At 46.1% G+C, this 72,089-nt stretch overlaps 1 protein-coding gene across 1 annotated transcript; it reads left to right on the top strand.

Annotated features, from left to right (window-relative positions):
- Window positions 1-27,683: 27,683 nt before the first annotated feature.
- LOC144179507 (uncharacterized) lies at window positions 27,684-52,660 on the top strand. The gene is made up of 4 exons (XM_077707889.1): window positions 27,684-28,166; window positions 37,475-37,670; window positions 47,941-48,328; window positions 49,684-52,660. The coding sequence occupies exons 1-4, from the start codon at window positions 28,152-28,154 to the stop codon at window positions 49,832-49,834; spliced, it is 750 nt and encodes a 249-aa protein (XP_077564015.1). The 5' UTR covers window positions 27,684-28,151; the 3' UTR covers window positions 49,835-52,660.
- The last annotated feature ends 19,429 nt before the right edge of the window (window positions 52,661-72,089 follow it).

Genomic DNA, 72,089 nt, shown 5'->3' on the forward strand with positions numbered 1-72,089 from the left:
CTGCGGATGTTGGGCAACCGCGGTGACGGACGGTGGCAGCAGTGAGGCCCACTTCGGCCGTTATCCCCGGTTGAAGCGCGCCGACCGAAACTGGCCAAAGCAGGAGGGCGCGGGAAGGCAGCGGAGGCGGACCCTTACATAAATGGTTAATGAGATTGAATTGAAAGTCAATTGAATTTACTCAGTAAATGGTGTTTACAGTCAACTGACTTTGAATAGAAATTGTGTATTGAGTTCTTGTTGAAAATTGTCCGCCGTGTTTCAATTGAAACTCAATGCTCTGTTTCAATTGAAAGTCCATTGACTATAGTCAACATGGCTGGTCATTTCCATTTGACTTTCTGTTGACTCTCAATACACTTTTCCTGTTGAGTTCCTATCGTGACGTATCAATTGAAAGTATATTGAGAAAAGTGTGTTGAGTTCCAGTTGAGTCGGTGTTGACTCCCTATTGATTCTCTTGTTGAGAAATGTCAAATGAAAACCTATTCAGCCTATTCAAGACAGCTCGTTTGATTTCATTTCAGGTTTTTATCAAGTCATTTCAACAATTGCCTCGTAAAGTTCAGTTTACTGCACTAAATATATACTGAGTCTACTTCAATATTGCAAAAATATTTTCAGAACTGTCATCAAGGTGTGCATTGAGCAAGTGAAGGTTTTTTCATGGCAAAGCTTGCTTTATTGCTCAAGAAAGCATCACGGGAGAACTGGAGCCTTGGAGGTTCCACTTGGCTACCTGACTGTGTAGCCTGCAAAATACAACAAGAAGCAGACTTGTTTGTTTGCACCAGTATAGTACGAAATGATTATTGCATCCCTTCTTCATTAAGAAGGCTGGTTGAAGTAGCTTGCTAGTTTATATGTTAGATGGTTTGTATTTTTGGAAAGCAAGCCAAGGAAACAGCAGTTCAACAAATGTATAAGCTTTTTTCAGATTTTTATGTCTCAAGGCAAGCTAGCCACATCAATTAATTCTACAATAGGTAGGGAGTGGAATGCCTTTACTTGAATGCCTTCCGCAAGAAAGCGCCTGAAATCTAAAGGAACGACTATGTTTCAAGGCCGGCAGGGAGCCGCAAACTCACCCGCATGGGCTCGTTATCGTGTCTTCCACATCTTTGAGGCTCAAAAGAAATCCGCATAGGCCTATCAAGACTGGGTGAGCCACTAGCTGAAAGGAGAAACCCCAAATCTGTCCAAAAGCATACCTGTCAACCTGTGGATTTTGTTTTATTTAATTTCAATGCTTTAAATGTCAAAACAAAATTAGAAAACTGTCAACGTGCATGAACTGGTTTACAAAATTGATTAAAAAAATACTAGTGTTAGATGGTACTGTAAACTAAAGTTACCCCAACCGGCAATCATTCCAAATGGCTTTATGAATGGATGGGCGCATAATACTTTGTGCTTACGGACTAGTAGAAAAAAAATACATGAACCGTGGAAGAAAAAAACTTGCCAGAAAGAACGTGACAGAAAAAAATACGTAAGTTGAATTTCGCAGTCTTTCACACTCTTGTAACGCTGAGGAATGGTGCGTGCCTTGTAGTACGTTTAACAAACAATCAATTAGCACTAAGCGGCAGCTTGAAGGGATCATAGGAGATATGGGTATACCCACATTTTTGCCTTATCGTAACAATGCCAGAGGAGTGTCCCAGTATAACAAGGTCGTCTGATGCCAGTTTACACACAAGGTGAACACGAAACAGTTTTGTTTGGTGAGGGGAAAAGCAGCAAAGTTGCTGTAAATGAGAAAAAATATAAAAGCTGTTTTTTCCCTTTGCTTGGCGAGATTTTCTATTCAGTAGCAGCACTAAAACAGTATAGTGATACCGTGCCGACCACTCATTTGGGTAATTCCTAGAGGCAGAACATCGGTCACAACAGATTGACTAAGCCCTCGCGCAATGCTGGTGTAGCATCAGTCAGTGGCACGTCTGATGCCACGTTCGGCCAAAATGTTATTCAGTGATTTTCTATTACTCACACCACATTCAGCCCAACTTATTCAAAACTGCATCGAGAAAGGCAGTCAGCAGGTTGTGATTAGAAGCTTTGGGAAATTTCAATTTATGCTAGCAAGTCGAGCAAGTGCTTAAGTCAAAACCGGTATTCATCAGTTTGAAAGTTTGACGGCTGGGCATGTTCTAGCGCCTAGCACTTGAGAAAAAAATTGGCAAATGAGAAATTCACGGAAATATACCTGAAGAGAATTGGCACTTTGTGGTAAAAGACTAATATATGACAACAGTGTGAAGTCTATTTGGAACTACTACTTCTGCAACACGCTGTTTTCTGCATTAGTTTTAAATCCAAAGCGTCTGCTTGCCTTTCGGGTGTCAAGGTAATTCATCAGACTTGTGTAAAGATGCTTTGGGTTAAAACTCTAGCTTCTGCGGATGCATAGTCTGTATTTTTCAAGAATTCGTTATATTCTTGGGCATTATTTTTTAGCTGGAATGAAGTACGTTTTAGGGCACATTTGTCACCTGAGTAACTGCTCTGCACTCAGGGAACGCTCTTTCTCCAAACAATTGTTCAAATTAGGGAGAAAATATATTGACGGCAGCCAACACTTTAGCTTGTAAGTAATTTTACCGCCATGCCTCCTAACTGGTTGAACACACTATACTGTTTGTGACTGGTAGATCTGCCTCTCAGCGTAGCGCTGTCAGGTGTGTTTGTATAGCGCAGTATTTGTGCGTGTTTTATTGATCCGTCAGGCACTTGTTCGATTCGACCGCCTTAATTTTTTTTTCATTTTTCTTAACTTCGTTCGTCAAACATTTTATTTACCTTAATCATTGTGTTCTTTATTTTTTTATGACACTTCCTACTAGGTAATACAAGGGCTGCTGCTCCGTTCTGTAGCGGCACTGCGTCTGGGATTTTATTCTTTCGTCACTTGCCTTCAAAGGTTTTGTTAAATATTTAGCTTAAGATACATACAAATATAGCCCACGCGAAAGCAATACAGCAGCGCGGAAGACAGGAAAATACCGATTGATGTCGAAATGTTGTGTGCGGGTACAATTACTCCCCCTTCAATTTGTTACACTTACGTACAGTATTTTTGAAAGGCTGAAGTTAAATCATAGCCTTAGGTCGATCTCAAGACGGCTTGCATAAAAACACTCTTTATATAGCGACACATAACCAAGTAGTGAGTATAGCCAATCAGATAGGTCTGCACAACGTTGGTCACCATGAAATGTACAGGAGCGCTTGGAAAGAATGAACTTACTTTATAACAACGTCGCTCCCAGCGGGGCTCGCAGCGTGGTGAATTTGACGGATTCCAAAGCGTTACTAACAGGGATGGTAACACCTCACTTCGCAAGCTTCTTCACCGTACGATCACAGCGCACCAACACAACACGGACACAAAAAGGATGTTCACCGGTGGTAGAAGAGCGCATAAGATGGCTTTTCCTTCAATAAATTCGATGTATCGCCAGCAGGACCGCAATGTATGACCTTCGATGCTCGTAGAAAAGATTCGCACACGACACCTAAATCGCCAACAACACGAACAAAGCTGTAAATGTGCACTGACCAGTTAGGACGACGGCACCCTGCTTGCGCCCTCACATCCGGGATTGCGAACAAGGGACTTTGGCTTGGTTTCAAGTCGGTTTGCGATGGCTATGCCACAGCTACGCATTCTTGTACAAAATTGAGCGTGAAAGCATTGACACGAGATATTAAAAATACCGACGGCGCTTGTGAGTCCTATGTTAATATTTATTATCACTTTTTCATATATATTTATTACAAAGCCAGCTAGCAGCAGTAATATTATATTGCAGGTAACCGAACTCCGGCTAGGTCGCGAGGTTGGCTATTAGCGCCAATGGCGGCAGTGGCGACGCAGCCAACTAGACATTCGGGACAGCGCGGTCACTTTAGCTATAGCGCGGGATGGTGCCAGAGGAATCAAAAGAACTGGTTATAGCCGGGTGTGGGAGGTGGATGGCACGTCTTTCATGTCCGGGTGCCCGCGCCCTTCCCCGCTTCGGCGAACGGCAGCAGAAGAGAGGAGGGAAAAATTCTGGAAAGTGCAATCCTTCAAAACAGCTTTGACGTTCCTGATCTGCTTGCGGGCGGAGGATATTTGCGAGGCGCTTGTGTTTGAGAAACGTAGTCCGCGGACGCGTTGACATCTTTAAAAGAAATACTTTTGCTAGCGAGAGAGCGGTTCGGAGTGTAATAAGCGGCACGCCAGCTCACTAATTTGTTCGGTTTCTCTGGGTTTTTTTTTCTTTTTTCTTGTAATGACGGGAAACAGCGGCAGGCTGGTTCTTTCTTTTTGTGTCCCTGTGCAGTAAAGATGAGTTCTTCAGTTTGTCTTTCTTCCTTCTTTTCTTCGTTTGTTCGTTTAGTTGTGTGAGCGGCGGCGCCTTGGACTGAAAGCCTCTTCCGCTTACGAGTTTGTTGTTCTTTTGCCTTGAAAGAACTTTTTTTACCTGGTTTAATAGAACGTAGATTCGCGTTTGCTCCTTGCGGGATTTTCTGTATTCCACACTGCAGTTCTACAGTTGTTATCGTAAACAGTTCACGGTATCCTCAACGAAAGTTTGATTACGAATTTTAAGGCACGGACGCTACACTGGCGATGAGGCGCTCAGTAGTGAAGGGCCCCGGATTCACCGCCCGAGCCCCGTATCTTAACGTGCGCCTAAATCTCGAACACATTGGCGTTTTTGCTTTTTGCCTCCAAGAGAAAAGCGGCCTCCGCGACGGGGAATAGAACTCGTGTCCTTAAGCTCAGACTACGGTGGGGTGTGCGAGGAATGACTGGAGTTCTGGCTACCCTAATGAAGTTCACGAGCGAGCGACGATGAGGCCAAGATTGCGTTCGCTTGATTTGAAGGCTTCTTTTAAAAGTTCGCTTTATACAAAAATTTAGTTGTTCTTTTTTCGACGTGTGGTGGTTTACATCAAAGTTTTGCTCTCTTCTGAGTATGTACAGGCCCATTTTCGTCACTGGAATATTCTTGTGACTTTGGGTTTGTGAGATAAGTATTTATTTTTGCAAAACAGCGCTGCTAGTATCGTGCCTCCACAGAAAAACACTGAATGATCGCACTAGGATGCGATGTCACATATGCCTTTTGTAGAAGTAGCAGATGAATCTACCTCATTCGCCACCAGTAACAGAACGTACCACAGCATTGTGTGCGTGAAAGGAGGTAGGGGGAGTGATGACTTTTTTTATCCCCAGAACTGGGACCCGAAACGTTTAGCCCGCCCCCCCTCCCCCCTCCCCAGCCTTTCCATGTTTTCCCGGCTGAGATATGCATGATTCATTATTCCGCTCCAACTTTCCCGGGAGGCTGACATCCGATATCTGCAGTGCAGCTCAAGCGCGCTAAAGCGGATGCTTAGCAGTAGTGGAGATTGGTCACCCATTATGTCAACGCGTACTAAGGTATAAAGAAGAAAATCAGCTGCTATAGCAAGGAAACGATTCCGCGGGAGTCACGTGCAGAACAGATGAGTCACTAGAGTTTTGTCAATGTTTATTTCGTCCATTTTTTTGTGCAAACCATGTTGCGGCAGTATTTGAGGAAATGCATTAAAACATTGTCCAATATAATTGTTTTCCCCACTTAGCAAATATAATTATTATTTGGGGAAAGATGCTGCTTGTAAACGCTACTGGATTACCCTAAGGAGACTGATCAGTGTTGAAAATTAAGCGCGAACCATAAATTATGGACAAGAAAGAAGGACACCTCTATAATTTTCAACAATGTGTCTTCACCAACTAGCTCGACTCTCAATATTACTTGAGTTTGGTCAGTATAAACTCTACTGAGTTTCAATTGCACGAAGTCGTTTGATATTCTGTTGAGTTTTGTCTATTGAAACCTGGTTGACTTTTTATTGGCTACACTCAATAGAAATGTCAATGTAGAATAAAAAAGCATAAAATTAACCTAGTAGACTTAGTTCCGCAGACACAGTGCGCAGCGCTGAAAAAAAATAGCCCTTCAAAGTGTATGCTTCAGCCTGATGAATTTGGTCAATTGGTTCTCCAAAGTGTTTCGATAGACTGGTGTCAATTCGTTTTGTATTGCGTTTTATCAATACAAGTCCTTTTGAGTTTCTAATGACACATCTCAGTAGCCAATTGACTTTGAATTAAGTTGCTGTTGACTCAATAAAGACTCAACAGGAACTGAATTGAAACTCAAAATCCATTTTTGTAAGGGGAATGCCGGGAAAGCGCAAGAAGAGACGCGTCACCTTCTTCACCTTGAAAGTGGCTGTCTCGGCGCGCTCACTGTCTCTGGTCTGTTCTTGTTCTTTGCTGTTTGCTTTATGGACACAGCGCTGACACCGTTTTGTGGAGTGACCCGTACGTTTTGCTGACATGCTCCACCTGCTACTCGCGCAATATATTACTTCTTTCCGGGACTCACACGTATTCCTGCGCTTCCTTGGCACCACAATATTTTTATTGGCGTACCGGCTGGTTCTCTCTGGGTTACTGTAACCTTCACCAAACATCTACAAATGCAGAACGTCGCCGCTGTCCTGTATGCAACATGTACTCTCATGTACCGTTGTCCCAATACCGTCTGGCCAAAAAACAAAACAAAAAAAAAACTCCAGCATTCGCAGTAATCGTGGCCACACTTGCTGCGAACGCGAAAGACATCATTGCGTACGCCCCTCCAAGGTGATGTCAAATGCTCGTCACTTCCAAAACAAAATGGACGGAGCTAACACTTATAGCAAAAATGGTGGAGTAAAGGTCGTTGCGGCTGCGAAGAAGAAGCAAATAGGCTGCAATCGTGGACTTAATCCTTCGTGATGGTTGAGAAGGTTGCATACACCTTCGCTACTTTCAAGTCAAGTGGGCTATCGTAAAAACCAACCCAACGTACGCTCTCAATAAATGAACGCGGGAGCTGCCGGTTCTGTGCACAGATTTTGCCTGAAATGTACCTGTAATTTTCTTTGCGCTAAATAATAGGGACATGTACGACAAGAGCCAGCGGTTCTGTAGTTTCGAATGGTTATGACTATAAAAAGCACTTGTTCAAGTAGGCTTTTAACTCTTGGCCGGTGGGACGCGGAGAGAGCTTACCAGGCGGACTAAGTTTCTCCTAACCCGCCCTTACCGATGCGTTGTGGGCTGCCCAGCAAAAGTGGAGCTGACGGAGAACGGCCTTCACACACCTTATTTCATTTCACGATCCGCACCGCACTTGTGTCTGTTCATCAATATTAACTTCACACCGGTATGGAGCGGAGGAAAGGTAGCGCAATTAGTGCCACCGCATTTCCGAACGCAATGCTGGCAGTAGACACGGCAACCACTACGCAGAAGTGTGAAAGTTTGCGGCAGCGCGTTTGAGCGATAACACGTCACAAGCCAAATTCATCCGGTAGCTCCGAAGGGTGCTTGCTGTTGCCCGTGCGATCTGCCTCTCGCCTCGCTTGTGTTAGCGGCAATGCTTCCAGGATCGGAGGATGGGAGCGCAACGCTAGGCCAAAATCTCGTACAGCGCCTTGGGCGATGGCGCGCTAACTCCACTGGCAGCCAAATAGCACCCCTAAGTGCTACCACGAGTCTGGAGTGAGTGTACGTAGGTGTATGAACTGCCAGGATTTAGTGCGGCGGAGGAGCTCGAGGGAAGGAGGATTCGGAGGTTGGTTTTCGAATGTTGGTCGCTCGATGTCATGCTCCCTCATATTGTTTGTTTCCTCCATGCCATGACCAAGGAGGCTGGCTTGGACTTATATGATCTGTCGGCCGAAGAAACGAGAAGTGCTTTTAAACGCTTGGATGGCAATGTGCCCGCCTGAACCGCCCAGCCACAACCAACCGAGCCGGCCGAGAGCAACACAACCACTCCAGCTTGGCTACCTCTCCTGGCCTTGCGAGCAAGATACTTCGAACATCCTGCAAGCGCGCCTGCTTGGCTAGGCGCGGTTCAGGCAAGCGCCTTTCCACTCCCGAGGATGGCGATCGGGGCCATGCTGTATTCTGTGCTCTCGCGCTAACCTAGCGTGAAGTAAACACGGCTCCTGTCTCAAGAAGTTCTCATTAATGGCCCGTGCTCCCCCGGGCTGAAACATAACAAGGGTAGGGCCAACTGATGCACGCTTTACGGGTTGTTTATCAGAGCGGCTCGCGGCGAGTGGTAGTCACAAGGAATAACTGTGTACCTTTCACCGGCAACAATGTTCGAACCGGGCGCGGACACTCTTTTCCTATAGCAGCATCTGCGCGCGGAAGACAAGAAGCTCAGAAGCTCTCCCCCACTTGCAGTACATATTGTTCCTTTTCCCGCTTCCTGCCGGGAATATTGCTTGGAGAAGCTCCTTCGTTCTCCGTAGAAGATTACAAATTCCGCCAATTGCGCACCATTGTAAAACATGCCTTTACCGAAAAGATATCGAAAGCATGAAGAAAGTGTCCTGTCTCGCAATCCATCAAAGCCGTAGTCTGTGTTTTTTCAAATACGGCGAGCTCCTCGAAAGTTATGCTTTGCATTTATTTCCCGTGCTGAACCACTTATGAACTGTGTGCGTTAGGAAAACATTTATAGATACTTCCCTAATGAGCTGTGTCTGTTCACAACTTTTGCGACGCCAGGAGTCGTTGCCCCGAAAAGCGCACAGGGCGTCGTTACGTGTGGTAACGCGTCTAGAATTTTGTCTTATTAAATGACTGTTAATTGCGAGAATAGAGGATTTAGATCCTCGCCGCTGTGATATGCCGATTCAGGCCAACTTATTGAGGAGCCTAAGGAGCTTAAGAGGGTTCAACGCTGGTCGACCATTATCGCGCTGCCGTAGACACTTGAGTCACGGTCCGGTGGTTAAAGAGAAGGTCCCTTTCACCCCGAGTAGTCCGAGTGGCGCTGGGTACCACCCAGCAGAGCAGGAAACAAAAATACCTTAATTAACATGAATACCACAGAAAGTGGAAGGGAAAATAGCCCCGCCAGTAGCGTAGTGGTGATCGCACCAGACCGGTATTCTGGAGGTCGTGGGTTCGAATCCCACCCCGCGAGCATTTTCTCCTCTTTCTTTAAATTTTTTTCTCTGTTTCAATGACCTACCACATTCTCTCTTTTGCTTTCCGAGGTTTTCTTGGCTGCCAATCCTTATTTCTGTCTTATTTCAACGAGTCCCTCATTACCGATTGTTGGCAAACGTTGGCAACAATCGTGGTGTCCACCTTGTTCGATGTTTTCTTGTGTTCTCTACCATCTTCTAGGTTTTATTGCTCCCTATATATATATATATATATATATATATATATATATATATATATATATATATATATATATATATATATATATATATATATATATATAAATACATATATATATATATATATATATATATATATATATATATATATATATATATATATATATATATAAAATCTAGAGAAAGATAAACTCACAAAGCGCGCAGAAATAGTAGAAGTAAAGAGTCGGATACACAGCAAGAACAATAACAAACAATGTTTACTTACGTAGCGGCAATGGGACTTGCCTTCATCAGAGTAAAGGTACATGATTATGGTGTCGCAAACATTGAACACATTTCTTATATAGGTTTGCATAAAACTGTAAGAAGGAATGGAAAATGTTTCGCAAATGGAGAGTGTGCATACAGTCAGGCTACGCCTACGTTACAACACCAACAAACAAACAACAACAAAAAAAAAGGGGGGGGGGGAGCAAGAGAGAGAAAAAGGGGTTGTGTTAACAATGCAGCGTTCAAGGTTGCACCATGACGGGTCAACGTATGCCGCGCGGGCTGCAAGTTCAGACAATGGGGAAAATGGTCAACCGCGGTTTGTAAAGAAAGGGAAGAGTATACAGCAAGGTATTCAGTGGCTGGGGAGACTGGTTCTAGGGGAAGCGGAAATGGGTGTGCCCCAAGCGGATGAAGAGAATAGATAGGGGGCACAAAAGAGCATTTCACAGAAGCTAGCAATTGAACAGGAAATAGGTAGGGTCACAAAAGGTTAAACATGAATAGATCACAAAGAGTTAAACATTCTTAAGTGGTGGTGGGAACGAGGCCTCCTTCTCCCGGACAAATGGCATTGTTGAGCCGCATTAAGCTAACAAAGCTGCTGTATTAGGAGAGTTTCTGCGAATTCTGATGGCAAACTCGAGGGTAGGAATAATGAACATAGTTATAAAAATTATGAAGCCGCTAAGTTTATTCGAGGGATAAGCACGTTAGTTTTCCGCAACTTTCATTAATTCCAAGTGTGGCTGACCCAAACTTATAAATGAGATAAGATTCCCGAACCTCGCGGTCGTGGTGCGTTTTGAAGGCGGATTCTAAAATCGTTGCTTTAAGATGATCAAATGCATGCCCGGGACTGTTCACATGTCTTGACAGGGGCAAATAAGGGCAGCTTTTTGCATGAGAGCCGTGATTATTGAACCGTATTCGGAAGGGCGTTTCAGTTTGGCCGATATATTGTTGCCTACAAACAGTGCACTCTAGAAGATATACGACATTAGCGGAGTCACAGTTAAAGTTACCTTTTATATTTACGTAGTAGTCTGAAGCCGTGCTGGTGGCGCGCTGTGTAGTGGTCATGTGTGGGCATACTTTGCATCGGGGTTTATTGCAGGGCATGCAGCCAGTAGTTGCCGGTCGGTTGATACGAGAGTTAGTAAGAAAGTCAGTAAGAAAGTTAGTAAGAAAGACCGTAACGAAATCTGTAAGAAAAAAGCCCCGAACGGGAACCCGCAAACTTAGTTTTAACCCACTCATCCTCCGCTCCAAGAGTGTCAACCGTGCTAAAAAAACATCACAATATCCTAATGCAAAGTGACCGCTTAAAAAGCATATTCCCCGAACCACCACGCGTTGTCTACCGGCGTAATAAGAATTTAGGTGACTTTCTTACTAACTCTCGTATCAACCGACCGGCAACTACTGGCTGCATGCCCTGCAATAAACCCCGATGCAAAGTATGCCCACACATGACCACTACACAGCGCGCCACCAGCACGGCTTCAGACTACTACGTAAATATAAAAGGTAACTTTAACTGTGACTCCGCTAATGTCGTATATCTTCTAGAGTGCACTGTTTGTAGGCAACAATATATCGGCCAAACTGAAACGCCCTTCCGAATACGGTTCAATAATCACCGCTCTCATGCAAAAAGTTGCCCTTATTTGCCCCTGTCAAGACATGTGAACAGTCCCGGGCATGCATTTGATCATCTTAAAGCAACGATTTTAGAATCCGCCTTCAAAACGCACCACGACCGCGAGGTTCGGGAATCTTATCTCATTTATAAGTTTGGGTCAGCCACACTTGGAATTAATGAAAGTTACGGAAAACTAACGTGCTTATCCCTCGAATAAACTTAGCGGCTTCATAATTTTTATAACTATGTTCATTATTCCTACCCTCGAGTTTGCCATCAGAATTCGCAGAAACTCTCCTAATACAGCAGCTTTGTTAGCTTAATGCGGCTCAACAATGCCATTTGTCCGGGAGAAGGAGGCCTCGTTCCCACCACCACTTAAGAATGTTTAACTCTTTGTGATCTATTCATGTTTAACCTTTTGTGACCCTACCTATTTCCTGTTTAATTGCTAGCTTCTGTGAAATGCTCTTTTGTGCCCCCTATCTATTCTCTTCATCCGCGGGGGGCACACCCGTCTTCGCTTCCCCTAGAACTAGTCTCCCCAGCCACTGAATACCTTGCTGTTATACTCTTCCCTTTCTTTACAAACCGCGGTTGACCATTTTCCCCCATTGTCTGAACTTGCAGCCCGCGCGGCATACGTTGACCCGTCATGGTGCAACCTTGAACGCTGCATTGTTAACACAACCCCTTTTTCTCTCTCTTGCTCCCCCCCCCCTTTTTTTTTTGTTGTTGTTTGTTTGTTGATGTTGTAACGTAGGCGTAGCCTGACTGTATGCACACTCTCCATTTGGGAAACATTTTCCATTCCTTCTTACAGTTTTATGCAAACCTATATAAGAAATGTGTTCAATGTTTGCGACACCATAATCATGTAACTTTACTCTGATGAAGGCAAGTCCCATTGCCGCTACGTAAGTAAACATTGTTTGTTATTGTTCTTGCTGTGTATCCGACTCTTTACTTACACTATATATATATATATATATATATATATATATATATATATATATATATATATATATATATATATATATATCGCGAGTCAGAATAGGAAATGAGGGGCTCGTTGAAAATACGACAGAAATAAAGGTTGGCAGTCAAGAAAACCTCGGAAATGAAAGGGGAGGATGTGGTAGGTCATTGAAGCAGATAAAGAATTTGGGACAAAAGAAAGTCGAGAAAAAATGCCCGCCAGGTTGTATTCCAACCCACGACCTCCAGAACACCGGTCTGGTGCGATAACCACTACACTACCGGCGGGGCGATTTTCCCCTCCACTTTCTGGGGTATTTATGTTACGTATTTTTGTTTCCTGCGCTTGGGGTGGTAGCCAGCGCCACTCGGACTACTCGGGGTTAAGGGGACCTTCTTTTTAATTCCCGGGTCGTGCCTCGAGAGTCTACGACATGTCGAGAGGCGTCGACCAGCTTTGAACCCTCTTAAGCTCCCTATGGCACCAAGACTGCCAGAACAGAGGCCCTCGCTATGCATGTAGCGAATTAGAATAGGAAATGAGGGGCTCGTTGAAAAAAAGACAGAAATAAGGTTTGGCAGTCAAGAAAACCTCGGAAAGAAAAGAGGAGGATGTGGTAGGTCATTGAAACAAATAAAGAATTTGGAAAGAATGTGGTCTCAAAAAGCAAAAGGGCTGGCAGTTCTTGTGGACTGACAACTGCCACATCTTGGCGCGTAAGACAAGCGACAGTAAGACGTATCGCATTTCATCCGAATCTGACCTGCACGTTTTCACCTAATATCGCTCATCTCATCTCTTGCCGCTTGCCCCGCGCAACTGCGCGCCCAAAACTTCAATGTCGCTGTTATCTCCAGACAACTTTAATCGTATTCTACCAAAAAATAATTTTTCATTGATTCACTTCAACGCGCGAAGCTTACGAAAAAATAATGATATCAATAAATTTATCATGTCCCTCGACCACCATTTCTCAGCAATATGCATTTCTGAAACGTGGCTTTCTGATAGCGATAATAACTTGCATGGATTTTCATCTTATCAGGCTGAATACTGTCATCGATACTCGGATAGCTACGGAGGGGCTGCCATTTTCCTTGATCCCACCGTCGTTTACACCCGCAGGCATGATCTATCTTTGAATATTAGCAACTGCGAAGGTGTTTGGTTAGAAATAGAAGATCCTTCACTTGCACATAATCGTAAAAATTTCGTTCTTGGCTCAGTCTATCGTTCCCCGTCATCTTCCGTTCCTGAATTTCTTCATGCTCTCGATACCATTCTTAACAAGCTATCATTCGAAAATAAGAACGTTTTGATATTAGGTGACATAAACATTAACCTTCTCGATGCAAGTGCTAAAGTATATACTGACTACACTGATTGCTTCTCTGGCTATGGACTCGAATCCCTGATTAACACCTACACAATATGCAGCCCTAGGGGATCTCAAACACTTCTAGATCATGCATTATCTAATCTAACCCCGACTCCAGTGTCTGGCGTATTGTGCACCGACATAACTGACCATTATCCCATTGTTGTTTCATTAGATCATTCAGCTTCACTTCCTGATAAACCCTTTTTTACTTCTGTTTTTTTCTAAACATATATTTACTGATACCATTCTCAGTACTGACTGGTCTGGTGTTAATATCGCTGTGGACCCTGCGAAGGCTCTCGATGAATTCTGTACATTGTTTTTGAAGGCTGTATCGTTGAGCACAACAACAGTTAAATGTAAAAAACAGTTCAAACACGCATGCAACCCTTGGATCACGAATGCTTTACTGACGAGCTTACGTAAAAAAGATAACCTTTACCGGAAAACAAAACGTCAACCTTTTAACACTGCTTTAGGCCAACGTTATAAAAATATACTAATACTCTCAGTCATCTACTTAAGCTTGCTAAAAGGCAATATTATGAAACCGAATTTACGAATAATAGTCCTAACCCCCACAAACAATGGAAATTAATCGGTGAATTTTTAAATACAGTGTTTTCGCGTAATAATTTTCACAAAATTAACTTTCACGGAACCGTCTTTCTTCAGCCATCCGTCGTTGCTAATGCTTTCAGCAACTTTTTCTCGTTATCAACCTCATGCATTACCACTACTGATCAGCACTCCCTAACTCGCTCCCCACACTCGTTTTATCTGTACCCCGTTACTGCCAATGTAGTGTACTTAACGATTTGTAAGCTAAAAAATACCAGTCCCTATTTGGATAACATTTCGATGAGTCATTTGAAACTTCTTGCTCATATCGTTTCGGAAACAATAAGTATCATAACTAATACTATTTTTAGGTCTGGCATTTTTCCTAAAAGCTTAAAGATGGCCAAGGTTGTTCCAGTATTTAAGAAAGGTTATAAGGAGTTAATTAACAACTATAGACCAATTTCAATCCTTTCCAGTTTGAGCAAGGTCATCGAACAGTTACTTGTAAAACGCTTAACTAACTATCTAAGAAAATTTAACGTAATAGATAATTCACAATTGGGTTTTGGTGCGGGAAGTTCCACTAGCTTGGCTTTACTAACCATAACCGATTTTATTAAAAAATCTATTGATTGTGGTAAATATGTTGGCTCAGTATTCTTAGACTTCACAAAAGCTTTCTATACCCACAAACACAAAATTTTATTCATGAAACTAGCTTTCATGCACAGTCACATCAACTATGGTTGATTGATTTGATTGATTGATTGTGGGGTTTAACGCGCCGACGCAACGCAGGCGATGAGGCGCGCCGTAGTGGAGGGCTCCGGATTAATTTTGACCACCTGGGGATCTTTATCGTGCGCCGAAATCTCGTACACACGGGCGTTTTTGCTTTTCGCCTCCATCAGAAAAGCGGCTGCCGCGGCCGGGAATCGAACCCGCGACCTTGTGCTCAGCAGCGCAACGCCTTAGCCACTGAGCCACCGCGGCGGGTACACATCAACTATGGAATCACTGCTTGGGGTAAACATATCACATCCACCTATCATCCATTCCGCACATTCAAAATCAAGCTATCCCTATCATTACTAGCAGCCCCCGCCATACAAGTGCATCACCTCTACTCCGCGAAAATTCTGTTTTATCGGTCACAGCATTGTTTGATTATAACTTAGGTATTTATTTTTTCAAACTACTCAACAACCAATTAAGTTTTGAACTTGTTGACGTAGGTAGTTTAGTGAATCATAGCACTACTAGATTTGCCTTGAATAATAACTTGTTGTTACCTAAGCTAAAAACTAATTATGGCCAGCAAACATTTCTTTTTGCCGCCATTAATCAATGGAACCGCCTACCACTTAATATTAAATCATCACGTTCTATCACAGCCTTTAAAATATCTAAAAATCTTCTTCTAACCTGATATGTTTCCTAAATTCTCTGTTGTGCTGGTTTGACTTTCGTCATTTGTTTGCACTGTAGTTTTTTGTGTACTTTTGTAAACTGTTAGTATTTAATTGTGTATAATGATTTGTATTTTGAATGCCGTTTTTATGTACATAGCTTAATATTTTAGTAAATTCCATATGAACACCATGCACTACATATTCTTGCTTATTTGTTTTCTTGTATTTTGCTTATTTGTTTTCTTGTTTTTTGCACTTGTTTTTGCTTGCACTGCTGCTTCTGAAACGTTTTTTGTGTACTTCATCATCGAGGGTCCCAGTACCGTCTCTGACTTCGGGACCCTTGTCCGTAAACTTCCTTTGTAACCGTTTACTTTTTATGAATAAACTTCAACTTCAACTTCAAAGAAAAAATGCCCGCCAGGTGGGATCCAAACCCACGACCTCCATAATACCGGTTTAGTGCGATAACCACTACGCTACCGGCGGGGCGATTTTCCCCTCCACTTTCTGGGGTATTTATGTTAAGGTAATTTGTTTCCTGTGCTTGGGGGCGGTAGCCAGCGCCACTCGAACTACTCGAGGTCAAGGGGACCTTCTTTTTAACCCCCGGGCCGTGACTCCAGTGTCTTTGACATGTCGAGAGTGGTCGACCAGCGTTGAACCCTCTGAAGCTTCCTATGGCACACAAGTGTATGATATATATATATATATATATATATATATATATATTGAGAGAGAGAGAGAGTACGCAAACATTCTGAACCTGCATCCGTGAAACTTGTCCCTTCATCTGAATCTGTTGACCACTATCCTTAAGCCACGTTCCCACTCTTTCCTGACATCTCCTCCTTTGTGAACATTCCGTATTGGGGTTGTTCTCGATTTTCTGTTTCACGCGTCAGGCTGCACTGAAATGCGTGTCCTTTATTTGTGCCGTACCAGTAAGTACGTCACACTAACATCTGTACATACCGCATCGAGCGAACCTCCGCAGAGCTGTTTCAGCTTGTAGTGCAGCCAACCAGCGTTACCGGAAAAAAAAAAAGAATTGGCGCATCTTGCACTAGTAGTGGTGCATTGCTGAAACAACAGCCCAGCTGGCGGCCCTTCCCCGTGGTCGGAGACGCGGCTGTTGCACCTCACACGCATTTCCGAACTTGCCACTGAAAGTTCCCGATGACAGGCAGGTCCGCATCATTTTCTTCGCAGGCTTTCACATCCCTTCCAAAGTGCAGCGCGGTAGCGGGCGCTAGAAATCGCGGAAACCGGCTTCGCGAACTCGCCGTCGGAGCGTCCTACTTCTCGGCGCGAAGACATGTGAACTGAAGAACAAACACTGGGCAGAGTGTTCTCGAAGGTCGAGCTGGCCGACGCTGGGCGCTCCTCACTAGACCCGCGCTCCCGTGCGCTTGGTATTATCTCTCGGTAATTTTTTCAGAGAAGCCGGACGGTGGAACGCCAAGATTAAACAGCTCAGATTTTAAAATTTACTCTGTAGTGCCTGCAGAAATACCTGCGAGGTCGCCAAGTGCACGTCTTCTTCCGTGGACGTTCTCGCGTATTTTTTTCTCGGTGGGTGTTCTCATCGCTCTAAGAGGGCGAGGGTGTGGGCACAATGCTATTGAATGCTAGTGTGGGCACATCGCAACGACTGGACTGAGCAACGTTCTCGGAGATAGCAGAATTTTTTAAACTGGGAAACAGCGCTTTAAACGAGGACCGCGAAGAAGAAGACACAGACACTAGCGCTAGTGTCTGTGTCTTCTTCTTTGCTGTCCTCGTTTAAAGCGCTGTTTCCCAGTTTAAATATGAACCAACTAACCCAAACCCAAACTTTAGTTAGATAGCAGAATTTGGATTTCTGTGGTAGCGGCTCAAGGAAGTCAGCCATAGGGTGCTGTTTTTTACCTCTATCCTTCTCCAATGGCACAGCCTGTGCAGCTCATAATGCGTGTGTAGTACTGGCGTACACAGATTAAACCGTCGAAGTGAGCAGCCAGCGTGACGGGCGCTGCAGGTGGGTTGATGCGAATGGGGGGATACGAGCGCGCACTGCCTTCATTTTCGCTCTGGTGTCATTCCAGTGAGAGCGCCGAGCTATTCTCGGAACCCAATGATTTTGTAATTGCTTCCCAGTGCGAACTGGTAATCATTGCGTTTCAGAGTGAAGAGCATTCGAGCGCGCAAAAGCGCTCGTTGTGAGAGCCGAAATCGGAGGAGACCCGGAAAGACCGCGTCCAGTTATTATTTTCCTCTTTCGTTGCTTCTTTTACGAGCCTGGATGTAAAGAAAATTGGAAGGGGTAGGAGAGACACTAAGCAGTAGTTTGAGGCTTTCCCAAATCGCAACCTCTCTTGCTAGAGTACCCTCGAGAATAAAAAACAAAACTACAAAAAAATTGTGCGTCTGGGCAGGAGAGACCGAGTGCACTTTTCCGCTTTGGCGCTTTTTTATATTTTCTGCGCGTTTATTCTGTATATTTAGCTCAAGACGTGGCTCACAGATAGCAGCAGTCGTCGACAGAAACCGCACTTCCTGCAGAGATCGGTTCATTTGCCGCTTTTGCTGAGATAACCACGGGCAGCAGCAAACGTTTCTACGCCAAACCTGCGACGGCGTGTTGTCTGCGACTGGCGCGAATTTCGGGCTCGTGGTTTAAAGAACACCGGGAAGCTGGCCCGCCGTATTTTGACGTTTGTAAGGCGAAACCTGATCTAGCGCAGCAGCTCCGTCCGACCTCTTGATAGTAAACACAGGCGAAAAGCCGCAGACTGGTTCTTGCCGGCGCGGTCACGAAAATATATCGGGTTTCATCTTAGCGCCGGAGGTTTCACCGTAGCCGTTTTACGGAAGCCGCTTTACCGAGGGTTCGTACTTAATAATTTTGTCTCAGTTCCTTCTTGTTATGAAAAATGCAGGAAGATCGCACTAACTCGTAAGACTTGAAGGTAGAGAAGCTGTACGTAACCTTCACGACCATCACAAGGTTTAAGTGCACGACCGCAGCCGATTTGCTTCTTCGCTGCCGCAACGACCTTTACTCTGTCACTGTTGCAGTAAGTGTACCCTTCCTTCATTTTTTGTAAGTGATGATGATTGGACATCGGAGGGGCGTATGCTATACGTGTCCTAATCGTTCTGAGTAAGTGTGGCCATGATTACGGCGAACGCTGGAGTCTTTCACCTCTCGAGCAAATGTTACCACGATTACGACGAACGCTGGAGTTTTTTTGGTTTCGGCCAATCTTGGCTAATATAAGGGAATGCTTGGCCCTAAAAACGTGTGCCGGGGACGCTTGGCGGTCGCCGCGAGGCACGCACACAGGAGCGCTCAGCATTTTCTTGATTTGATGCAGCACTAAACAGGTAAACAGGTCCCCTGTTTACAAAAATCGCTGTTCTTTCCGTATCCTGTTATGAACAGGTGGAAGTGTTTATTGAAGCTTGTTCTCACTGCAACCCTCCCTCTTGACTGCAGCCTGTCGACGCATCGCAGCTTAGTAGTTAATTTTTTACCACGGCATTCCTTTCACACGATTTCGTTAGCTAAGTTGCTTCCCCGATCCTACATACGTCCAGTATTCCTTGCCGCTAGTGTGTCCAGCAAGAGGAACGCAACTTGAAAGCTGGCATTTTTATTCTTTAATTTATGCATCCTATTTACTTTATCCGCACTACGTCGGCTTGCTAGGCCTTACGGAGCCGTCTCATGTCATTCACAACGGCTTTCTTGAGACGTGGAGATAACAAAAAAGCCACCATAACGCAGGTTAGGTAACCTTGATCATTCTCTCCCTCTGTTGCTCTTATGTTTGTCTGCTTTGCTGAGCCCAAGCGGTGCACGTTATTTCAGCCCGCAAACTCTCATCTATATTAGTTCCGGCAGACGCGTGTTTGTACCATATCCTCAATTCTGCGGAATCACAACTTCCCAACCGAACATGTGACGGAGGACCCAATTAGAAGACAACGATCGTATTTAAAAAAAAAAATTGCGTTTTCCTCGTATTTACGCCTTTCTCCGCTTTCAACAGTAGGGACCGCCTTTTACTTGCGAAACTTTTTTATCTTGGAGGATACACCAACATCGAACTCCGCAGAGAGGTCGGACAGAGGTAATGCGAAGCACATGAGAGTTCGCTTGTACAACATGCCGATGTTGGAGCTCAAACTATTTTCTTCTGTAAACCCCGTAGATTCATAGGACAAATCTTCGGAAAATTCTTAGCAAGAAGCTAGTGCTCAGTCACGTGTTGCAATGAAAACCTTCCGAGCACGTGGTGAACGCTCGCAACGTGTGCAAATTATGTCTCTAAAAAATTCAGTGCCCTGCCACTATGCCACAAGGGATCTCTAGGGGACCTGGGCGCAGTCTATGAATTGCATCAAACAAGCACGTCATTTGTAACATGCGATTGGACGTACTTCCTAGCTTATTATCTGAATGAATATGGGCTGACTAGAAAAGTATTCTACCGGCCTGTCCGCTTCCTACGAGAAAGAAGAGGGCCGCTGAGATACAGCCTAGAGAACAATTGTTTTAAATGTATATAGTGCCGCGGTGACAGTTTCAGGCAGTAAACAAAAGTAGTGTGCGTTGCCAGCATGCGTGAGTAATAAAACAAACTTCCATTGAATGGTACGATTTCTTCATGCTTGCACTTATACGGCAACATGCAGTCATTGTGTACGTGCACCTGATTTTACAACCCCTGGAACAGACTGGAATAAAAATGCGGAGTTTTGAAATCAGCATAATTAATTATAAACGGCTGTAGAAAAATGCGCAGCAAAGAACAGTTAAAAGGACCCCTTTTGGAGTCATGTGTTTGAACGGCTCGGGCACTGGTATTTTTGTATTTTGGGTCAAAAAATTGTTTTCGGCGCGCATTGTTTTCTTTGCTATCGGAAAAAATCAAGCCTAAAACCACTTTCAATTAAAAAACGGGACCTGTAACACATGTATTTTTTTTTTGCTCCAGGTATGTCAACTATTTTTTTGATGTACGGCACCTGATGTGGCGGCCTGGAAATGTTTGACCAATATAAATTTCGCGTATCCGAATATTTATAACTTTTCGCCGTCTGGTTAAATCGAGGGACAGACAGACAAACAGACAGTAAACAAGCTTTTGGGACTTGCATGCAGCACGAACGGCCTTCAAAGTTGCCCGTATACCCTATAGAATTCGGTTGTGAGGTGTGTAAAAAATGGGATCACGTAGGGATAGCAATGCTTATTTTGGGAGATTACTGGACTTGCATTGAAGCTAAGCCTTCTGTATCGACGACTTTCAACTTGTCACGGTGCGCTCAGGCGACTGAGAGGTGAAACCAAGTTTATTTACAAGGTCTGCTTGTCGATTGTCGATCAGCGTTGAATGCGAGTGCCATCTCCCCTTCATCGTCTGGGCTGTAGCTCACTGGGAGATTTGCTATAACGCAGGTCCCGCCATTACTGAGCCACAGTATTCAAGTAAGCCTATCGCGTACAAGAAAGTGTATGACTGCTGAATCTTACCGGTACACACCTAAGGGGCAGAAACTTGAAGGCTCACTAAGAAGGTTCAACTTAAATTGATAACGACTCAGCGGGCAATCGAGCGGAAGGTGATAGGTGTAACATTAAGGGACAAGAAGAGAGCGGAATCGGTCAGGGAACAAAGGCGTGTTAAGGACATATTAGTAAAAAATTAAGAAGAAATTGACGTGGGCAGGGCATGTAATTCAAAGGCAAGGTAACCGCTGGTCATTAAGGATAACAGAGTGGATCCCTAGGAAAGGCACGCGCTGCAGGAGGCGGCGGAAAGTTAGATGGGCAGATGACATCAAGTTTGCGGGGATAAATTGGTCGCAGTTAGCACAGGAACGGGGTAATTGGAGATTAATGGGAGAGGTTTTTGCCCTGCAGTGGGCGTAAACAGGCTGGTGATGATGATGATGATGATGTTGTTGTTGTTGTTGATGATGATGATGATGATGATCGCGTAACAATATTGATGTCTAGGCGCGCCAGAAGGGTTTGGAACTTGCATAGCCTTGCATGACTTGCAAGATGCAGAAGATGGATCCCGTCGTGGACACCTGATTTTCATGGCATCACTGAATTACTTCGGGAAACAATTGAACCGGTATAAAATACAGGCCGCATTGGTACCAGAGACGATAAACACCACATTTAGTTCTAAGCTGTGTTTATCGTTCACGTCGCCTCTGCTTCTCGTTACGACTCGTTATTTTCAAACTAATTTGGTAATCGTTCACGTCGCCTCTGCTTCTTGTTACGACTCGTTATTTTCAAACTCATTAGGTAGTGTTCCCTTTGCGAGGGCCGTTTTGAAAGCATTACATCTGTTGAAGACTTTCTCGCTGCCATCAGGAAGGCAAATACATGACTCATAGAATTCGCCAACGCTATAGCGGTATGTTCGAAATGGAATACTATAGGCCAATAATAAATAATAAATAGGCTAATTGCAACCCCCCCCCCCAGTAGAAGAAATGTTTCAGCCTACAAACTGCTGCCCGCATTGCTCCAGTTATTTCGTAAATCGCGCAATCCACACATGCTGCTGGTAACACGGCGAAATCGTCTACGTTGGCCAGGCAGAGGGGAAATGGGGCAGATGTACATCTGGCACTCGTGTGCAAAAACATGTGTACTGTTTTCTGAAAAAATCTGGAATCCTTAAACGCAATTATTGCTTCAAAAATCGCGAAAAAATGTGGACACGGACGAAGCGACGACAGACACACACACCGCAAACATCCAACTAAATTTTATTGCGACACTCTGCAAAAAGTGCGTATCACAAAGACCGACTTCACATGTGTGAATGCAAAAGTTTAAGCGGCCGCAGATGCTGCGGCCACGGCCAAGTCCTCTCGGAGAGCGCAGCTCGGCTTCCGTAGTTTCACGTGTAAGCTGCGTCCTGCCAAGGGACACAATCTTGGAAGAGTCCAAGATAGGGGTTAAAGATAACGGAAGTCCAGGCGATTTCAATGCTAGGAAATTAGTGCGTAAGTTCCCCCTCGCTGGCGCTCTTGCCCAAGACACCGAGCGCATGCCTCAGGCTAGGCAGGACCCAGCATTTGCCGCATCTTTGGACGCATTTCTGTCGCTGAAATGCTGTTACACGCGTTATCTTTCATTCGCATTCGAAACGACATCAGTTGCGCGCCGCCGCAGAGCAGGGAGGACAAGGTAAGCCTACCAGAGTTCACCGACTGAAACGCATAAACAACAAAATGGCCGTGCCCATGAACCGTCGTATGATGATCACGGCGGCGGCCCGAAAGAATTCGAGAAAAGAGTGCGGATACCATGTACACTTATCTAATGACGCTAGCCGAGCGCGAGCGACAAGCCCGCCGAGTGGACGAGAAATATTTCATACCCTACTCCATCCCCATTTGTAGTGGCTTAGAAAGCCCTTGTTTGATGTCCACTTTCGCAGGGCGGGATGGCAAGCAATTTTTTTTTGCATTACAGACGCTAAGAGATCTGTTTCCTTGTTCTCATCAGTTGTTCGTGATGTTACGTGGAAATTTATGTCCGCGAATTTTCGCACAAAATCGAAACCTTCTGGCCGGCTCTCGGCTGACTTGAACGTAGAAAACGGCATTTGCATCAACTATATAAGTAATAGGAGTGTAAGTACTGGCACTTTAGTTATTCCGTATGCATAATAGTTGATAAAAAGATTCTTGCACGCGTCGAAAAGTATCATGACGGACGACTTGAACCGGACTTTAAAAGGGAGACATCACCATCATTGGCTTTACGTGCGGGCTCACACAAAAGATAAGGATGTCACTATTGTTCGTAAAACTAATAGTAACATATGCAGCTCAGTCGCAGGAAGTGTGGGAGCTTATTACACAGAATTTCATCTGCAGTCCGACGGAACTTATACGAGCATCGGTTTTGTAGATAGCTATGATTGCTTTCCGGGCGGACGTGTTAAGGAAGAGAATGTAGCCGATGCACTGGACGAAGTGAAACCAGAAATAGGTGGTTGTAATGGGATTTCCAGTTTTATTATCAAACGCTGCGCAGATATTTTGGTCCCCGCATTGGTTCATATGTTCACGTTGTATTTTCTGACTGCGCCATTTCCTTGTCAATGGAAAAAGTCACTGGTTGTTCTAATTCATAAAACTAGAAGCTCGTGTGATAGAAACTATTCTGGTCACTGCCCCCTTATATGGTCTTTCAAAAATCTTTAAGATTGTCGTGTACGTTGGCTTGCTGTTTTACTGAAACGAAAGATTTCCCCCTTGAAACACGGCTTTCTAAAGGACAGGTCCATTGAAATAATATGTGCTTTTTTCGGCTACAGCGTTTTCGTTGGGTTTCACAAAGGTCAAGAGACACAATGTATCTTGACTAGACAGCGGCATTCGCTATAGTTTTACACCAATTGCTTTAGTTAAAAATCGATGGCCTATAACGAACCTACTTCTCCTGCTTTTGAAGCTATTCCGGAAGCAGCCCTAACCAAGTGCAACATTTACAATCTGTTTCTAAATCATATTTTTTGCTATCTGGTCTTCCGAGGGCTCTAGCATTGGGTCTTTGCTGTTTTTAATATCCACTAATGATCTGTCGTTGCATGCACGGCACTCGATACATTTATTGTTTGCCGATGACCTTCAAAGTGTTCCCCAAAATACACAGCGTACAGGACACCTATTCGATCAAACATTGGTGCACCAATCAATCCACACTGTGAAGGTGGTTGGACGGGGAAGCTGTAAACGACGCCCACAACGATTATCCATGCGGCGTCACTTGAATTCACACGCGTGGCACCCGCTCATTGTTACCCCCCAATCACGCTCTTCGTCTCCCTGTCTCGCCCCTCTCTTGATGAATTTAACGAGGGTATGTACAATGCAATTCAAATTTCCAGCCTTCGCAGTGCTCGCTTTCCCCCTGCCTCGAACGACGCGAGCAGGAACGCTGTTCTTCTTTTCCTTGCTTCCATGTCACACGTGCCAGCACCTTATCGCGCAGTTTGGAACGAGCCGTTTCTAGCGGCCACTTTTAGCGTCTTTTGAGTGGTGAGGAGGAGGAGGGCGACACGCCGTCATCTCTCTCATTGCTTCCCGCTCACTCTTGTTTCATGCGCCGCCTCACTCTTGTGTCATGCGCCGCCTCCCTTTTCCCAGACGCTGAATCCAAACCACCGTCTCTCCCCTCCGTCTTCCCCGTCTCCACGTCTGGACGTAGCTGAGTGGGCAAGACGGTGGGCTCTTGCTCCTCTTCACTATGCGGACCAAAGTTCGATCGCTGGCGGTACCAGTAGTTTGTTTTTGTACCGATGGTGTAGCCGGTGGTTAGTAGCACCTTGGGATGTTTCTTTGTGCAGCCAGTAGTAGCCTGGGAGTTTTCTGCTGACGTGGGCACGAAAATGTTTCTTGGCTGGTTAGAGGTATACCGCTGGCAGTAAAATGATGACCGGTATTGAATTAAAAAAAAAGGGAGTTCCCCCAATCACCAGGAAATGCAATTAGTTAATTAGCAGATACACCGCGAGTGCCTTTCACGGGACCTTGGGGTCTAGCTGGACTGACAACTGGAGTGCTCCACTCACATGCGTCCGCCGTTGTTAATCACGCAGGTAAATTTCGTGGTATCGCTTCAAGTCTAACAGGTACATTTCGTCGCCCGCATGTCTTCATACTGTTCACTGCGCAATGACGAAGTCCCGTCTGAGTTCGCCCATGTAATCCGGGACAATTTGCCATTTTGTGCAAGCGACTCAATCGAAAATGTTCAGCGTACGTTTATTTCTCACGTGTATAATTGATGCATTGGTTGTCGCTGTTTTTAAAGCTATTAGTCTAAAGTTTAGTTAAACTGATCCAGGCCTCGTGTGTTTACACCAGAGCAGGCTAATGCGAGTTATGAACTTTCTCTAGAATGGTGCGCGCTGCAATATTGGTTATGATGAAGCAGTGACGTATACAGAATTCTGAGTGCTATCTGACAAAGCGTCGAACTCTTTGCTCACCTTCTATCTTGACACTCGATTACCCTGTCCAATGAGGCGTCTACATCAAGCTTTCGGTGTTTCAAATGACATGTCTTGCTGATATGTTGAATTTTAGCAGTTTGTTCCTCCATGCACTCTGTTTTCCATTCTCTGATAGCACCAACTACCCCTTCGCTCTGTGAATCTGTGTTCCTTTTTTCCTGTCTTTTCTCCCACGCTTTTCTCCTGTATTATTACCCGTGTTATGTAAGGCGTGGTGTAATGTACCTCAGGCCACAGGCCACAGGCACCAAATAAAGCACCCTCTCTTTAACGGCGCACTAAGCTACTGTGCTGCCGGTTCCCTTCTGGTTTTCGTCCGTATACCTACGTATCTATATTTTGAATGATGCTGTTACTCATACAAAAAACAATGCTAGTTGTCTACTAGGATCCCTGTAAAGTAATTGTTTATCACTTTCTAGAAGCACTAAAATACGACTTTATAAAACCCTTGTCCGTTCTCAGATGAGGTACGGAACCTCAATATGGGACCCGGCACATGGGCATGTAGTAACCATGGCCCAAGCAGTTCAGCATCCCTTGGCTTTCTTACTCTGTCATTGAGCACCTTGTTTGACAGTTATGCAATCAAATTTGCTTCTTCCTTGTCTGGAGTTTCGCTGCAAAATCTTTTCATTCTCGTCGTTCCACAATCTTTATCCACCTACTGCTACACGATTTTTTTTTGCAATCCCCAACATCCACATCACGTAGCGTAGATCTTACCCACAAAGTTGCACCGCTTACAGGCTAAACGAACACATTTTATATCCATTTTATTCCCTTTAATTGGTTTATTTTCACAAAATATACATAATCTTATGGTGGATTTGTCAGGAAAAAAGCGGCTCTAGGCAGCTCGACAAGCCCGAACATCAACGGACAGAGGCAGCAGCAGGAGTGGAGCAAAATCAAAGTGAAAAACAAATAAAGAAACCTTCTCAATGAACAAAATAAAAGACAGAGACAGAAGAGTGACTCGGGCTCCGCAAAAAGAACAAAAAACAACAACATCATTAGTTTTTAGCCATCACCGTGATGGTATGGAATGGGCTTGACGGCTGGGATATTGTTTTATTTATCACGGTATTTAAAACTGGCTTGCCGGCCAATTTTTGTTGTTATTCATACGCCTGCTCTTTCAGAAGCCCTAAATGTTTTATAACCTCCTATGTTTCGAGTTTTTGTTTTTGTTGTTCGACTTCATGTTATGCCTGCTTCGAATGATGATTGTGTTTTCGCATTGTGAATCCATTTTCAGGATACCCTCTGCATCATCCTTAGGGACCTACCTTCAATACTCTCGAAATAACAAAATCAAAGTACGGAAATCTTGGGTCTAGGCACATCAGGGCGTTGTTAATGGGGCTCACGGAAGGCGGGAGCCGTACAGCTGCTTTCGAGACAAGCTTCGAAGTGAAGCCACCGTTCACGACCTTGCCGAAGGTGCCCACTTGAACGGCAGAGGAAGTGCCGCTCCACTTTGTGAGGCGAGTCCGCACACACGCCACGATGGGGCGACGAGAGCAACGAGCATAAGACATTCTCTCTTGCCGGCATATCCGCGACCCCATCTCGTGCTCGGCGCAGTGTAAGGTCATTGCTGCTTCGCCTCTCCACACTTCCTCAGTCTGCGCGCGTCCTCACCTATCTCTCTCATCGAGACGGCCCTGCATGCCCCTTAACGCACTTGTTGGCTACAAATAGTACTGGCGAAACCTGCGTGAGAAACGGCGGCGGAAGGCAGCGTGTAATAGCCCGGAAATAACGGTACTCGGCGATGGCTAAGGGTGGCGGAAACTCCGCCGCCACGTGTTGAATTCGGCAGTGCTGGACGAAGCCCCTGTTTCCGCGCCGGGTGTATTCTCGGCGGCGCTCCAGTTAACCCGCTCCGCTAGCGAGACTTTCGGGGCGGCAACCAGTCGGCGGCGGTCTACACCGGGCCCGAGGAGCGGTCAGTGGCTGTGGGCGCTATTTCGAGGAAATCTGTCAAGGCTTCGCAAGACCGGTATCCGCGCGGCGCCCGCCATCTCGCCCGAACACGTAACGCAAATATAGCAGCCGCCGACAAAGCGGCGCCCCGTTCAACTCTCGCCGCTTCCGTTTGACGCCGCAGGAAGGAAAAGAAGGAGGAAGGCCTCACTTCGGAAACTCAAGTCCAACCCTGAGTCTGAAAAGCGCCTCGAGAGTGCAGGTTTTCGCGCGGGAGGGGGCGATTTCGAGGCAGTCGAGTAGCCGAGCAGAAGGAGACGCCGCGGACGCGGGGAGAAACACCGGCGGGAGAGTGGCCGAGTGGCCGGCGCAGAGTGAGAAAGAGTGCCCTTTTCGGCGCTGCTTACTAGCACGATGGCGTTTCTTCAGCGTCAATTGTTCGCGTCGGCCGTGGCAAGCCAGCTGGTTTGGCGAGAAGGGCTTATTAGAGACCCCGCGGCGGCGACAGAAACTGCTCTCCACCGGCGCACACTCTCCAGACCGATCCCTCTCCCTCTCGAATGGGGTCGAGCCACCCCCGCTTATAAGCATCGCGGCGCGAAGGAAACGGTCCAACTTGTCCTGTGCAAATCCATTCGGAAGCGCCGACGTCAAACGGAAACTGCTCTTCGACATGGACAGCACCGCTGTGAGTCTGGCCGCCCCGTACGGATTACGCTTGTTCTCGCTTGCAGCGCGCTCGTTCACGAAAGGTCGAGCTGGGCCAGCTACTTGGCCTGCTGACGCTCTAACGGCGGGCACGAATTTACCTACGAGGATGCGCCAAAATTAACCCATCCTGTTGGTGACCAAATTCGGAGGCGGATGCGTCCGCGCGTGAAACCTTCTCGACAGGTCGCATTCAAGGTGGCTACTAAATTCCCCCAGCCGTCGAGTATATGGTAAACCGCTAAAGCACAGAGCAACTTTGGGTGCCTCGCGCAGCAGCATCGCTTTCTGCTTCCTTCTCATGTACTATACGTCATAGTCCTTCTTCACCGTCAACTAAACATGGTTGATATACATGGGAGTGAGGCCCGTTAGTAACAGACTCTAGGGCTTGAGGCAAGTTCATTAAAATTGGAATCATTACATGTTCGCCATTTAACGCCACAAATTATAAGTACGTTCGCATTCTTCATTTCTTTTGAGGCGCACTCACCCCCAACTTCACTGGCATTTTCTCTGTAGAGCCCTTAAAAGCAGTTCGGCTTAACCTAAAACAGATTACAATGTACTTTGAAATGCCAATTCGCATATTGCGAAGCACTCTTGCTCCAACGGAAGTACGGCTTAAGCTATAATGCATTGCTTGGGTTTTACAGCGCTATAATATCATTTATATGGTTCCCAAGAGTTTTGTGACGTTCTTTGAGGATCTGTAAGCAAAACGCAGCAAAGTAACGTATACATTTTATTTATCTCGCCCCGTAGGGTCCAGTATTTCGCCAGGTACGACTGCTCGGATAAATAAAAATAGCTTTGCATTGGTTATAAACCGTAATGATAAAGATGAAGTTTATTGGCCCATTTATTAAACGAGAAAGGCTGAGGGAAAAAAAATGGTCGTTATCACACCCTGCTAAAGTGGATGTCCAGCAAAGCTGTTGGAAACCACTACAAATGGTGATGTAGGAGGATATGACGTGTTTGTCGTCTTCTCGGCGGGCTTTGTCGTTAGCGGTAGGCTAGTGTCACTAGATAAGGGTACAAAAAATCGGCACCATTTTCTCCTATTGTTCTGTGCAGCCGCCATAATGATTGGTCAGTTCGCATTACGTGACATTTGTTTACACTGCGACGGTTCATGGGCACCGCCATTTTGCCGCTTATGCGTTTTAGTCGGTCAACTCTCGTACACTTAGCTTCTCCTTCCTGCTCTGCGGCTGCGCGCGACTGACTTCATTCCGAATGCGAATCAAAGATAACACGTGCAACAGCATTTCAGATGCAGCAAATGCTGGGTCCTGCGTAGCCTGACGCATGTGCTAGGCGTCATGGGCAAGAACTACTCTATTTATGCGCTTTAGTGCTCTTTAGTCTTGCCAAGCCTTGAAAGATAATCTGCATTCATAACGTTTTCGGCGAACCCAAGGCGGGGAGGAGGAGGGTAAGGGGTTACAGGCGCTGTATTATCCTTAATACGGTATCGATGGTTGTTTTGTCCTTTCCTTAAAGGAATTTTGAGCTCTATGCTGTATGCCCGATTAGCCCGTAGCATGCGCTCGGCGTCTTAGGGCATGTTTGGCCATTTGTCATTTTTTATCTACGGAGCTCGTTTCTGTCCACGGCGATGAAACCGTTTCAGGTCGAGGCATGTCTTTTTGCTTTAAAAAGCGGCCGGAGTAGCTTGGCGGGCCCACAAGCCCCTTGGGTACGTGGCAGCAGTTCGCTATTACAGAGAAACATGTAGTTGCAGGAAACTGCAGGAACCTTGCCACAAACACGCATAAGAAAAGAAGGAATTAGCATGAGACTGCACACAATTTCGCCCACGACAAACTTCGTACAGTTCACGTTCCCCAGATGCGCAGTACATAGCAGGCCGAGAAAAAAAACAAAAAGGGAAACAAAATATGGAAACAGAGAAATTGATTTGACAGCCGGTATCGGTAGTACATGTCGTATACGGAAAAATAAAGAAATATAGCAAAGGAGTGAAAGCTCTGAGATCTTAAAATTTCCCAAATGTTCATTTTTCTTCATTTTTCAGTCTAATAATGTATTAGGAACACTGTTTCCAATACATAGGTTTAAGGTATTTCATACGAAACAACCATTTTGATGTCAATGGATTCCGTTGTTGCCAAAACAGGTCACTGCGAGCTTCGCAGGGAAACACTGCAGAGAAGAAGCGTCAAGAACGCCAATCGGGCTGGTTTAAAAACCAGCGAAGTATTCACGTTATAAAGCAGATAAGAAAAAATAAGAACTCTGCGCCATATGTGCTGCAGCAGCAACTTTACCGCCGTGATGTAAAACTACGCGATAACAGTTATAGTTGCTGACAGGGTAAAAGTGCAGCAGGAGCTCCGGCCACAAGCGTTGTGTGGCCGCTACCTGACTCTCCGCGGTTAAAAAAAATAGTTCGTTATGTTGCAGCTGTTTATACCCACGATTACTAATATGAGCGGCTGACAGTATACCCATCTGATTATGAAGTCGTTGATATATGTTTCATTCAGAAGAATGAATGATTTGAACAGGAAAAAGAAAAGTCATCCTCATTGAAATCTGGCTGAGGAGAAAAAAATTACTCACTGAAACAAAGGTTATTCTTGATAGAAACTATTCCCGGTGTACTTTATACTTAAATCAAGGATATCTGTGATTGTTTTACTGGTAGACAACAGAAATAAACACGCGCACACGATTTTTGGTCTGAATAGTTCGAATTTTGACCGCTGCACGTCGCTTAGCCGTCGTCTCCTTGGAGAAAGTAATCAACATAATGGTAGTCGTTATATTTGGTCGGGCTCGTCGCAGTGCGACTATTTCTTCACTTTGCGTGTGCACTCATTGTCAAGAATTGTAGTCGGTACAAAATCTTCCACAGCCATCATCACCGTTCATCAAGCGTTGTAAACGCAGGGTGGAAGAAGCGGTTCGTCGCTGCTATGGCTGGATGCAGTGCACGGACTGTGTAAGCACAGTGTGAAAAGGAAACCAGTGGCAAAAATTCATCGGTGTCTTTCTGAAATCGGCCGCGATATCAACGGGCCACGTATTGTTTTATGCGACCGTTTCGAACGTAGTAACGCCCTGCAAACACCTATCGCACCGACGCACGCAACGGTGGAGGTGGCGATACCCACATCTCCTTGCAAAATAAGCTGTAGGTACGAAAAAACAAGCGTTATTTTATTCCGCTTAAACGAGACGACAACACCGTATGGCGCGAGCAGAGAACTGCGGGATGTGAAATGTTACAAGTCTAATCATTTTTGCTTCACGAGACACGCGAGTGGCAAGAAGCTTTACGTCAGTTGGTTAGATTGACAATATACGGTGTCATGCTTTCAATCCAGGCGACGATTTCCGACGTGTTTTCCGGCGATATAATAAAACAGCTGCCGCCGTTTCTTTAGTGTCATATCACCGCCCCGCAGTTTACAGTGGAATGATAAGGCAGAGAACACTGACTGGCGGTGAAAATTGATAAAAAAACACCCTTAAACACTAGCATCCGCCAAAAAAATTACTGTTGGGAGCTTTTATCAAAAGAATGAATAGTTACCTACAAATTCATCCGTCCGTAGTTATACTTTCCAAATTGTGCTACATTAAACTTTCATTGACTCTACACTGATGCAGCAGCTTACCGTGAAGATATTTTGTTTGCTGACCAGGCTTTTGAAATAGCATACATAAAGAAAATATTCGGTTCGACATGCAGTTCCTTTAGAGCCATGTCAAGCTTTTGTGGAAGCCTTTTCATTTCTAAAAATCTTACCGAAGCCAATCATCTTCCCCTATGTACACCAAACAGTGACGTCGAACACTGAGAGCCCCATACGAAACTTTAACGAATGGCTATACAAGTGCATTCAATTCTTGCTGCACCTATTTAGACAACTACACTCAACAGGCCCAATAATATGAGTATAAACATGAGATCTAAGTGACTTCTTTAAAAATGTGCCGACATCTCCATGCAAGCATTTCCATTTTGTCCACTTATGCAACCAATCAGAACACCGAATTGGAACAGGGAGATCAAATATTTAATTCTCACTGCCTCTTGTCAAGGTGTCATGGGCTGCTGCACAAGCATTTTCTATTCCTACCCCTTTTTCCAGCCAGCAGCAGTACAGTGGCACTTTGAAAGCCTGATGTTGAATTCATTTTGCTTTGCTGCAGCAGTGTTTTCAATGCCTAATGCAGCTTTAAAGCCTAAAGCAACAGTCTGCACCTGAAAAGCAGTGACTTCAAAGCGTGAATGTGTGGCATGAATTCATTTTAACGTACTACATAAGCATCTTCTACTCTGACCACGACTTTATGGCCAGAAACTACAATGTGCGCCTGAGAGAAGCAGCGACTTCATAGCCTGAAAGTGTGGCATGAATTTATTATAACGTACTATGTAAATGTCTTCAACTCTTCCCGCAACTTCATGGCTAGAAGCTACAATGTGTGCATAAAAAGCAGTGAAATCACAGCTTGAAGGCCTAGCATAAACACATTCCAACGTATTTTATTAGAGTTTTCACTTCTTACCATAGCTTTCTAGTCAGAAGCAACTGTTCAACCTTGCATAGGAGTTACATATCATCTTGAAGAAGAGACGTAAAACCATTGCGACCTGCTGAGCAAGCTTTTCCAATTTTTACTGCGCCTGAAAGAGCCAGAAGCAACTGCGCGCTCAAAAAGCAGCGACATGACACTCTGTACGCCTGAAGTTAAATCATTTTTATATGCCGCATCGCTGTTTTCTATTATTCTTGCAGCTGTATAACCAGAAGCAAAAGTGCATGCTTGAAAAATATGAACATAGCATTCTGAAGGGGTGACATTTCTACCTGTACGTGAAAAGTGTTAGCAATTATTACTGCAGCTCTCCACCCTGAACCACCTTCAGTCACTGTTTGAAGTCTCTCCAACTCTTGTCACAGTTGCTGGAACAAGAAAAACATAAAAAAGGGGGGAAGCGACATTGAATGTAAATTAAAGTATGCTCCATGGGAAGACGCTCAAACATGTCCTCCACTCTGTATAAGAACAACAGTCTATCATGACAGAGGCGTTGGAAATCTGAACGTCTGCCAATACACTATGTAAACCATTTGTTGACACTTAAACTGCACAAGCACCAGAATACAGTCATTAAACTACAGCCATCACAATGAAACACAGCTGCAATCGACAAATTTTTATAACTCATAAAGCCCATCACACAAACTTTGCATGAAGATAAACTGTTGGTTCATTCCTACTAAACGTATTCAGCTATTCCAAAACAACTTTAACAGCTCACGACACTTCTGAGAAATTCCACACTGCACACAAAATACGCCGCCTCAGTCCACGCATAGCCAGTTTCTCCGATGCCACTTTTTGTAGCGATAAGAACATACGCACCATAAGCTTAGCAGGCATACTAAAAAGCTGCGGGCATGTGTATTTTTGGCAATGTATAAAAAAATACGTGGTCATGTCGCGGGGCCACACACATCCCGCTTTCTTCAATGGCGTGGCTCAAAATCCAGCAATCATAGTTTCGTTGTTTATTCACCCCTCTTATATACGTTTTGAAAATGCTACTGATTATGACGACCAACCAATGACAGAGATGAAACGAAACGCCACCACATTTGATTACCTCAACAATACTCGCACTCGTTCATACTTTTCTATGTGCGATAATGTGCCATTGGCATAAACAGAACGCCATAGGCACCCGTCTCTCGCAGGGAGGCAGGTTCATACCGATTTTCTTAAAGCTACCCAGTCTCCGATAATTGTGAATGAACGTTTAATTCTTCGCAAGTCCCTGCAATATTTCTTCACTCATACCTGTGTAGGCCACGGAAAAAAAAGACGCCACACCGCTGCTCCGTTCGTAACCCGGCGAGCTAAAGCAATGCGCGAATCAGTAAGGAAAGGTACCCTACATTGTAAGATTTCGCAATCGTCTTAATAACGTGTAAGGCTGTACGAGCGGCCGTATCCGGCCAAAAAACACCCCACACATGTTTGGACAATCCGCGTCGGGCCAGACGGACACCAAGTAGGCCTGCGCTCAACATCTGGCGCAGCCTACGCTCAGAGAAAGAAATGAAAACGCTTGCAACTTGTCACCGCTACTGGCGTAGACGAAAGCAAATCGTGTTATTTCTTCACACAGGTTCATCATCCGCAACCTGCGTTACACCGACACAATTTCCACAATCACACCAGCAACAGATGCACCTTCGACGCTTCGCCGTTCTCAGATCGATTTCGGTGACGACGTTCCGCGTAAAAAGAGCCCACCAGTGCCACCCCGATTTCCTCACGTACGTACAAACCACGACGCCGCAAGACACACACGGGACACATGTCGATAATCGGCTTCTTGATGCACTACAGCGCATTCGTAACACAAAACGCATACAGAGCTTTTGGTTCTCGGCAACCTCGTTGTCGCTCGACGGCGCAGCGGTCGGCCAGCGAGCGCGGCCATATTGGAAGTAGTTCTCCTCGCAAACGTACGTCGCAGGCGTCACACAAATGGCGAGACGCCATTGGTTGCGGATGAACACAAAATCCCTTTGATCTTGAAAAACCTCTGCAGAGTTAAGCTGTCACCAACTGTAGTCTTCGGATCGAACGACGTCCAAGAAATCCGAGTAAATGCATACGCATTTGAGTCTAGCGCTGTCTACTTGTAAATGGTACCACAAAGGATTTAAGCAATAACACTAATGACATTAAAACTGCGAGAAAGGAAGGAATGAAGAAAATTATTTAATTGACTACGCAAGGCAGGGGTGCCCGGGGCGTGCACAGAGAACCGAAAACGAGACAACCGCTTCTTAATCGTAGTTCTGTTTGTTCATATATGTGCACAAGAGCTGTGTTTGCCATTCGGCTTAAAGCATTACCCGTAGGAAAACAAAATGCGATATACAGGCGCCAGGACAGGTAACAGGGGCTGTGAACGAACGCTCTTTTCCTCCTAGCATAGATCACTTTCAGCGGTCACTTCTGTTGAGTGAGCTGCTGATAGTGCTGTAAAAAGAAGTAGTCGTCGTTAAATTAATAAATTTGGTAGCCGGATCGACTCATGACAAAACCGACAGGTCCACAAAATCCCCAGGGGGCTGATCCCACGCAGTCATTTTTACGGCACAAGAAAGAAAAAAAAAACAGGTCAACAAAATATGCATTCGGCCAAACGTATATCTATAGGTTTTTCTGACAAGGTCAAAAAGGCTCGATAGAATTCTTCTGGTGCGCGAGAAAAGAAGACGACCGTAATGTTCGATAGTCACCAACAAAATGCTCGGTCATTTCGCCTGCTTCGTACGACAAAAATATTCCAAGACACAAAAAGTGTGAGAGCTAATGAAGAAAACAGATTAGCAGTTGATAACCGGAACCCCTGTTTTCAGTCATCACAAGCGTTTTTCGGCCGGTCGATTGAGCAATCGAAGGCACGTTTCACTTGAATCTGCTAATCGTGAATCCGTCAGTGGTTTGCCGCCAACTGCCACGCGCACTGTACTTCTTACCCTCTTCTCCAAATACTACTCGGTTTCATGCACACTATGCAAAAGAACATTTACAGTGGTCTTCCGCACACCAAAGTACAAAAAATGTAAGCAGCAACGTTTTTCACTTCGCGCAGATAGCGTATTCATCATGTTCACTGATCATGAAGTTATTCTCATGCTGAAAATAGAAAATACCTTAGTGTTCAGTAGAAAACTGGAGTAAGCATTTTCAGGGTTGGGAACGTAACACTTCTAACGTAATACATGCTCTACCACTACGAGAAATGCAAAATTTACCCTTACGAGAAGTGCGCGCACTGTTACACTTAATTCCTCGAAAGTATGAGACCCAAGATGTGAAGTTTTTGTGCCGCTGTACTGGGGGGGGGGGGGGCAGCGAGCATGTGGAGAGAGATAATGATAGAAGAACGAATCGATGCCTCCATTTGCCACGACAAGGATGTTGCTCTCGTTGTGCGCTACACACAACACTAACATTGAAGAACCCTGTTGACAATCAGGTGTCTAGCTAGATTATGACCTTAGGCATAACTGCCTGTATAAAAAGACCAGTGCCTATCTAAAAAAAGAGTGCCTATGACCTACTAAGGAAAACCCGCAATATTTTTCCCTTGGCACACTTATCTGACTCCACTATTCGTTCGTGCACTCTCCCATCACTTACTGAATAACCGTGTGGAGAAAAACCTATAAAACTCACATTGCCCCAGTTGAAACCACAAATAATCAAGCCATCATAATTATCACATCGAGTTAATTTCATACACATGCCAAATACCTGTATGGAAATCGTGGCGTTCTTTGCGTTGCACATCTTGTAAAACAACCTCAGTATCTTACTTTTTTTTACTAGAAGTAACGCCCTTCCTTCAGCTACTCGTGGTATCAAGATTTTTCTGAGGCTGTTAGTTTATGAAAAATACTATTTCGCCTACAGTCCGAACAAATTACGACAAAACAACTCGATTTTTCATCCATTACTATTTTTTATTCCCTACCCAAGTCTATTCACGCATCGCATCTTTTAAATCATCCTTTAAGTCCCCATATGTATTGGTGTCAGATTCCCTAGTCTTCCCGACTGCATATAACTATGCGGATATTAAAATAGTCTTTTTCGATTGATGTAATTCGGAAATATTCATGTGTGTTCTTGCTTGGTTTTCAATAATGTTTATTATTTTTCTTCATTTCTTGTGCGGAGTATGGAATTCTTTGAATGGTTCTATCCATTTATTATCACTTGACCACGTTCGTTTAATCACGCCTTTTGCATCTTTTCTGTATGTTATGGCTCCGGCTGCTTCCTAAAGCTTTCATTTATGCTCACATTTCTCGGAGGTCCAGATGCAGCCTTTCAAAATTGGCCGCCTGCTGTATGCTCTATCTGCGTAACGTGACTAACATATATATAAAAAAATGTGTTCCTAATGTCGGATTCTGGTTTCTATATGCATGATAGTAGAGTTAAGTTCGTGTACAAGGTGAAGAATTTTTTGTGCGACGCATGTTGACACAAATTGGGTGTCCTGTCTGTAAGTGAAGCTATGTTCGGGTAATGCCCCGGTTCCCTAGTTAATGCGCGCACATTAACTCGTCTGATCTGTCCGAATCTGCCAGACTTAAGCAGACCAGACATGTCTGCCTGAGTGTGCCGGTCTGCTCTGCCCGAATGTGTTGCCCGCTCGGGTGCGTCAGTCACCTCAACCGCCTTCCCTGCTTCCCTTTCGGCCCGCAGACTAGTTTGTGCCTGTTGCTGGCCTTGGCCTGCGCCCCCACAACGCTCGGCCAGCACGGCTACGGCGGGGGCGGCGGCTACGCGGGCGCCGGTGGCGCGTACGGAGCTCAAGGAGCAGGAGGAGCAGGAGCTGGAGGATACGGCGGTGGTGGCGCTCTCTTCGGAGGAGGAGGAGGAGGAGGCGTCTCATACGCAGGTACGTACCTCCGCACCCTCGCTCGGCCTAGTCCAATCTGACAGCCCAGGCAGCTGCAAATTGGGGGCTGAGGCTCTGTATAGGCAAGATGGACTCGAATACTGTTAAGGTAGAGGACATAACGGAACCTAGAAAAGCCGTCAGCCTTGTCCTTTGGCTTCTTTTCTTTGCTTATCTCATAGGGGGTTACAAGCTGCAACCGCGTCGCGCCGCCTTTTATGAACTCCTGTGATTCCCGGATGAAGGTATTCGTTTGAGCCGCCATGTCAATATATCTACACCAGGTGGCCTGTTCTTTCTCTTGTCGTGATGTGAGCCTTTTCAAGGCTAAAAATTTCAGCCTCTAGATTACCGAAATATCCAAACCCGCCACCAAAAGGCATAAGACACTGATTTGCGAATTTCCCTTGCTGAAGGTGACTAAATCACATTATTGCTCGCGTTATTTTATTGAGTGTGATGGAGACAAACGAAAACAACTTTATATGATTGTTCGTTTCCATCAATCTGTAATTGCTGTGCCACGCACCGATCGCCACCTGGAAGAGTACGCACACCTCTGAATCTTTAAACATGTTATAGCGAACTTTCTCTAATGAATAAATGCCTGTAACAGCCACTTTGGTTGTCTGCGCACCGAGAACTCCTTCACAAAAGGAGTTCTCCTTCACGAGAACTCCTTCAACTCCTTCAACAAAAACTACGGGCCTCAGAGCGCGTGTGGCCCAGTAAAATTCGTTTCGTCTGCCCGTCCAGCGTACATTCGAAGTGGCCGGCAGTCATTCCCGTTCCTTTCGCAGATCAACCCACGGCGTCAAACTTCCTTCATTTGTTGGTCGTATAGTGAGACGTCATTTGAATGCATTCTGTCTGATGCCATGCGTTTGCCGTGAGGAAATCCGGCCTCCGTCGCACTCATCCCGAGATAGGCCAAACCAGGATGTGCAGAATGCGCGCGCTCAGTTGCCCGTGGCTTGTAAAGAAACTGCGGTGCCTACGTCGCTCACTTCCTCGCGGCCAAAAACTATTGCTCACCGCTTGGCCACGCGGTCAAAAAGCTCGCGCGCCCACTTTAAGCTTGTGTTTATTTTTCAGTCACTTAGCAACACTGCTCGCCCCTACTTGGAGCCAGAGTAAAGTGGGGAACATGGCAAAGCAGCGAACGCAACGTTGAAACACCAAAGTCTCAGCACACAGCAATTTCAATTATGAGAGAGGAGAGGGAGAAAGGTAGAATGCATTTAATGGTGAAAGCGAGGTTAGCCAAGCCATATCGCTTAGCATGCTGCGCCATATGAAGGAACGAAAACATGAGGGTCTGTGCACTCAAATAAATAAGTAAATAAAAAGTACTAAAATAAATAAATAAAGAACGAGGTGATGCGCACGAGTGTTCAAGCGAATTTAAAGAGTTTGGAAAGCACATACACAGAGTTTGGAACTTAAGTTGGTCACAGCACTTGTTCCAAGCCAGTACTACGCAAGAACACCAACAGAGCTTTGGTAGCCCGTACGGCCTGGTGTGGGTCCGACCAAGGGCCCAAAACTGCCCTTATTTCAAGGCCGAGGTGGTGTGGCATACACAAAGATGTTAGGAGAGTCTGTCTTGGCACTGTGAAGTTTGGACAGGTACAGATGGCATGTTTGATGTCTTCTGTTACATGGCATGTTGGTAATGTGGTGAAGTGTCCAGCTAAATTTTGCAGAGGGAATGCCGTGTGTACGCCACGTTGAGACGTAGGCGGTGGATTGATTGATTGATTGTGGGGTTTAACGCGGCGACGCAACTAAGTGATGAGGTGCGCCGTAGTGGAGGGCTCCGGAATAATTTTGATTACCTCGGAATATTTAACGTGCACCGAAATGTCGTGCACACGGGCGTTTTTGCTTTTCGCCTCAATCAGAAAAGCCGCCGCCGTGGCCGGAAATCGAACCCGCGACCTCGTGCTCAGTAGCGCAACGCCTTAGCCACTGAGCCACCGCGGTGGGTCGTAGGCGGCGGAATACCGCTTCCTCACGCTTGCTGAGCCCAGGAGGCATCTTGAAGCTGCATTTAGGGTCAATGATATGCAGAGGCGTGTACTGACGATTCTTGTCGGTCCAAATGCACGGCTGTGCGAGGGTTGCCGCATCCTTTCTTGTAAAAGGAACTGGCAGCGGTGGAACAGAGAGGCTGGCAAGCAAAAGCAAACATTGCTGGTCAGTTCGAGATCAATTTTAGATGCGACTGCATCTCATTCACTCGCCTTGTCCCTCCATACGGCGTTGTTGTTGTCTGTCCACACCCCTCCCCCATTCTCCTCGCCGCGCGAGCTCCGGTCTCCGCCGCTCACCCCCTCTCCTCTCCGATAGCGAACACTCTCTCGCGAGGGGCATTGGATTGGATTCGATTGGGTTGGCTTGGCTTGGCTTGGCTTGGCTTGGATTGGATTGGCTTGGATTGGCTTGGATTGGATTGGATTTGGATTGGATTGGATTAAAGTGGATTGTGTTGGATTGTGTTGCGTCATAGCCACGCCACGTTGCGCCATAGCCGCGATCGTTCCATCACCGGTGTCCCGATTTCGGGCACGTGCATAGACTTGATCTTCGCTGCAAATTGCACGGTGGTCCCGTTACTTCGCCATCCACTACCCGTACACTTCAGGGACCACAAGGCCGTCATCGTTAACGTTACGCCGCGTGCTAAATAAAGAATACATCATACGCGTTCCTCACACGTTTCACGCAATAAGAGAATCAACTCAACGGAAACACCAAGTGAACCCCCAAGATGCGTCGCATCTCCACAGGATTCCCCTCGCGGGAAGGTGGGGTAATTTTTTCGAGATGAAATCGAGATCAATTCGAGATCAGTTGTCACGCGATCAATTGGAGATCAATTGCACCCCAGTTGGACCCATGACGCCCTGTAAAAAATCTGGAGCATTTCCCCAATTACCGGTAGGGCAACTGGAAACATCTGACGAGATCGCGCACGGCGCGTACGTGATACCGGGTTTTTATTGTGTCAATACGGTTGTTTTGAAATCGCGAAAAGGGAACGGTTCTAGATAAGAGAATACACGCATAGATCATGGAAAAGGCGTGCAATAGTATGCCTTTATCTCATAAACCCCTTATTTATGTACCTTTAGATCGTTCGTAGATGCGTTTACTTAGTGCGCAAAAAATCGTCGCAAACGTTCATTCTTCAGTTGCGATTTGTGTCTTTGAAGAACTTACGATCAAGTTTACGCACTTTCAGTGAAGGTTGGACGTACTTTTAGCAAAATTCTTGACTCACTTTTTACACAATTTTCGTGAGAAAAAGCTTGCACGCTTTTCACGACTTTCTTTAGGATAATGGTCAAATTTTTAAATTCTTTGAAGCAGCAAAGTATTTGGCTGGAAAGGCCAGATGGTATACGCGCACATGTATCGAAGTAACGGCCATATTGCAGAGGCGGGGACTACAACAACAATACAGCAGCAGCGAAATCTTGTTACTAACCTGAACAAAGGAATGTGTGACGGGAGCTACTCGGGTAAAGAAGCCAGAAACAGTCACTCCAACGCCGCCTGTATAAACATTGCCTAACGCGTCGCGCGCCTTTCAATGGGAAGGGTAGGGACGCTTAGTTCAGGCGCTCATCCGCTACGTGGCACGTGCCGGCGGACATCTCGCCTTACGTCACTGCTCGCGAGTCGCGAACTCTGCACTCACCTCTACGACGTTGTCTGTCAGCTTGCCTGTTGGGTTACAAGAGCAGTTTCGCTCACATCTTAGCCGCGACGGGGCGATAGTTCCGGGGCGCACCGGAGATCTCGTTCAAAGTGTCGCTCGCTTCATACGTGTCGCTCGCTCACTATAACTGACGGAGGCGAAACTGAAATAGTGTGAGAACATTAATTGTCGTGTAGACAAATGGGAACAGAAAAACGATATTTTCGGATAATGCAGCCATTATTTTACTGATATTTTTCTCTCTGAACGATTTAGGGAAGAAAAAATTGGTGCACATTCTTTGTTCAGGCGCTCACTTCTCCCATTACTTTCCAAATATATCACGTGCTCGTAAATTTCAGAAGGTTATAGAAAACAAAAGGATAAGCATCTGAGGGTCCCGCCACGCCGTATAGTACAGTATAGTTCTCAATTTTAAAAGTGCGTACCGATGCGGAGTGCGAACCGCGGGGACAAAACAAGACCGGAATGCGGAGGGTACAGAGGGGGGATGCCACACCCAGAAAATTTCGGGGCCCGTGATACAAGTAGATAAGCGCGCAAAGCCGGCATTAGCCTGCGGCAGCGCAAGTCATTTTACTCCGAGGCAAAACCGGTTTTATCAGCGACAAAGACAGACGGGCATGGTGAAAAAGAAGGCGTAGGAGCGCCGCCTGGGTAACGCTAAACAAACTTTCAACTATTTTGCATAGTTTCCGAGAAGCGGCGCTGGCCGGCGGACATGAAAGCACGCAGGAAGGCTACGGAGCGGGGAAGGGTAGGAGAGAGCAACAGGAGACTGGCTGTTTGGCCATTTTTCGCTCACGCGTTAGGCAATGATTATACAGGCGGCGTTGGTCACTCTAAGCGTGAAAGGCGATATTGGTGAATTAACGCCAGTTTTCTGGTGCCTAACGAATGAGCCTTGAAAACTCAGAGTAAAATAACGCCACCAGCGTAAAAAATTCTCACGGGTTGCGTAATGTCGAAAGTGGCGCCGGAGGAAACAAACGTTCGGGCTGAACGCATGCTTCGCGATCTACAAGTTCATAAAAACTTCGGCACTATTTTAGGTTATGAAAAAACATTTTTCTTTTATTTTAACAACACGTACAGCAATGGTCGCACACGAGCCAGTATAGTTGCATAGGGGGACTTTCAAAAAGGCAATAAAAAATTCCTGACAAAGTGACATCCCTTTCTCTCCCCACCCCTTTCTCGTGCAGTTCACCGTGAGATCACGTGTATGTCAGCGCAATCTAAATACCCAGAAAAGCGCGTACAGAGTAAAAAACAAACAAAATTGTTATCAATTGTGGAAACGAAAAAATAAGTGCAAGTTTTCACAGAAAGTCTCGTTAGATCGTTAATAAGGTAAAACGCGCCGACGCTTCATAGGTGCGCCGTAGTAGGGGGCTCTGGATTAATTTTCACCACCTAGCGATCTTCAGCGTGCCCTGAAATCTCGTACATACGGCTTTTTTTTTGCTTTTCGCCTCCATCAGAAAAGTGGCCGCCGCGGCCGGGAATCAAACCCGTGTCCTTAGGCTCAGCAGCACAACGCCTCCGCCACTGAGCCACCATGGCGGGTTTACAGAAAGTCCAGAAATTACATGCCTAATTTCATTTTGAACGCTAGTTCAGAGTTATTATCTTGTCACAATCATGGTTAGAATTCCAGGGTGATTGTCTAGCAGATAGAGTAGCTGGTAATTCTGTTACTAGTGACCCAACTTTGGGCGAGTATAAAACCGAAGGTTTATATGGCCAGGCAAAAGAAAAGCCCTCAGTTCAGTGTACGCATACGACTCCTCTGGCGCAACCCCATACGCACGCGAAAAAAAAACATGTTGGGGAGGAGTTACAAGGGGAGACGATTGGCTGGGTTTATCGTGCGCGTTTTATTCACAGCAATAAAGATGGCCAGCTGATTGCCAACGGAAATGGATTGTAAAAACAAAACATTCTTGTAAAGCAACGCCAAATTCCTGTGTATGGTTATTGAGAAAGAATGTGTCTAATAATTACGGTAGACAAGAAAATGGCATAAGCGATAGAAACTATAGGTATGCACAATTTTAACAACACAAAAGAATACGCAAACGCTCAAATATAATGAGAAAAACCATCCCTTCCGCTACCGGGAACAGTGGTCACGGGAACCTTGTGCAGCGCTGTGAAACCGTGAACCAATTGCTCTTTCAAACCAAATGCCAACCATTGACCATTTGCCAACCAACCATCGGCCTTTGGCTATGAGTACGCACAATGTTAGTCGCATTTTTTGTTACTTTCGCTGAATAAAGTAAATGGATGAATGAATGAATGAATGAATGAATGAATGAATGAATGAATGAATGAATCCTTTCCTGCGCGTGGCGTGGCCGGCCGACTGTGTTGCATGTGCTCATTCACGTGGTGCCCTCTGCAGTGTTCGTCTCAAAGCCCGCGGCGGCCGCCTCAAGGCGGGTGTTTCGGTTTCCAATTATGTTTTCAGTTGATTAGGCCCTTTTTCCGAATATTTTCCTTGACATTTCCTCCGTCCCAGTCCATAAGGGACACTGCTAGCCGGTTTTTGTGGATTTAATTTAACATTTTGACTTTTTTTCCCGCTTTGCTGTCAAGAAATGCCGACTAAGTGAGGCGTCGGCCTCTGGCCTGCGGGGCTACCAGCGGCGGGTGAGGAGGGTTTTCGCCTACGCTGCCAACTGCAACACCGATGGCAACACGAATCACCCGATAAAAGCTTCGCTTTAACAGACTTTTATAAAAATTAAGGAGTAAAACACGGGTAAGCAGCAGCCGCGCGTTGCCGCTTCTCTGCTAACCCATCTGTACTGAGTGGATGGGCACATTTTACTTTGTGATGGGTAAGTTATTTGCCTAACCTCATATTTACAAAAGCTCACAAAAGCACGTATTATGTAAAAGCGTATTTGCATCACTACTTGTTCGCAGTTAAATATAGCATAACAGAAAGGTTTTTAAATTGCTAATAATTGTCAAGGCGTGATGGTTCTTGAAGATGGGAAAGCTGAGACTTGTATATGGTGCGTTTTCAATTATGCGTAAAACACATTTTGGAGCAAGTACAAGTTTTATACCCATGCTTTCTATTTAATACGTATAGTAGAACGCAGTGGAAGAGGCGAGAATGCACTAGGCTGTAGTAAAGTTGTTTTTCAACCAAGACGTGGTAAATGTTTAATCTTATAAACCATATCGATGAACCGCGTTACATTTCTTCGTAGTTTGTCCATGCGAGGCTAACTTAAATTTTCATTGAACACAATACTGAGGAAATTGTGTGAAGTAATTTGTTCAATAATTTCGATTTGGAAAGTGACAAAAACATGTCACTTCAACGCTTGTCGCGGTACGTGAGCATATAGTGTCTCGTTTTTGGTGTGCTCAAGTCTACTAAGTTCACACTAAGCATAATCAACATTTTTTAAGTTAGCCTTTCTGGCCTTTCTGATCCAAGAGCACTGCCAGAAAAAAATGCGTTACGTTAGTGTCTACTGCAAGGTTAGCGGCAAATTTAGAATATCAGTTATATATAGTGACAAAATATATGTAAGCCCAGAATACCTTTATCTGTAACACCAAACATAATTTTTCTTAAGCTGGACAAAGAACACTATCTTTGGGTATTGAAGCCCATTGCATAAAAAAACATTTAGTTGAATGAGTCGGGTTCTCATAATTTCGTATGTCAGCTTTTTGATACTACACATGTTTTGTACAATCGAGGAAGTTTTTGAAACAGAAACTCCAATCGTGAATAATGTTTGTTCTCAATTATCAGTATATTTATTTTTTACGTGTAGTATTCCCAGTTCGGTTCACTTTTGTTTTTCCAAGCTGTACACTTGTTCAGCTATGATGTGTTTTAGTTTACAAAAGCTTAACTTTTGTACAGGTGACGTTACGGCGCCTATTCAAAACACTTCAAATTAAAAGATAACTGTGCAGCTTCCCTTGATATTGTTCAAAGGGTTTCTAAATCAAGTGAAGATATTTGTGGTGAGCTTAGAAAAATTTCCTTCAAAATCGGTTATATTTTTATGTATGCGACAAAAACGTGATTTTTCACACGCACTTGCATTAACAAAGTGTCAAATTGTGGCGATGCCATCACATGTCACAGCTGCCGATGAAAAGGCGTGCCGCTTGTAATTACGCTGCATCATCACTTTTCCAGCAAAATGGTGCGAAGCTAGCGTTTTTATATGAAGCAGTTTTATTGCAGTTGCTCACGTCGCTATGACATCTTTAGTAGGACCATTGCATTTTCGTAACCATAGCGCAGAGAGTTGTGCAGCGAGTTTTGTGCGGAACAGTCTCGGAAGAATAAGTTAATATGAATTAACCATATTGTTACGAATTATTATAAATTATTACCGGCATACGGAGACTGTACCAGAATTGCAGAAACGCAGCAGCAGGAGGTCTGCACACAACCAAAAATACTGTGGTGATAAAGTTGATAGGGATGAATTTGTATGAGGATGAATTGTACAATATAGCTTAACGGCAATAGAAGGGATATCTACGCCTCCTCCCCTAATGTTTCGCCGAACCATTGGTGCGCATCTCTAGCCAGAAAAATGTATAATGTCATAGTCACACAAACACCACGCCATGGTGCAACTAACACATACAAATATCCCATTAAGCATTTGATGGAAAATGTTTACGGAATCCTTCTTGTTTTTATGGTTTTGAACATTCAAATGAAGCAAAGACGATTGGATGTCGGGAGATGTTACGCCACAGATTTAAGAGAATAATGTTCGTAACAGCTATTTTGAACCGGATAGCTCGTCATTTGGAAGGGTTCGAGTGTCACTCAGATTACTTTACAGTTGCATGTTTGCATTTTTTTGCAAGATTCACCGGCTCTCTTATTCTGATCACCCGGTCTCGAGATCCACGGTTCGAGAAGCATCCACTTTATTTTACGCATCCATATAGCCCGGAGGCACAAATGTCGCACACACCACTTCAGCTGAGACGTGGGATGCGGCGCTGCCCTGCTCGTTCCTTCGTGATCAGCGCTCAATGATCAAGATGGAAAAGGCAGGAGCCGCGCACCTTGGGCCCAGAACCTCCGATTCTATCTCTGACCTCTCTTTTTGTTGCCCTTTCCTCTGACCTCTCTTTTTATTCTCTAATAAACGTTTCTACCTTCATCCCTCCTGCCTGGTAGGTGATGATCTTGGAGGGGGGGGGGGAATTGTTGTACGCAATAAGGGTGCAGAATTTGTGATAGCGGCCCACAGCCAAAACTACTTTGTCATGCGCCGCCGTTAGTGGAAGCCCACACGGTCAACTGAAACACTAGAGAATATGAATTTAATACGTGAAAACTGCGTAAACTTCTGTGTCTCACCTGGTGCGGCCATACCTTACGGAATTCCTTCCAGCACGCTACGAGGCAGGTAGCGAAAGCAAAAAACAATAAATAATTTACACGACCTTGATGACAGTGCACGGTGCTGCTGCATTTCTGAACAAGTTACCAGCCGGTTACTCACTCACAAGTTACTCACTGATAACCATTAAAGCTCCAGACGATATTAAGTGGTTCAATAAAAGGAATGAAATGCGATATATATATATATATATATATATATATATATATATATATATATATATATATAAGAGAAGAAAAACTTCGAACAAGGTAAAAGCACGATTGTGGCCTACGTTTCAGCAAAGAGAACTTGCTTTCCTCAGGGCTTGCTTTCCGCCCTGAGGAAAGCAAGTTCTCTTTGCTGAAACGTAGGCCACAATCGTGCTTTTACCTTGTTCGAAGTTTTTCTTCTCTTGTGTTCTCTACCATCTTCAAAGTTCTACTACTCCCTATATATATATATATATATATATATATATATATATATATATAGACTGAAAAGATAAAAACTCACACAGAGCGCGAAAAAAATAAGGTTAGTAGAGACAGAGACAAACGAGAAAGACTTAGAAAATAAAAATAAGTTTACTGACGTTTCAGGGAGAGGACTCCCTTTCTTCAGAGGGAGTCTTTCCCTTTCTCCCTTTCTCTGAAGAAAGGGAGTCCTCTCCCTGAAACGTCAGTAAACTTATTTTTATTTTCTAAGTCTTTCTCGTTTGTCTCTGTCTCTACTAACCTTATATATATATATATATATATATATATATATATATATATATATATATATTATAAGCATTTACAAACGCGCAGAAGTAGAGTTTGTGGTCCAGTACAAAAAACTAATCAGTTCGACTACTTGCCGCCACGCTGGCCGCATTTAATTTTTTAGTAACCCACGTGTAAATCACGCAACCGCATTTCCCCACAAGGCACGTTCAGCAATCATAACAAGTGCTGGGTGGATTCTTTCTATTCCTTGAGCAGAAATAGCGCTAGTTTCTTCGCATTGTAATCGCTTTACAAGATTAATCTAAGCCCTCGTGCCTGTAAGCGTTAAAAGATATCAGTGATTTCGATCGCTTTGGCAATATATATTCCTCAGCGTTTTCCCTGGGCTAACCTCTCGTCCCTGTGACGTCCTACAGCGGCAGGCGGTGCTGGTGGTGGCTACGGCGGCGCCGACTACGGCGGAGCGGCAACAGGCGGCCAGGCCGTCTACGGTGGAGCAGCCCAAGGCGGCGGCGGGTACGGCGGCGGCGCGAGTCCCTACAGCGGAGCCTTCGACTTCACCAACAACGTGAACCACGCCGGCTATGGAGGCGGTGCCGTACAGGCCGCCACCGGCGGAGGCTATGGAGGTGCCCAGCAGGCTACCGCCGCACAGGGCTACGCGGCATCCGGAGGCTTCGGAGCCCAGGGCGGAGCGGGATACGGAGCAGGCGGAGCGGCCGGCCTCGGAGGCGGCTACGGTGGAGGCGCCACTCTCGGAGCTGCCTCCTACGGAGGTGCTGGAGCGGGTGGCTACGGTGCAGGGTAAGGGCTGCAGTTCGGCGCACTCGGCCGTACCTCCGGTGTGACCCAGACGTTTGTGCGCATGCTCGAAGCCAGAGTGTTGTGGGAACAAGCGTGCTTCCCTCGACGCAAACAAGTTTCGCAGAAAAGCCTTCGTCCGGCGCCTTTGGCCGTAAAAGGGCACAAAGATTACGCTTAAAAATAATTAAAATGAGTAAAATCAGTTGAGCAGAACCTTAGGATAGTTTCGCCCTAGAGCGCACTTTGACCAATTCAGGGCTTTAGGAATACCATTCGAGCCCTTATCTCGGATGACACTTTAGCTCCTTTTTCACTACATGAAAGCGAATGCCAGTCAAGTGCCCCAGCAAGAGGGAAGCAAACTGTAGACTTCAAACGGAACACCGAACGAGACTGAAGCTGGAAAGAAAGTTCAAATGCCACATGAAAATTTGGCGTTAGCAGACAGGGATTGAAACACTGGCACCAGCCAAGTGCATCTCGTTCATATGTTCGTAGGTAGTTTCGCGCTCCAATATATCCCGTTTCAGTTCAAATAAAAAAAATGGGGTAGGTAATAAACAACTGCCGCAAAAGGTGCAATGATTCCGGAAAGTTAACAGCATTTCATGAAAGTGTTTCGTGGCAACTTAGTCACAAAGCTGCCCGTGCGGCCTTTTGACACACAGGCCTTACGGCGATCATCAAAAGCAGGTGAAACTTTTGCTGTTGGTTGAAAAAGAAAGGTCCTTATTCATTGGTGAGGGGTATAATTTGTGAAAAAGACTGCAGAAAATTTGACTTTGACAGGGAGGAAATATTCGTTTTTCTAAGTTGGCAAGTTCTTGGATACGACAGGTGCCCATCGGCTTACGAACCTTCAACTACAAGTCGGCCACAATTATTATTTGCCCGTAAAAAGTTGCCCAGCGGTATTTCTAAGGTCCGGTTCATTTTAATAAAATTGTTTCTGGAATAACATGCGGTGTGGCTTGTAGACCTCATGTAAATTGCGAATAGCGAGGCTACAAAATGCATCTGCTGCTATACGACCATGAACTCGGCGGCGAGGGGTCAAATAATGTCATGTCTCTTTATTAATATACCTGCAGCGTACCCTGCCACAGATGCGCACGAGCTGCTTGCGCACTCTTGGGATTTACCAAGCGTGCGCATATTATCATCTTGCCGCATACTGTGAAAGTAGGCTCATTTGTACGCTTGTTGACTGAGAGGTTTCGCTTTTCGTACAGTCGACGACTTCCTCAGCGAAAGTCAGCTCCTACTAGTTGACTTCAAAGAGCATAGTACGCGCTTACATTGGAAAGGTACGCAAGGGAGGCGCTCACCATTTGCTCGCCCTTATATGAACGCAGTGCTGGCGGTTACGGTGCCGCGTCCGGACTGGCCGGCGCAAGCCAAGTGTACGGCGGCCAAGGAGGCGGAGCCGGTGGCTACGGAGGCGGTGCCGGCGGCTACGGAGGCGCCGGTTTCCATCAGCAGGGAGGCGCCGGCGGCGGCTACTGATGAGCGCAGCCGTTGGTAACGCCAGGGTCTCCCCGACATCGACAACGTTGGCGAGGGAGGAAGCGTCTTGCCGACCACGCTACTCCCTGAGGGGCCCCCCCCACTACACCCGACCCTGGCACTTACACACCCTTTTAAATCAAGGAGGCATCCAGTGTCTCCGATATGCCTCTCTCATCGCTTGTGGCATGAGACAAGAGAGAATTGTCCATGTCAAAAGCTGCCAACTCATCCGCCGTGTTCCCGACGTTGTAACTGATTAGCGGCGTTTTTCGCTGAACCTGCAGTGAGCCCAACGCAGATGCATGAGCGCGATCCTAGTGAACCAGTGAATGAAAGGAGGTCATGCCACCCAAGCTACAGGATACCGTATCGGACTCACTGGCATTGCCGTGGCGCCAGCTGTCAAGCTCTAGTTAGTCCTACAAGTGCTTAAGAATGGGAGGTCAGAATAACCACGTGCGGCTAGTTTGTCTGGTTCCTATGCTGCATACGTTTTGACCTTGTACATTCCGCGGAACCACCTGTGGGGAATAAGTCGATGGGAAGGAGGGGCAAGTGCTACAACTAGTAATGACGATGATAAGTCTGCTTAGGTAGTAACACCTCGCGCGAAGGAACGGCGCCGTGCTCACTCGACTTAAACCATAAGTGCCGCCTAGTTGAAATTGACCCGAGTTGCAAATCCTACTGATTTTTTGAAAGTTGACTGAGCCATCAAACGAATTTTACTTTACGTAGTACGCAACTTGTAAGGCTTGAGATACGTTTCTGTATTTTGAAATTTCTGGGCCTGTCGAGATGGGTGAAGTTGCCTCGCCTGTTACGCAAAAATGTGATTTGCGAATAGCATTCGGAGCAAAATTGACAGTTTGGGGCTGACATAGCGCCCGTACAAGGGCTGGGAATCGGGTGGGCGTCGTCTGTGGTGGTTTACACGAGCCGTTCGGCCGTGTAAGGGATGCCCAGATGCCTGGAGCGAACAAACGACATCACTTTCGTTGCCCAAGACTTGTATCAGCAGGCATGGGCTAGAATTCTCGGGTAGCCTTATAATCTTTCGCATATTTGAAATCAACGGCGCGAAGAAAACGTCTTGTTTTAAGAGAGGGTTGCGCTGTCTCGCAAGCAGGCGGATAGTTGTTTGGCAGCAGTCTTTCGTGCGTATACCTACACATACAAGTGAGAGACGAAACGTGTTCCCAGGCGCGTACCAATATCAAACGCATTCTTTCGAAGCTCCTAAATACCGTGCCAAATAAAACAAACATAAAAAACCAACGCTGAAATAAAGCTAAGGGACTCCACATGGATTTAGTGAGGAACGTGCGTAACACGAAAAATTCCTGCCGCGTATAAGATAAGTTGGCTGTTACGGTTAACCTACAGAAGATGTCGTTCGTGCAAAGCGCCTTATTAAGCACCTTAGTGAATACGTTGCTCCCCTTTTTGGCTTGCAGACAATGCGGCAATTCGAGGTCAGGCGCAATAGCAAAATCGAAGTTTACGGGTGTTTAAGCAATCGGTTCCTCCGCTGGCCACGCGCAGGACCCTATTACTGATCCTGCCTCCGTGAGCGTGTGGCGTCGTCGCGCCCTGTCGATCGTGTACAAAATATTTCTCTAAAGCGGAGCCCTTGCGCCCCCTGCATGCACTGTGATCCCACTATTGCGGATGTTTTCTGTGCTTCTGCGCAACACTGCTTTCCCAATTGCGCTAGTTAGTGACTGCCAGTATGGCAAGGCCAACGACAGAAAGGATAGCAATGGACGCTTGAAATTCGCATACTCAGTTGCTCGAAAGGTTTGGGTGCCAGCTATGGTAGCTGAGCTTGCCGAAATTCCTAACGCACAGTTTGTTATTTTGTTAGCAATGTACAGCACATGTCAGCAAATGTTTTCGCGACTGATCTGCGGAAAGGGCGACAGAATAGGAAAGAACGAGGGAGCGCCTGGCTGCGGTGACCGTGCTTTGCACGGCTGCCGACGTTGCTCGGCAGGATGCAAACCGAAGCCCCGCCCGTCGCCTGCCTCTGACAAAGCGCACGTCGCGCGCCGTCTCAACGGGTCCTGTGACTCTGGCCGCGCTTTTTACTTAACTTCAGGGCGGCACAAAAGTGTGAAGCGGAAAGGACGGGGACGAAATGCCGATACTGGTGGACAAGAAATGGAACGCCAAGCAGCTAATGCTACTGCTAAAACGGGCGAATATGACCACTGCGATGCGCGCAAGAAAAGTCGTCTTGCCGACTTTTAAAAACCGAACAAGGCGTGTGCATCCACTCAAGTCACACGTTTACGAGGACGAGGGACGGTATGCCAACGCGAATACGTTGGCATCTCGTATTTACCCTCAAAAACAATTCCTGAGATCCCCCGGTAGATTTCCCGCAATATTTTTTCGTCGTATTAGATACGCTGTGTACCGGGCTCGTCTGCGGAACGGTAAGGGCACTCTGCACAACGAACCAAATTACCTTCGTGCAGATTCTCAGTGCTGTAAGCAACGTCTGTCAATGCGGCAATCACTTGAACATTTCCATCTGCGATAATGGTCTCCCCAACCGATCGTTTCCTATTGCCCGCGCACCAACGATTTTTGGCCGTCGAAGTCGGTCAGAATCGTGAGAAGTCTAGTGAGTATATCAGTACTGTGTGTTTTGACGTGTGATAAAAATCGTGTGTAGAGCAGTTTGTGTTCGTTGTACTTCTTTTTTGCTGTAAAAAATGTCAGTGTTCGTTTCTGTAAAATAGAATTGGTGGTTGCAGAAATGTTACACCATGTAGGTGTTATTTAATAAAGATCTCTACCAACTTTGAAGCTGTCCTGTTCTTGTTTGTGGTCTTCCCAACTTGGTTGCAGGTGGCACATGGCATTTAGGCCTGCAATTGAAATGCTGGAAAGTAAACTCAATTTGTATTCATAGCGGATAATTGCGACTGCCGCATCGTATTTTTCGAAAGGAATGATAGGAGAGATTGCAATGCCAGACATTGGATATATAAAATTACTTAAAAAGGCCATTCAGACAAAGTACAACTTTGTTTTATTCGGAAGATTAGGTGTTTTATAGTGCCCCGAGCGCTTTTCCTCCCGAAAGCGATGCTTTAGTAACTTATAATTATTCAACTTCTGTTAAAATTCTGATTATCCCGCCAAACCTTGTGTTTCTTGAGGTCATTTGCGATGATGTCACGAAAACAGGTTTTCAAGCGAATCCGAATGCGCCACTTGGCTTTCTGGGGACTACAAAAGCATGTTTACCGTCACTCCTCCCAGATGGTTCCACCATACCGTAACTGGAGTTTGCACGTCCTTGTTTTGATTTTGACCGTATTTGCACCTGGCTTGTTTTTGTTACGTTGCAAAGTATTCGTTTTATGAAACATGGGGTATACCCAACAAACAGGCTCGCGTAAGACGATGTCGCTTACGCGAATCGGCTGGTGTCGAGTCAGACAACCGGAAAGGGCCATACTGCTGTACAGCTATAGACCTGATGCAAAAGTGCCGCCATCTACCGGAAGAAAAACGGAACGAGCACGCGACGCCATGTTGGGGGATGGCGGTCCCGGGATTGCGTGGTACGGAGCGTGTGAAGGGCTTTCTCGGCCTGGTGATCCTTTTATATTCACATTTACGCGCAGAAAAATGAGCGACGAATGATCTGTGGACATTTCTCTGTTGCCTACATTTCGGACGACTTCGTAAATACGCATTATGCATAGAAAACGCAGTTAGGGAGGCACCGGCAGGGAAGCTGTTGGAGGATGTCGCGTTTCTTCTCTTTTTTTTTTTTTTTTTGGTTTTGGCTTTGAAAACAGAAATATTGACAGTACATCCGTGTTGGTTAGCATCCCACGGGTTTCTCAGGAGGTCATTCCTGAAACGCTTCGAAACTTGCGGGCTGTCCTGATGTTGAAATGGGGGATGGGGCGCAGTCGCGATGTAGGAATACGCTAAGGATCCTGTGGGACGCAGAGGAAACCTGGAAAAGAAAAAAAAAAACACTTAACACAAAAAAATTGCATACCTGGCATTTTTTTACAGCGGAGCTGTTGGAGCTGGCGGTAATGTGTATAGCGCGTAACGTGTGTGGCGTGTAACGCGTTAAACATTGCCAATAAATTACCAATAAATTCCCAATGAATAAATAAATTAGCAATAAATCGCCGAGCGGGGTGAGCGCGTGCCTCGCGGCGACCGCCGAGCGTCCTTAGCACACGCAAAAGCTTTAGCAAACAAACAAATACTGCGAAAACGTTAAAGAGCGAGAAAATTCCGAGTGCTCGTGAGCGCGTGCCTCGCGGTGACCGCTGAGCGTCATTTGTTCGCGCCGTGGACAACAAAACTGGGTGCACACTACAGCTTAGAAAATTCACCTAAAAAAAATTTGACATTGGGAAAATAGGGTACGGTCGAAAAGCAAGCAACACCCGCCGCGGTGGCTCAGTGGCTAAGGCGTTGCGCTGCTGAGCACGAGGTCGGGGGTTCGATTCTCGGCCGCGGCGGCCGATTTTCTGATGGAGGCGAAAAGCAAAAACGCCCGTGTGTACGAGATTTCGGCGCACGTTAAAGATCCCCAGGTGGTCAAAATTAATCCGGAGCCCTCCACTACGGCGCGCCTCATCGCCTGCGTTGCGTCGGCGCGTTAAACCCTACAATCAATCAAAAGCAAGCGACGAGCGGTAAATGACCGATACACGGAATTACTACGTACGTTACTTGCGCTACTCATTGTGCTACGTGAATGTTGCGACTCTCGCGGATCCCTTATTTCCTGTAACGTTTGGCAAACGAAAGAATGCGTAGTACTTGCATAAAAGCCCACCGAACGTTGAGAACAAAAAAAAAAAAAAAAGAAAGCGCGAGCGCGCAAAGCACGAAGGGCAGACTCAAAACTCTACCCGCACGATAAAGTACGAGCTGACCGATGCATTTCGCCTTAAGCGCTGGACACATGTAATACTGGTGCACGCGATTCGCATGCGACTGATCGTTACGATTGATCGTTAGGACCCTGTTTTGGCGCTCTTGGCTGGTCGGAAGAGGCTCACGACGTGCAACCTGCAAGTCAGATGCTGTCGTGCCATCGTTGAGATCGTCGTGAGGCCACAGACAATGACAGCCCGCTGAGCCCGCAAGTGGCTTGCGTTGCTCGGGTCGGCTCGGGTGATGGGAACTTTAGGGTTAGCATCCTGGCGTATATTTGGTCGCCGCTATCTGTGCAGCTACGAATAACAAACCGTAACACAACATTTCACCACACTATGATCCCTTTTCTCGCACGTGGAACTTTATTTAAGCTATAACTGCCGTTTGAGCGATCGGTGACCAAGACATTTGCGTAGCCTGTTTCGATGCTTCCGCGCAGGTATCGCCATCTCTCCGCCGCTCGGCTCACCGCGCGCTGCGGCGACCGGTGCAACGTTTATAGATACTTTTTCCAGTTTCGGAACTGCGCCTTCCATAGCGGGCGCGACTTTACCCTAGGCACTGAGAGGGCGCTCCGGTGGCGAGTTGCGCCGTGTCGGCGGCTGCGGCGGAGGCTCCGGTGGCAGCGTTGACGGTGTGCGCGGCCGGTCCGCTCGGCTCAAAGTTGCGGCCGCGGTGTAGTTGCGTGTCTGCCCTATACGTTTCTTCTTCCCGCTTGCGTTTGTCTTCGCCCTTGTGCGAGATACTTGCCTTTTCAGTGTATTCGGTTTGGGATGCTATTGAACAGTGGGGCCACGGGTGAAAGCATTTCGTGACTCCGTCAACATGCTGTGTTTTCTTTCATGTGCTGGGCTCGGTGCAATGCCGACTTGCCTAACTCGCAGTCGGCTGTACGGGATTTTCCAGCCCACTTTAGCAGTGATGCTCGTGAGGAGGCTGGTCACATGCATCGTGCATGTGCCCAGCCTCCTTGCATGCTTATGCCCTTTACAAAATGTACAACTGTGAGGAGTCCTGCCGCGGTGGCTCAGTGGCTAAGGCGTTGCGCTGCTGAGCACGAGGTCGCGGGTTCGATTCCCAGGCGCGGCGGCCGCTTTCTTGATGGAGGCGTGTGTACGAGATTTCGGCGCACGTTAAAGATCCCCAGGTGGTCAAAATTAATCCGAGCCCTCTACTACGGCGCGCCTCATCGCCTGCGTTGCGTCGGCGCGTTTAACCCCACAATCTATCAACAACTGTGAGGAGGAGGACGGAATGTAGCCTCATGCTAAAAAAACGATTATTAAAACAAAACAGACTAATAAACAAAAACAAAAATTCTTAATGCTAATTCAATATAACTATAAAACATACATTTTAAATCTCCGCACAAAACTTCCTAATTTATCCAGGATTTTGCGTTATCTTTACCTGCGGAAAAATTTGATTTCTTTGGGACAACAAAGGATACGCGGATGTCTTTCATAAAGAAAGCATGCATTTGCTGCGCATGGTTATCGGGAAATATCATTCGTGCTGCAACGAACTTGCGCGATTGGCATGCCAAGCGAAATCGCGAGCGCACTTGACAGCTACTGCTACGCGAAAGTTCATTTAAAATGCTGTCAATCTTGGTATTTTAGCCCCCACTAAAAATCAGAGGGCGTACGTACATCTCCTTGCATAGTCGACCCCTTTCAAATCAATCGCGAACTGGAATAGCGCGGCAACAAAATGTTGAACAACTTCCGAGAACAGTTATTTCTTTTCGAGTACGCAGCTAGATCACAACCCGAGATCCCGGGGTGGAACGCTACGGGAGGGCCGGCATTTGCATGAGGGCGAAGTAGTCCAAGAGCGAAAAAAATCACGGCCGGCCGCCTTCTCTCCATGGCATAGCTCCATGGCCGTGGCGGGGAGATACGGAACCATGGAGGAAAGAATACTCAGGAGAGGCCCCTAGCACCCCAATGCATTGCGAAAAGTGTGGAGGAAGTCACGTGAATTTTCTTGAGCCCATAGACAATGTTGCTTACTTGTTTACAACTGCGGCGGCCAAATTTGGGCGAATAGAACGGACAAATTTTTAAGGCGCTTGGTATGTGGCTGCCTCGCTACGCTTGCAAACCAACGCAGTCGCTACGACAAACGTTTTTAAATTAGGCCAGTTTGAAAACTCTGCCGTCGGAGGCGTCTGCGTTCGCCATCCCGCGAGCCTGTTGCTGTGACGACGACAAACGCTACTTTGCCAGGCTTAAGAGCTGAAAAATCGTCCTTCTATCTCAAAAACGAAGGCCGTTTTTTTGTTGAAACTTTAGGTGAGGGTTAGAATGGGCAAATTGAAAGCGAAATCAACAGCTTAGAAGATGACATCACACCGAAGAATTAGCGACGAAGCTGTTTTCGCTTCGAAGCGGGAGGGCAGGGCGACGCCATGTTAGTCAAATCAAACCGGAGACATCACAAGATGATGGGATAGAGGGCTCGGCACCGTGTGCTCAAGTCATGGCGGGACTCGGCTTCACAAATGTGACGTCAAGGCCTCTCCTAACCTTTTCTTTCCTCCATGTACGGAACTGAAAAAGTATCTATAAACGTTGGACCGATAAGCGTAGGCTTGCATCGGGGCAGATATCTGATCGCCGCTTTCAAAATAAGCCCTGACAACAATCCCTAGCACAATTTTTCACCACACCAACACCTACTTTCTCGCATGCGGAACGTCATTTTAGCGATCAGATTGATTCAGAAGAGCAGCGACAAGCGATTCCTACCGTGGTCTGCGCAGGTTCAAGCCGCTGAGTGTGCCGAGCTGGACGCGCGGCCGGCGTGTGCGCAGACTGTTCCTGAATGCAGAAAACGCTTCACGATGGCCTGCTTTATCCATTTCTTGCCAACAAACGCGCGGAATCTACAAATACAGCTCAGCGATCGTCGTAGTTGACCATGGAGCAAAAACAGTGGGCGAAGCGACGCCGACGATGCATCGCATGCGCTCATCGGCTCATGTGTCTCAAATTCACGCGTACGACTAGTCGTTGCGGCAGTCGTAACAATCAGTCACATGCAAATCGCATGTACCAATCGTACATGTGTACAGTGCTTTAAAGGGGCCCTGAAAGGCGTTTTGAGCACACTAAATGAACTAGCGCAATCGTTAGATTGGGTCGTCAACGTTATCTGTGCCAAGTATTACTCTTTTACGCGCAGCGGAAAGCTCAAACTTTTGTTGTAAAGTTTGTCGCTATTTTGTCAACCTTCCCTTCGTGTTTTTGGACGCCGCCATCTTCACATGTCTACGTCATCGATTCCCAGATGTTCGTCATGAGCTAGACATCCTGCTATTGGGCGACGTTTTCACGCACTTCCGGCAAAGAGATGAGTCGTCTGCTCAGCGTCGGCTCGCCGGCTGATCTGCCAGCGTAGTGCCGGAGTGCTTGGACATTTTACGGCAAACGAAACAAGTGTAAACATACGCTTAACCATTTGTATTGAATGCAACACGGCCATAACACGAGATGGATATTCTCTTACCTGAGTACGTTCCATAAAGAAAGCGTTGAAGCCCCGTGGCCCTTCTTTCGTGCAATCGCTGAGGACGCCCTGAGTCGAATGCCCGAATTTGACGCACACCTTTTTATTCAACTTCAAAACAATCCAGAGATGCGTTTCGAACGAACACAACGTCACAACATGCGTTGCAAGTCTGAACAGCGATTGAAAGACGATGGGTTGCCTCCTCCTGCCCGTCGTAAATTCGGCACTCACCTCGCGCGCGGTTTGCGGGGCTGAACAGCAAGTCAACTATGGCGCACAAGCCGAGATGGCTTTTAGCCACGCACGCTGCACATACCCCATGCGAGGTTGCGTCGCACGTCGCTCGAGAAAGATAATCCAGACCATGGGAAGCACTATCCACCCGCAGAAGCACAGCGTCGAATTTCATCGCGAAACAAAGGCGTCCACAACCATCAACACACACACCATCGCCTCTTGTAATGCCAAACGCATCTCGCACTTCCCAATGGGAGTGAGTGGAACGCCTGCAGTGCCCACATATCGCGAGGTGGAGCCCCGAACTGAACCGGGATCACGGAACCGTAACTGACTTCTAAGCGGTTTGTGCCTTGTTGCCAAGGCAACCGATGTTTGATATTGTCAAAGAAATGGCGCTCACTCCAGCGCTAGAAAGCTCAGAGCCGCGGTGGAGAATGTTTTGCCAACGTTGCCGCTCTCCACCACGCGTCGCCCCAAGCTGGTCACATGATTGAAGCGTTTTGTGCACAGGTTCTGTATCGGTTTAAAATGTCTTTTTCACATGCCGCCGGCAGGAATTACTACCGCCGCAAAAAAAGACCCGGCACCAGCGGGGCCACATCTGATACGGCGCTTTTTGGATAAACAGTGCGCGGTGCATCAAAGAGAACGAGCACCCCATCCTCGCCGTGCGGCTGCGAGTTCGCTGCCGATAGCAACTTCAGCAACGTACACCACGAAAGGGCAAAGCCAGGCCGCCGCACTCATGCTGCCAGATTTTTCGTTCGCTTTTCCAGCCTTGAGCGGAGTGCGGGATTGATGGTGTCAACAAAGCTTGCCCGTAGCAGACGAAAGTCAATAGCGGACAGTCGACAGCGCAATAGCGGAAGTACGTCACCTCTGATGAGCGCAGCATCATGGGAGGGAAGGCTCGTGCGTCGTCAACAGCGGAGAGTAAGTTCGGAGAGTAAGTTGAAAGGAGGAGGAAACGCGGCGCGATGATAATGCGCGATATTTACCGTACGATTTCTAAGCTAATACTCATCGCTTTAACAAAATTCTTGTGGGAGGAGATTGATAATACATTGCTTTATTTGGTTACATGTACATCCATGCATCGGCGGAAGGTATTTCGGGACCCCTTTAACTACCGGCAGGGAGGAGTGCTCCGCGGCATATACAGGGCTAGAAAATAGCTCACTTCGGAACCTTTTTTAGTCCTGCACATAATATTTATTTCCTGACTATGCTTGTGATCTAGCTATAATATTACTGCGCGAAGGGAAGTCGACACCCGCAAGCGTCTTCACGCAGGCTTCTAGTCATGCTTCCGTTGGAAAAAAAAAAAGATGTGTACGCTATTTCCGTGGTCGTCCTCGTATCATGCTTGTGCGCAGCAAGTTACACGGCAGTATTTGGGCATCTTGGATAACGATAAATGCCGACGTGCGCGTCGCTAACCTTGGGCTATCATGCACACAGGGGTATCCGGAGATCCGGGAATCCCCCAACATGGCGGAAGCGCACGCGGTTCCCGCAAGAGCACGCCAGTTTTTGCATAATGTCTATAACAAAGCAAGAAGCACGCTCTGCTACCTCTATCTTTACGTGTATTTTCGTAACTTCTATGTTTATACCACCATTCTTACGTCTTTAAAATGAATGTATTGTAACGGCGTATTTTGGTCACATACTTGCCGCTGCGGTAGCATGCCGATCGGAATGAAGAAGTCGAGGCGTCGAAGAAGTTTTAAAGTTAACTGGTTTAATTTAGTGATGGCATTGGTGACATTTAGCACATACGATTCAGAACGAATACACTTGTTACATAGATGAGAAATACAGTCAATAGAGCAAGGGTACTTAGCGGGACATGGCTGACGGGATCGCGGTCTTCCGGCGGGAGGGCACGACGACGGGCGGCAGAGTTTCTGAAGAGAGTCCTGGTGCCGGTCGCCAGCCCGCCCTCAATACCCGGAGGCGCCGCGTTATATTTGCTTCAAGCGGTCCGGTGGGGGACGTATTGGGGGCAAAAGCTCATCCTGGCGTGTGCGGACGCCTGGAAACAAGTCTAAGGCACACCCGCAGCCAATCAGACATGTCCCTGCCAAAGTGAAAAGGAAAAAATCACATACAGAAGACACAAAGTTCAAACTCGAAGGTGCCCGTTTCTGGCAAAAGAATTACGGTGAGAATAAAGTAAAGGTATACAAACCCGAAAAGGAAAAAAGACAGGCGGCCGTTTGAACGAAACCGGGGGTCGGAGAACATAGCGGCCCGCGTAGGCGCGCAACGGGGGGTCGGAGACGCCAGTGCGCGCGGTAACACAAGATGCGACGAGGGTCCCCCTCGAGAGCCGCGTCTCCCGGGTCGGCCGACGGGCCAACACACACTCCGCATGCGTTTCTTAGAAAAGCTGGGCCTCGGTGACCGAAGAGGGATGCTAAAAAATTGAAAAAAGCAAACTGAACGGGGGGGCTTCGCGACAGTATGATTACATTTAGGCGAAATAGCTCGTGCTGCAAGATTGTAAGCCCTGCCTAACTTGCGTTTGCTTTTGCCTGCCTCCGCCAATCGCAGAGCTAGCTGGTATGACATCGTAGCTTCTGTTGCAGGAAATGAGCTACTGGCTCGCATGGCCATTCCATTCTTTCGTAAATATGTAGCTTAACTGAGCGAAGTTTGCGTTAAAAGGGGTGTCAATCTGATTCTAACGAGGCAATCTTTCGAATGAACGAAACTTGTGTTTTCCTTCCTCGCCCCTCTAAGGCATCTGGCCGAGTGAGGATCAGAGTCGCGAAAGATTATTGTTACGGGGCCTTTTATTGTAGTTAGGAACCGAATAGCAAGGTTTCAAAGGTAACTGCCAGTGCAGAGTGTCAATGAGCTCAGGTGAGCCCAGTAGAATTGCAGCATCCGCGTCTTTTCCTTCTTGCCCCTCCAAACACTCCGATGTTTAGTTACCTCCGTCGGTGTTCTTAAGTCCGTCTCCCCGATACATAGCCAGCACAAAGGGTAGCACATATCTCTGCTCAGTACAGACCACAACAGCCTATCAAAATAGGTCCCGGCCAGAAAAGCACCGACTTGCTGCTGACTAAGTCTTGCGTGGAAGTTGAAATAGTTGTAAGGCATTTGTCGCATGACATCGACGATGTCGGTCATCCGTGTGGCAGCCAGTGTGGAAGGGTCAACGGGACTGACCTTGTTCGTCACGTCGGTGACATTCGGAGCGCCGTATGGCCATGGTAAGTAGACATAAGCTTTTCGGAGAGGCCCACTTGGCGATACTAAAACCGTCGCAACACAATCGTTCCAGGAGGAGTTTGTACGGTGCAGTGCGTAAGGTCGTAACGCGTCTTCTGCAAAGCCTGCGACGTTAAAAGACGGGTGCAAGCGACCTCACGTCAAACAAAAACAGCGCTCAAGACGGGACAGAAAGAAGGAGGCTACACACACAGCGCTGACTACCAACAAAGTGTTTATTTGCCGTTAAGCAATACAAACGAAAAGGTTACACCAAGATAAGGGTGGAAAGAATACAGAAACATGAAAGATTATAAAAAAAACATTAAAAGTATAGACGAGAAACAGCATCTTTGCGTTATCATATCACTAGTTCGACATTTCGCTTAGTATTCAATAAACGCTATCTCCTTTGGAGACAAGGCAAGAGAAGGGGTGCTTACGCAATAAGTGCCACTCTTATAAATTGTGTATGCTTCCAGCAGCTCACGCGTGCGCTGATTCCCGTAGTGCTTTATCACTTTACATTGCTCAAATTCAGGAGTACACTTGCAGGACGACACGTGCGAGGGGAGCCAGCCACCAGATTTTGCTTTGACACTGGACGCGTGCTCCATAAGCCATACGTTCAGGCACCGCCCAGTTTTGCCTACATACTGGAGGCCACAGTTCAACGGAATGGAGCAAACCACGCCGGCCCAGCACTTGGTGAAGGGCCGCACGTGGTTTATGTAACAAACTCTACAGGAAGGCGAACCATCATTAACTCGCGCACACATCTCGCTAAGTTTGTTTGGGGCCGAGAAAACCCGGCGCACACCTGCTCGTTCCACAACCTTCTTCAGCCTGTGGCTAACACCATGAATATAAGGCATCACAGCAGTCTTATCATTGTCCCTTGCAGGTTCCTGTATACACGAAGGTGTGCGCAGTTCCCGCCAAATCTTGTTGCCCACGCTCTGGAGGAGGTGTTCAGGGTACTTAGCTGAGCGCAAACGGCCCACCTGTGCCTGAAAGCTCTTGCTTATGCGATGGTGGCAAGACCTGTGCAATGCATTTCTCAAAGCTGTCGTGGCGACACTGCGTTTTACTAATTTCGAGTGAGAAGAAGTGAAAGGCAGCAGTGCCGTCTTTGATCTTGGTGCGTTGCTCCAGCATAAGTGAGTTTCCTCTATATGCAGCTTCATGTCCAGTAATTGGAGCTCCTGATTCTTTGGCATTTCTTTTGTCAGCTCAAACACCATTAAATGAGTAGAGAAGGTTCTCAGCACATCGTGTACTAGTTTGCAAGAGTTGTAACCCGCAGCTTCAAAGACAGTCAAAAATCGTCCACAAGGCGAAACACCGGCGACCCCTGTAAAGCGGCTTGTAAAAGCCTACCGCAGCGGGATAGAACAAGGTCGCTGAGTATGGGCGCTAAGCACGAGCCAATGCACACACCTTTTTTGCTGTACATATTGGCTGCCTTCATATTCCACGAATGTAGACTGCAAATAGTGAGACATCAGTTCAAGGAACCTGCCCACACTAATGCCGCATGCATTCTGGAACCGAAGAGTTCCTGCTGTTTCGATTGCTTCCCCAATAGCCTCACAGATAGATGCATGTGGCAACGAGTAGTAGATATCCTTCAGGTCAATCGAAAACACACTCACCCCTGGAGGACAGTCGTTCATAAGAAACTCTGATACGTCTGGTGGCCTTCCTACTTGATACGGGTCGTCCACTGACAACAAGGAAAGACACTGCTGCAAGAACAGGCCTACTCTGTGTTGCCAAGAGCCTTTCTCGGACACGCTCACTCTGAAAGGGCAACCTTATTTGTGTGTTCTCGCATTGAAAAACACCTGCAAACAGAGCGCGGTGCTTTTATTCACCGAGGCAGCCAACTACGATAAGCTCAGCTCTTCACACATTTTCATTGTTTGCTTCTTCACTCTCTCCGGCTTGACGTCTTGCAGCAGGCGGAAGTTTTTCAAAATTGCCTGCTTTGCCTTCTCTTCATACGTTACCTTGGGAATAACAGTGAAGCCCCCTTCCTTGTCAAAAAGCAACAGACGAAGGTCAGCTTCCCGTAGAAGTGCAACAGATTAGCCTGGAGATACCGAAGGCAAAACTGTCTTCAAAATGTCAACACCTACACTGATACAACTATCAAGATCGTCTGTCCTTGCTCCAGAAACACTGCTTCGGACGCAGAAAAGCAACTGAAACTTGTCGAGACCTGGGGGAACACAAAACTTTGGCCCGAGGCGTAGTGTACTCAATGCTTGGGCAGGGACAGTTGGCACTCCTACAAGGTGGACTTCCTGTTCAGGGGTGCAACGTTGACGTCTCTCTAATGGAGGTCACGGTGCCTTGCCACAAGAAGTCGGCAGTTTGCGTAACAACTCGTAGAGCTTGCTGGAAACGCTTCACACCTCCTCCAGGGGCTTCTTCTCTGAAGCATGTGAACTGGAGGCAATCTCGGAAGTAGTCCACCTGTTGCCACGCTTCAGATCGCAGGAAGTGATACATTCGGGCCCCGTGTCTTTGGGATGGAGCGAGTGGCCCTACGATCCAGCGAACGTATTGTGGGATGAAGCCACGCTTGACGGCGTATCCGTAGAGGCGGGTACGGCAAGTAGCAGGAACGAGCATAGTAGTACACAACAAAGAGTTCTGAAGAAACCTAGGGAAAGAGATTCCCGATGTAGAAGAAATTAACTGAAGCAATGTAGGTGTTTGGGCTGGTTGGTTCATACTTCAAACAAAAATAGCGCTCAAGACCGGACAGAAAGAAGGAGGCTGCACACACAGCGCTGACTACCAACAAAGTGTTTATTTGCCGTTCAGCAATATAAACGAAAAGTTTACACCAAGATAAGGGCGGAAAGAATACAGAAACATGAAATATCACAAAAAAAAACTGCACGAGAGATAGCTTTAAATGCGTATTGCGTCGATGAAGTGGCCGATAAAGGCAACAAGGTGTCAAGCAGTAAAGTGGACTTACGTCTATAGAAAAGCTAAAACAGGAAAGAAAACCACGCGTATCGTGGTTGGAGGAGCTGCATGCGAACGTCACTTACAGCAACGCCATGTCGCAATCCTTATGATGAGCAGAGACATACACAGAGATCATATCTATAAGAGTGTGGTTAAAACGTTATGTAAGACCATTTGTCAGGTGATAAAAAGATGTAAGCTTGTGCATCCTAGATCTGAAACGAAGGAGACCAGAGACTACTTTTAACAGTAAGTACTGGACTCGATCGGTTAAAATCTGACGTGGAGGTTGTGGTGTAAAATGATGTCGTGAAGGAGGAAGCCGCCGACATGAGTCGTACAACTGGTAGGAATCGCCCTGGTAATCACATAATGTGTGGCATAATCCGTTGCTATGCTAATCCATTCCCACTCGATAGAACGGTCCGCCCGGCTTGTCGAGCGGCTGTAGAAAACTCGCCCATGGGGCTGTTATACTTTTTTTGTCGTTGGGAGAGAGACAGAGAGAGAGAGAGAGAGAGAGAGAGAGAGAGAGAGAGTAAACGTGTTTATGGCAAAAAGCAATGGCGAAGAGTCCTCAGTCCAAGCCCCCTTGAGCTTCCCCAGTCTCAACAGCCGTCAACACCAGCAGCCGCTCTCTCCCAAAGCTCGTAAGACGAAATGGAGGGACAGCCGTCACAGGCACTGACGAAACGTCGCACTGAATTCTATAGGTCACGCCAGAAGCAGCGCCGCCAGATTCGGTCATAGGTGCCTGTATGAGGTTGTAGAGCACCAATGGCCGGGACCCCCAGTGGCACAGCAGGGCCGTCTGGTTTTGAGAGTTGCGATAGAATCGCGCAGCGAAGAATCGCGTGCTGAGCAGTGGGAATTATACGTGATCTCTCATAAAGTGCTATCGCGATCCCGTCCATCCCCAATACGAATCAAATCGAAAATAGCGACAACACAAGCGTCAGAGTCATGATCAGAGGGGCTAAGTGGATCGACGGGACACGCACTACAGTTGAACCCCTTTATAAGAGACACGTACCGGGGAGCAGTTTCTGTCTCTTATATGAGATGTCTCTTATAAGCAGGGAACCATGTTTTCACTTACTAATCAGACCCTAGTTCAATCTGGGCACTGTATGACTAAAATAAGCTAAAAAAACGCTACAGCATGTTTTAAAAGATTTACTCTAATTTATTTTTGGTCCCAGAATTTATGAAACTTTGTTTGCTTCATGACTGTATTGACACTGTTTTTTACAACCGATCTACAAGCATTTTTTCCTTTCCTTGTTTGTGGAAGATGAATCGTAGATGGTGAGTTCACAAGCCTGATGAATAGCCAGAGCGCACAGCTTCTTCTGCTGTGTGCTCAGGCTATTCATTATGCTTGCAGGACTCAACGTCTGCAGTGCTTCTTGATTGGGAGCTACGCGAGTGGGAGAGCCCGCTTGTGTGATCGTGCTCCATCCAATGGATGGCAGGAAGCTTCAACCATTTCTGTCAGTTGCATTTCCATTGGCAGGGCTTCTCATTGTCATTTCATAGCTGACTGAACCAGTGTGCATTTGCTGAGGTTATAATAAATAGCGACTGCAGGCGTCTGTCGTCCACCTGTGTTTCCACAATGGAAGCAACTGCAATTAGTGACTGGTGGCACTGCATCTGAAGTTAAAATGTCTGTTACAAGCGAGATTATTGATTAAACTTCAAGGATGACTTGTCCCTTATAACCAATCTTCTACATCCAATGTCTGTTATAAAAGAGGTAAATTTAATGGGAAAGATAGGGCAGCCAACCATGTGGGTGAATAGTGTCTCTTATACCCATTTGTCTCTTACATCAGTGTCTCTTATAACGAGGTTCAACTGTATACATTTTTATGCGTGCGAACAGACCTATCTAAGCGACCGTAAAACAGTATTCTTACCATGTCAAAGCCTAGCTCTCTAAACGCTCCGCGGGCTCCTACGACGGAGTCAACTAGCAAGGAGTGTTTTGGTTCGTGGCAACTGGGAACGGCCTTCCATTGAGGTGTGAACGGAATTTGCCAAAAACCCATACAAGTGCAAGGTATTCTTGCTGTGTGACGTAGTAGTTCCCTGCTGATGGCGAGTGTAGGCGACAGGCGTAGTAAGCAGTGACTGTCACAGCTTGCCTGTCACTGCTCGAGAACAGCTCCTACACGAAGCCATTCGCATATGTACGTACATCAGTTGGGGCCGAAGGGGCGAAATGTCCCAAGATGAATTAGCGCCGGAAGGGGAGGGGGTGCTGGGGAAGGGATGGATCCCCCTCTTTTACAGATGAAGAAGCACAGCTTTCCGTTTTCCCCGGACGGCAGCGGGAAAGTTAGGTTTATTTGTGGAAGGCAAAATGGTTAAGGATCCGATGATATTAATTCATATTCCCGGTGTGGCCGGTCTCTAATTACACGATAGCGACCAATACTGAAAAAAAGAGGTTACGATGTTACCCGTTCTCGGCATATATTTCGTTAAAAGGCTACCGTACAAAGCATTTTGAAGGCTAATCTCCCGTCTCAAATATTCGATGCCTGCGGTATCAATCAAAGCATGAATGATAGATTGACTTGGCCGTTTGCATCCGGCTTATACTATCATGTTACCAGCCAGCTCTCCTGGACTGTATGGCCAATGTCTATTTTGCGCTAAGCAATTCAGATTTCTTAAAAAACCGTGGTTCCCAAAGCGTCTTACAGCAATCTATTACAGCAACCACACCAACAAGCCATTATGGGTATATATTAGGAAATATGATTGCATCCCTATCATACCACTGCAATTCTCTTATTTATTGGCACCCAAGCAATTACAAATCTCCGGAATAAGAATAAAAGAAATGATCGGTTATGTGTCCAGGTACTATAATAATATAACACACATAGTTCTCTCTACGTGTACATTTTAACGCATAGCATTTCTTTCTTCAATGATGTGTGTATTTACCTTACCTCCGAATTTTGGGGCTCACTATTGCGAAAGACGGGTCGGGTGCCCAAACAATTCTGCCACTCCAACGTACTCTCTCTCACAATTACTGCATCATATCCATCTCACCGAAGATTTGGCCTTCAAGAATGATACACTCTGAGCATAGTCCAAGCCATACTTATCCGCCGGATTGCATACAGTGCTCCTTACCTAGCCCTAAAACCCTCCGAACAAAACAAACTGAACACCGCGATACAGCAAGCCCACAAAACCGCACTAGGATTGCCCCCTAAAACGGCAACAAACAAGTTACTACAATTGGGCGTCCACAATACGTGGTAAGAAATCCAAGAAGCGCACCTAATTTCTCAATACACACGCCTGCAACTCACCACCAAGGGAAGAGCGACACTCCGCCGGCTAGGGTATTCTACCCCACAACAGCAAGACGAGAAGACATGCATTCCCGGACCGATTCGACAACATATTAGACTGACTCCAACCCACGTAACATTCATCCGACCTATAACAAGGCACAAGATTATGAGGAAGCATTTGACTCGGTCGTAGCCTCAGCACTGATGCAGGCATTGTAGAAGCAGGGTTTCGACGAGAATTACGTAAGAATACTAGAGGATATATACAGTGGGTGCATAGCTACCATAGTCCTCTATAAGGGGAGCTGTGAAATACCTATAAGGAAGGGCGTCAGAAAAGGAGACACGATCTATCTAATGTTATTCACAGAATGTTCAAAAAAGGTAATAAGAGCATTGGATTTAGTAGAGGTGGCTGTAAGAGTTACTAGAGAATATCTCAGTAACCTCATAATTGCTGATGACGTTCGCTGGCTAAGTAACTCGGGGGACGAATTGCAAAGCTTGGTTACCGCTCTGGATAAACAGAGTACAATCGTGGGCCTGAAAATTAATATGCAGAAAACTAAACTAATGCTGAAAAGCCTCGCAATGCCCTGAGGTTTGAGATAGGTGGCGAGGCAGTGGAAGTGGTAAGCGATTATATCTGCTTAGGCCATATAGTGACCCCGGATGCCAACCATGAGACAAAAATAAGAAGGGCAAGAATGTGGTGGAGTGCATTCGGCAGGAATTCTCAGGTAATGAATGGGGCGTACCATTGTCCCTGAACAGGAAAGTGTGCAACAGCTGCATCTTACTTACCTACGGGACAGAAACTTGGAGGCTCGCTAACAGGTTCATCTTAAATTGACGACTCAGAGAGCAATGGAACGCATGATGGTAGGTGAAACGTTGAGGCACAAAAAGAGAGTGGAGTGGGTCAGGGAACAACACGGTGTTAAGGACATACAGTTAATCCAGGATGTAACGAGCCGCCGTGTGACGAATTGCTGGGTTTAACGAATTTTTTTCAATTCCCCATTTCCAGCATCAATGAAGGCCATTTGTTCGCGACCTCTATGTAACAAAGGCGGTGCGGCGGTTAACCTTCAAGTAACGAACTCGCTAAGCTAATCAGTCAGTGTTTTTTTGAACTTCTACTGAAAAATCGGGTGGCAAAACCCACTAACTTATCAAATACTAGCACTACTTTAAGAAACCAGCACCTTCAAAAACGTTTACAGTCGCTGAAAACAAAGATTGTCATGGTAATCACGATGAACGGAGAAGCTGGCGACATCCGATGGCTAACTTAGCACCCACGCAAGGTGTCGCTTGTGTAGCATGACACCCCGTCCCAAGGGTAGCTTGCTGCCCTACACTTTTTCGCCCGCCCCGCAAACGACCATGCCTTCCCACGTCTGAGGGGGGCGTCGGTTCGACGCAAGTTTCGAGGTACTAGGCCTGCCTATCTGCGTGTAGTCGCGCGTCTCCACAGATATATCTGGTGTTGCTTCGTCTGAGTAGAGTTCTGCTTGCAGAAAACGAAACCTTTTGCCTTTTCAAGACAAACAATTAAAGGCCATCGCCTCCCGGTGCAGTATCCAACCCTATACACAATTTTGAGTGCGGGAGTGAGAATCAAGATAGCGAAAAGGCGCCATTTTCAGCATAAATTTGGCTCTTGAAACTCGTTGGGAGCCAAAAAGTTTCTAAAGGCAAAAGTTATACAAATACACTTGTGAATACAGGGCTAAGGGACCTTGCCTCGTTGGAGAGCGGTGTCGCGCGCAAGCTCGTGCGAAAGTAAAAGGCGCAAATCACGCAGTTCTCTACTGTGGAATAAGTCATTGAAAGGTGAGTTCACCTTCCCTGATGTCTAGCCTTCTGGTTTCGTTTCTGCTTCATTCACGCGAGCCTTAACTCAAACGCTGCATCTAACGAAAACCTGGATGTAACTATAAATCGCGAGATTTTGTCAACTTCGTTATATCCAAGTTGGGATAATGAAAATTTCCCCCAGTAGCACCCCCTTCTTTTTATCCCTATGTATTTAGCAATACTCCGCTCACAACCGTTCGCACGTACAGATACCGTGGCATTCACATCAGTAGCAACCTTTCTTGGCAAACGCACGTAGATTATGTAACTAACAATGCTAATCGCATGCTTGGCTGGTTGCGTCGTAGCTTTCCCTGAGCTCCTGTTTGCTTGAAATTGCTGTTTTATAAAACACTGGTCAGGACTAAACTCGAACATGCTTCCGCTATCTGGGATCCACATTTATTATCGCTCTCCTCATCGCTTCAATAAATCCAGAACTCTGCCTCTCGTTTCATCGTTTCCGACTACTCCTCGGGCAGCTAGCGCTTCATCAATGAAATCAAGCCTTAAGCTTCCCACTTTAACAACTCGCAGGAAAATTGAACATTTACACCTTTTTCAGAAAATATGCTACACTAACCCTTACATAAATGTGACATTGTTTCACCTCCATCTTACATTTCTCTACGCTATTACCACAGATTAAAAGTTGCAGTACCCAATTGCCGGACGAATTCACGCTTCAATTCGTTCTTGCCGAATACAGCATCGGACTGGAACAGCCTCCCCGCCTGCATCGCCAGCAACCCTGATCCTGTTCCATTTAAAACGGCCATAACTTGCACTGTATAACGTTCCTATTGCTCTCTGTAACGCCATTCGGGGCATTGAGAGTATTAAAATAAATAAATAAATAAATAAATAAACAAACCATATCAGTGGAAATTAAGAAGAAGAAATGCGTGTGTGAAGGGCATGCAATGCAAATGCGAGATAGGCATCGGTCATTAAGGGTGACAGAGTGGATCCCTGGAGAAGGTAAGTGTGGCAGGAGGCGGCAGAATGTTACGTGGGCATATGAGATCAAGACGTTTGCGGGGATAAATTGGTCACAGTTAACAAAGGACCAGGATAATTGGACATCTATGGCAGAGGACTTTGCCCTGCAGTGGGCGTAGACAGGCTGATGATGAATATTACGACAAAGTAATTAAATCCATGCTGTGTGTGGGCATGAACATCGACCTACTTGTACAATGTAGCATGGCGTATAAAACAATGATCGAATCCTACGTTTTCGTTAACACCATTGATCATTCAACACGAGTTGGTGACAAATGTAGTACGCTCATAGACCATATTCTGTCTAACTTTGACGTATTCCGCTGTCTTTCTGGTGTTATCAAGAGTGATACAGCAGACAATTATCTTATCTTCCTTGCCCCTTCAGACCGTGAGCCAGTTAAACCACTTTATCTACCAAAAATAGGAGTCGATAATTAGTTCCTGAGGGAAAGGTTGTGCACAGCAAGCAGTGATATTCTACATGGCATTTATATTAAGGATATGAGTTACTTTTCCTAAGTACAGTAACCAAATGCATTAAAACGACTCACGCGCGCTCAGGAAAAGATTACGAACAACGAATGCGTCTTTGGGTACCGTTCAGTGCACTTGCAGTTGTGCGCACAAACAATTACTGCTATCGAAAGCACAAACAAAATAAATACAACACCTATTATCTAATCCAGTATAAAAGCTAAGAAACAAAGTCGTCCCCCTACTACACCGCAATAAAAAGCATACTATAACCACATAATTTTTTTCTGATCAAAAATATCCGCCAAGGCTTTGGGAAATAATCAACTCTGTCATTAAAGACAGAACCAATGAGGCCTTTTTTTCCCGAAATGAGCCAGTTTCAGAAGCCAAAACTATGCGGATAATACTGCACTGACAAGAAAAACTCAGCAACTAACCCGTCAAAGAAGGGGTGGTAAGAAAACGCTAGAGATAACGCCCTGAGAACGTGTACGCAAATCATAGTTCGTATAAAGAGTGAGCCCGATCCTACTAGTTCACGGATCACAATGAGCCATATCCATCTGCCCAATGGGAGTTTGCTTTTGGCTTGACTGTTCACACTCTTTAGGGGGTGTTCTCGGAAGTTTTTTTTTTCTTTTCGACGCTTCGTTATTATCAATCCAGGCGATAATTAGAAG

The sequence above is a fragment of the Haemaphysalis longicornis genome, unplaced genomic scaffold (assembly GCF_048455015.1).
Source record: "Haemaphysalis longicornis isolate Haplotype H1 unplaced genomic scaffold, Haemaphysalis longicornis Haplotype H1 scaffold_4, whole genome shotgun sequence".
In the NCBI taxonomy this organism is placed as follows: Eukaryota; Metazoa; Arthropoda; class Arachnida; order Ixodida; family Ixodidae; genus Haemaphysalis; species Haemaphysalis longicornis.

Coding starts and splice junctions, on each gene's coding strand:
- LOC144179507 (XM_077707889.1), top strand. Junction 37,671..47,940: donor AGGAGGCGTCTCATACGCAG/GTACGTACCTCC, acceptor GACGTCCTACAG/CGGCAGGCGGTGCTGGTGGT. Junction 48,329..49,683: donor GCGGGTGGCTACGGTGCAGG/GTAAGGGCTGCA, acceptor ATATGAACGCAG/TGCTGGCGGTTACGGTGCCG.